At 42.2% G+C, this 60,948-nt stretch overlaps 4 protein-coding genes across 19 annotated transcripts in view; 3 read left to right on the top strand and 1 right to left on the bottom strand.

The window, feature by feature from the left end:
* The first annotated feature begins 305 nt into the window (after positions 1-305).
* LOC109883314 (tetraspanin-16) lies at positions 306-7,844 on the top strand. Its single transcript, XM_020475337.2, has 8 exons — positions 306-826; positions 1,470-1,555; positions 1,875-2,072; positions 2,235-2,309; positions 2,459-2,566; positions 2,676-2,831; positions 2,914-2,997; positions 7,694-7,844. The coding sequence occupies exons 1-8, from the start codon at positions 739-741 to the stop codon at positions 7,757-7,759; spliced, it is 861 nt and encodes a 286-aa protein (XP_020330926.1). The 5' UTR covers positions 306-738; the 3' UTR covers positions 7,760-7,844.
* A 5,301-nt stretch (positions 7,845-13,145) lies between these two features.
* Positions 13,146-27,933, top strand: LOC109883313 (tetratricopeptide repeat protein 39A-like). 4 transcript variants are annotated; one of them, XM_031827648.1, is made up of 18 exons: positions 13,146-13,486; positions 14,418-14,541; positions 15,060-15,191; positions 16,001-16,059; positions 16,151-16,227; positions 17,001-17,065; positions 17,360-17,459; positions 17,582-17,647; positions 17,881-18,010; positions 18,182-18,249; positions 18,553-18,612; positions 18,769-18,930; positions 19,158-19,249; positions 19,368-19,488; positions 19,615-19,726; positions 19,940-20,054; positions 20,958-21,074; positions 25,595-26,742. In XM_031827648.1, the coding sequence occupies exons 1-18, from the start codon at positions 13,459-13,461 to the stop codon at positions 25,704-25,706; spliced, it is 1,740 nt and encodes a 579-aa protein (XP_031683508.1). In that variant the 5' UTR covers positions 13,146-13,458; the 3' UTR covers positions 25,707-26,742. The 4 variants fall into 4 exon arrangements, with proteins under 4 accessions (XP_031683508.1, XP_031683510.1, XP_031683509.1 ...); XM_031827650.1 differs by having other exon boundaries at positions 13,150-13,486; positions 17,881-17,989; positions 25,595-26,543; XM_031827649.1 differs by having other exon boundaries at positions 13,150-13,486; positions 14,437-14,541; positions 25,595-26,536.
* Positions 27,934-29,294: 1,361 nt separating this feature from the next.
* Positions 29,295-30,563, bottom strand: LOC109883306 (growth arrest and DNA damage-inducible proteins-interacting protein 1-like). Its single transcript, XM_020475327.2, has 2 exons — positions 30,143-30,563; positions 29,295-29,704 (listed from the first exon to the last, which is right to left on the bottom strand). Exons 1-2 carry the CDS (start codon positions 30,541-30,543, stop codon positions 29,407-29,409), a joined length of 699 nt encoding a protein of 232 aa, XP_020330916.1. The 5' UTR covers positions 30,544-30,563; the 3' UTR covers positions 29,295-29,406.
* Positions 30,564-59,637: 29,074 nt separating this feature from the next.
* Positions 59,638-60,948, top strand: part of LOC109897366 (nuclear factor 1 X-type-like) — a 121,570-nt gene continuing 120,259 nt past the window's right edge. For 3 of the 13 annotated variants that reach the window (XM_031827628.1, XM_031827623.1, XM_031827622.1), the window contains exon 1: positions 59,806-60,674. In XM_031827628.1, coding sequence (XP_031683488.1) covers positions 60,672-60,674 — 3 coding nt within the window. In that variant the 5' untranslated portion in view covers positions 59,806-60,671. Of the gene's footprint in view, positions 60,675-60,948 lie in introns of all 13 variants that reach the window. The other 10 variants (XM_031827630.1, XM_031827629.1, XM_031827640.1 and 7 more) reach the window with 7 other exon arrangements.

The raw sequence follows: 60,948 nt of genomic DNA, 5'->3' as shown, positions 1-60,948 counted from the left end.
AATTTCATAAACACAAATGTAAATTTACAAACAGAAAACCACATTTTCGTACCCTACAAAAAGAAATTGAACTGTATTTTAAGACGGTTAAATGCTCTACTAACAAAAAAGCTGTTAGTCCCTTAAGGTCCTTGTGTAATTGCAATGTGATATTGTACCCCCTAGCTCGATTGTCTATTGTTTGTAATCTATGTATGCTTGTGTTCCCTCATGTGCTTTATGTATTGATTTTATATTAATAAAAAATATATATATTATTTTGTATTTTTTTTTATTACATTTTTTTTTAAACACAGCACAGAGTTGCTAAACCCAGAGGCGCAACATCGCGAGAATTCCGAGAACGCTTGCGAAACACAATCGACCAGGCTGGGGTTTGTGGTTTAAAAAGTCAATGAGAGAAGTGAAATCTAAAGGCACAATGTAGATTCGAGGCAATGTCTTAAGTAGTTGAACATGTTATTACTCCAACCTCGTGAAAGTGACAAACGGACACGTTTTCATTTTCGTCAAAAAACTACTTTAAGGAGTGCATTTGATTTTGACGGCCTGCATATGCGCATTTCGGCGCGAGACGAACGTTAGAGCCGATGGCGTTTTCTAGCATGAGTTTAGCTAGCAACGTCGCCATGACATCGCCTACAAGTGTGATCGGGGATTTCTATTGGAGAAGCAGTTTTAGCCTTTCTTCATACTGTACTGGTTTTGATCGCAGTGTGTTGTGACTGGACAGAGAATATGACACCTGTTGGCCAGGCAGACACAGACAGTTGGCAGCAAGTAGGCCTTAATAGCAGTAGGCCTAAATCGTCTGGACCTATTAAAAGTAAGGACAGACGCGAACGTTAGCTCGCTAGCTAAAATGGCGCTAGCTAGATAGCCAATTTAACTATAACCTCTAAACATAGAGGGTAGTCTAGCTAAGTTAGCGAACTACCAGTAACAAGCGATCCATGGTCAGGTCACTAACGTTAGCTAGCTACAGTAGCTAGTCTAGCTAGGCTAATAGTTAGCTAACACTAGCCGGCTCGAACTGATCTTTAATGTTAGTTATTAAAGGGAGAATCTGGGATTGGTACATCCATTTTTGTATCCATACTTTTAATTAGTGATACTATTAGATCACTATTTACTCTTGAAGAATATAACTCATTCATTTATCATGAGCTTAACATTAGTTAAACTGCTTTACCACATTCAAACCCAAAATTGTATAAGCATATATATTCTATTGTTTGTAAATAATGTACATTTAAACAAACTCTGATTAGCTTCAAAACATGGTTAACATTTGGATCTATTGGATGGTCAGTCCTGGCATCCATAGCTCCATCTTTGAATTTGAGACTGGTTACATTTCTTCAGTCCCATCTCTCAGCTGTTTACCAAAAATGTGTCTCATTAGCTAGTATTATTATAAGCCTATCCTGTTCTGTATAATTTTGTCATATTTTCTCCTTTCATTATAGAAGGTCGAACTTGCAAAATGGCTAGACATGACAAACTGTACACATGGATGCGGTATTTGATGTTGCTGCTTTGTGTGATACTTGTTGTAAGTAGCTAAATGTTGCCTAGCTGGCAAACAAAGCTCAGTTGAACTGTCTGTGTTTGAAATGCAAATAATGAACATTCTTCTATAATCGATAATGTAAACTGTTCTTGGCTAGCTATAGAAATATAGTTGCCCTCTCATAAAACCGAGGTTTGTGAATGCATTGCAAAAGTCAAACACACAGAAGAAGACAGCAACTGCTGTTGTTGTCATTGTAATATTACCTAGCCTGAGAAATCCATCTGGCAAAACATAGAAGAAAAAAACAGGCCATAACAACTCAAATGAAAGAACACCACCATCCTTCTCTCCCCTCCAGATAAGTGGCTTTGTGCTGCTGGGACTTGGCGCATGGATTAGATATGGAGCAGCTACGTTTGTGGATGTCCTGGGCCCCTACTCGTCTCAGCTCATCTACATCAGCTACATCTGTATTGGTATGGGCTCAGTGCTGTCTTTCACGGGCCTCATCGGCTGCTGTGGGGCTTGGAAAGAGAACCGCTTCTTTATCATGCTGGTGAGAGACAACAGTTGTGCAGTCAATTTCAAGGCACCAGACAATAATTGTCTTACTGTGTTATACTACTGCAGAGTTGTAAATGTCCCACTCTTTTCACCTGGCAAGCTTCAATAAGAGGCAACATTTTCACTATCTCTGCATTTTTTGTACCCTGAACAGTTTTTCTTCATCGTGACAATGCTATTTGTTGCTGAAATCATTGGGACTATTTTTGTCTTGACGTACCGGAATCTGGTAAGAATAAATTAACATGCTGGCATCTGTATCATCAAGTAGGCGAACCTATATCATAATTTAGAGCCCTGTAAATTATTTAATTATTTGTATGATATAGCCTAGCCAGGCTATGCCTTTCAATAAGCTGTGATGTCTATATGTGACAGGTTAGCTTAGTGGTACGTGATGCAAGCAAGAATTCCCTGATGACTGTCTATATGGGCCCAGCGGCAACAGACCCAATCTCAACAGCATGGAACACAGTCATGGTCAAGGTGAGAAGCTCTCTGACCACCAGAACATCTCAGACAGTAGTTATTACAGCTAATGTCTTTATTGGCTAATGTCTACAGCTAATGTCTTTATTGGTTTTTCATCTCTTAGTTCAAATGCTGTGGTTTTGAGAACACGACTGTAGATTTCAAGGGCTCTGTGTTCAGTACAACCACGGGTTTGAACTACCCTAAGACTTGCTGCGTGAACAAGACCCTTGCAGACTGTGACGGTATCACCATCACTCCAAGTCTGATCCAACCACAGGTAACTCACTGCACTGTTGTATCAGTCTGTGCTCTAAGGCTGTAAAGCCTTAATCCAAATGCCCCCTTTGTGTTTCCCCCAGAGCTGCTTTGGTAAGGTCATCACAGTGATCAGAGAGCAGAGTGTCATCCTGGGATCAGCAGCTGGCTGCATATGTATGATGGAGGTATGGTATGGGAGAATTTCAATCTGTTTTGCTTGACTCCTCGCGTCGTCTCCTCCACCCTCTCCTCACCTGATGAAAAGATGGCGCCGAAGAACATGGCTGACGTTTCACATTCTCCCAACCAATTGTGCTATTTTGTTAGTTGTTTTGTGTACCTTATTTTTTTAACTTATTGTGTACATAATGTTCCTGCTGACCGAAAATAGCGATTACTCATCATGGACTGGAAGAAACTTTTTCCTTTAACGAGTCCAACAAGAAGGATATCCTGCTTTCACTGGAACAGGCCCAGATCCCCGCCTTTTGCGTGAAGGAAAAGGGGCCGCAGATCGGGCAGCCTTCTGAGAATCCGTAGGCGAGTGAGTAAACTCCCACTGCCATCCGCTCTTGCTAACGTGCAATCATTGGAAAATAAAATTGATGACCTACGATTAAGATTATCCCACCAACGGGACATTAAAAACTGTAACATCTTATGTTTCACCAAGACGTGGCTGAACGACGATATGAACAATATAGAGCTAGCGGGATTTTCCATGCACCGGCAGAACAGACGCTACCTCTGGTAAGAGAAGGCTCTGGTAAGAGAAGGCGAGAAGTGTGTGTCTTTGTCAATAACAACTGTTGTGTGATGTCTAATATTAAAGAAGTCTCGAGGTATTACTCGCCTGAGGTAGAGCAACTTACCTTATGATAAGCTGTAGACCACACTATCTACCAAGAAATTCTCATCTATATTATTTGTAGCCATCTATTTACCACCACAGAACGAAGCTGCCACTAAGACCGCCCTCAACCAACTCTATAAGGCCATAAGCAAAGAAGAAAATGCTCACCCAGAAGCGGTGCTCCTAGTGGCCGGGGACTTTAATGCAGGCAAACTTAAATCAGTTTTACCAAATTTTTACCAGCATGTCACATGTGCAACCAGAAAAATAAAAAAAATCCAAGAACACCTTTATTCCACACACAGAGATGCATACAAAGCTCTCCCTCGCCCTCCATTTGACATATCTGACCATAATTCTATCCTCCTGATTCCTGCTTACAAGCAAAAACTAAAGCAGGAAGTACCAGTGACTCGCTCAATACGGAAGTGGTCAGATGACACGTATGATACACTACAGGACTGTTTTGCTAGCACAGACTGGAATATGTTCCGGGATTCATCCAATGGCATTGAGGAGTACACCACTGTCGTGACGTTGTATTGATTAATGTGACGACTGCTGCTCGTCGAATGATTAAAAGTTCATAATTACGTGATTAAATGAATCGGGCAATTATTAACTCATTAACCTGGCACACCATGTTAAAGTTTGGTTATATTTCACAAATTAACTCAAAGAATATCAGAATATCGATTTTACAACAGTCGCTAATAAATCAATTTCCTCTACAGTCTCATTCTGAACGTCACATAATCCGAGAATCTGCACAAACCCGAGTCTCACCAAATAAGGCCGTACCAAACCAATTGTGTTGATTATTTATTTGCTAACAAGCTAAAATTATCATATAAGCTCCACAAACACACAGTCTAGGCTATTGATTAGAACTTAGTACGATAAAACAGGTCCCTAGCGGGCCAACACAATATGACACGTGTTACAGAATGGGGATTTCAAAAGGGAGAGAGTGCATGAGAAGAAAAAAAACACACTTAGGTGCATTTGTCAGTTATGCTTATTTTAACCCTAACCTTGCCTCGAACTACCGCTCTTATAATTCAGAATATAATGATGTAATTACGTGTTGAAGGTCTCAGATGGGTGTCTCTGCGTGGACCGGATTCCGACTTCTCTGATGACGGTCCGTCTTCGGTTACCGGGTGTAACTCTCTGTTTCTCCTCACGATGTCAAGTGTCCTATCTCTTGGTGGTCTGTTTCCTCACCCTTGCTCTGAAAAGTGGTTTTCGGAGGAGGGCTAATCAGCCGTGTGGATGGTTCCAGCATGGGAAGGAAAACAGTGTAGACACACAATTCCTTGGAGAGTGGTGACCAGGTGGTCCTGCTTGAATTTACCCCGTTTAGATACAGCTACTCATCTGTAACATAGGTTGTTAAAAGGTTCCTTTGTCTTCTTCAACCTTGTGTTGCGTTTTGGGTTTGCTGACCACTCAGACCTTGGCTGCAGCTCAGGGTCCCTTAGTCTAATATGTTAATTCTTAACTCATGTTTTATACCCTGGGGTCAGAAATGGCTGTTTCCTCCTTTAGGGCAATTCTCTTGCCGTACCAAGTTACAAGGCAAGGTCTGGATTTTTACTCAGATCCAATTTAGACAACTAACTTCACATTTCATCTTTACAAAAACATTATCTTTGATCTGGACATTTTCCACACAACGTACAATATGCAAACAGTAGGGACATATTAGGAAAACTCTTAAAGTCAATGTTTTTGTTATACCGTCGTCCCTTAACTTTTAATAACATAACAAAAACAACATCATTTTCATATTCCATCTATCATCATTACCACCATTGTGGCTGACAAAACCTATTGTCCCAAAGTCCATTTATTGCATGTTCTGAGACCGGTTCTCCATAGTGACAGGACAAAGGAATTTTGCCTACTGCCTTAATATTTACAATGGGCGTGAAGTGTCATAAAACCCCCCCATCTCCATACCTCTCGATCGCTTCCCCTCTGGTGGGAGTGAGAGATCTCTGTAGGATTGTGGTCCACGGTAACCTGACCCGAGGCCAGTCATGACACCACCTCAGTCAATGGCTTCATCAATAAGTGCATCGACGACATTGTCCCCACAGTGACTGTACGTACATATCCCAACCAGAAGCCATGGATTACAGGCAACACCTGCATCGAGCTAAAGGCTAGAGCTGCCGCTTTCAAGGAGCAGGAGACTAATCCGGACACTTATAAGAAATCACGCTATGCCCTCAGACGAACAATCAAACAAGCAAATCGTCAATATAGGATTAAGATTGAATCCTACTACACCGGCTCTGACGCTCGTCGGTTGTGGAAGGGCTTGAAAACTATTACGTCCTACAAAGGGAAACCCTGACGAGAGTTGCCCTGTGACGCGAGCCTAACATACGAGCTGAATGCCTTTTATGTTCGCTTTCGAGGCAAGCAACACTGAAGCATGCACGAGAGCACCAGCTGTTCTGGATGACTGTGTGGTAACGCTCTCGGTAGCCGATGTGAACAAAACCTTTGAACAGGTCAACATTCACAAAGCCGCATGGCCAGACGGATTACCAGGACGTGTACTCAAAGCATGCGCGGACCAACTGTCAAGTGTTTTCACTGACATTTTCAACCTCTCCCTGACCGAGTCTGTATTACCTACATGTTTTGAGCAAACCACCATAGTCCCTGTGCCCAAGGAAGCAAAGGTAACCTGCCTAAATGATTACGGCCCCGTGGCACTCACGTCGGTAGCCATGAAATGCTTTGAAAGGCTGGCTGGTCACAGCATCCTAGACACCCTAGACCCACTCCAATTCACATACCACCCCATACCGCTCCAACAGTGTGCGAACGGCCCAGTACATCACTGGGGCCAAGCTTCCTGCCATCCAGGACCTATATAATAGGTGGTGTCAGAGGAAAGCCCATAAAATTGTCAGAGACTCCAGTCACTCTGCGGCAGCACGGCAAGCGGTACTGGAGCGCCAGGTCTAGGACCAAAAGGCTCCTCAATAGCTTCTACCCCCAAGCCATAAGACTGCTGAACAGCTAATAAAATAGCCACCGGACAATTTTCATTGACCCCCCCCCCCTCCCTTTTGTACACTGCTGCTACTCGCTGTTTATTATCTATGCATAGTCACTTCACCCCCACCTACATGCACAATTTACCTCAACTAACCTGTACCCCCGCACACTGACTAGGTATCGGTGCCCCCTGTATATAGCCTCGTTATTCTTATTGTGTTACTTTTTATTATAGTCTACTTGGTAAATATTTTCTTAACTCTTCTTGAACTGCACTTTTGGTTAAGGGCTTGTAAGTAAGCATTTCACGGTAAAGTCTACACTTGTTGTTTTCGGCGCATGTGACAAATAAAGATTGACCTCTAAAACATTTCAAAAGTAATCGAGGAGAGGAAACATGTAAAAAAAAGTGATTGCATGAAGTGACTCTTTCTCCACTAGCTCGTCATCAGACAGATGACGTTTACAGAGAAGGAATCGCAAAATACACGTGTAAAGTGGTAAAAATACATTTGGATAAAAAGATTAGGAATGTAGAATTTTAAAATCTGTGCATGCTTTTCTCCTCTGAGTAAACAGCTGATTCAAAGGGGGATTGGCAGATTTCAAAACACTTCGCAGAGGATGCACTTCAGTATCCTTTGCTGAACAAAGTAATTGAGGAAGGGAGTAAACTCCTCTGTTCGCTTACTAACGAATTTCAACTGTCCTTAACCACTTATCGGTTCCCGGGTCACGGAGGAGTGGACTTTTGCCCAATTGAGAATCTCCCTATGAGTTACACTGCTCCCTCAAGTTCTTCTTTAACCTCTCTCAGACCCAAGGACTATTGCTGAAAAGAACTGCACTTTTTAAAGCATAGTAATGCTTTTTTCTACAGTAGCTCACCATTAGGACCTAAAGAGTATTCTAAGTTTGATAACTATCTATTCTATAGCAATTGGTTGCTGAATAGATAATGTTGCTTGGCTTCAAGTCATTGTTTTCCTGTCCGCTCCTCTTTGCAGTTATCCTCCATGATCCTTGCCATGGTTTTGTTTGTGAAGTTGGGGCTCATGAGGCATCCATGGTGAAGCCAAAGGGTCCATTCACACCTGGAGGACACCAACAACCCCCACAGGCAACAATAAAGTTCTGCTAAATGATAAAAGTTTGTGTGTTTTCCTTAGTTGAAATTGTATCTTTTATTTTGGTTATATTAAAAATGTAATATATTATTTTTAAAGCTCTGTACTTTGTTTTCACTGGAAAGGGGAAACCTAGTCAGTTGTACAACTGAATTCATTCAACCGAAATGTGTCGTCCTCATTTAACTCAACCCCTCTGAATCAGAGAGGTGCGGTGGGCTGCCTTAATTGATGTCATCGGCACCCAGGGAGCAGAGTGTTGGGGGTTAACTGCCTTGCTCAAGGGCAAAAAATTTAGATCTTTTATACTTTGCCAGCTCAGGGATTCGAACCAGTGACCTTTCAGTTACTGGCCTAATGCTCTTAGCTGCTCGGCTACCTGCTGCCCCAATGCTATGTTCAATTCCAACAGAATGTGTAATCGTCTCAGTTTAATTTTAGTGCTCCCAAATATGACAACAGCACCCTCATGTGAAATGATTAATTAGTGAAGTGTAGAGAGAAGACATTTTTAAGGTGACTTGATATGCAATAGCTGCTTCTATTTAAACAAAATAGCTGATTGATGTAGATCTTTTTTTTGTTGCTTTGATTATGTTTTATTTATCTATGCATCTATTGTCACTATTGTTCATAAGGTGTAGAATGTCTTATTCAAAAAGTGACACTTGAAGGCCACATCTAAAATCCCTGTGTTTACAGGACTGTCTGTCCACATCACAAGGGATTTTGTGTATGACTTTGGCTTCCTCATGCTTGATCAATCTTTATTGGAAGGAGACCAACAACATGTACTAAACAGGCAAACATCAGAGTTAGACATTACAGTTAAACAGATTACCGACCATTTCGAATCCCACCGTACCTTCTCCGTTATGCAATCTGGTTTCAGAGCTGGTCATGGGTGCACCTCAGCCACGCTCAAGGTCCTAAACGACAACATAACCGCCATCGATAAGAGACATTACTGTGCAGCCGTATTATCGATCTGGCCAAGGCTTTCGACTCTGTCAAACACCACATTCTTATTGGCAGACTCGACAGTCTTGGTTTCTCAAATGATTGCCTCGCCTGGTTTACCAACTACTTCTCTGATAGAGTTCAGTTTGTCAAATCGGAGTGCCTGTTGTCCGGACTTCTGGCAGTCTCTATGGGGGTGCCACTTGGTTCAATCCTCGGGCCAACTCTCTTCTTTGTATACATCAATGATGTCGCTCTTGCTGCTGGTGATTCTCTGGTACACCTCTACGCAGACGACACCATTCTGTATATTTCTGGCCCCTCTTTGGACACTGTTAACTTACCTCCAGACGAGCTTCAATGCCATACAACTCTCCTTCCGTGGCCTCCAACTGCTCTTAAACGCAGGGGAAACTAAATGCATGCTATTCAACCGATCGCTGCCCGCACCTGCTCGCCCGTCCAGCATCACTACTCTGGACGGCTCTGACTTAGAATACGTGGACAACTACAAATACCTAGGTGTCTGGATAGACTGTAAACTCTCCTTCCAGACTCACATTAAGCATCTCCAATCCAAAATTACATCTAGAACTGGCTTCCTATATCGCAACAAAGCATCCTTCACTCATGCTGCCAAACATATCCTCGTAAAACTGACCATCCTACCGATCCTCGACTTCGGTGATGTCATCTATAAAATAGCCTCCAACACTCTACTCAACAAACTGGATGCAGTCGATCACAGTGCCATCCATTTTGTCACCAAAGCCCCATACACTACCCACCATTGCAATCGGTACGCTCTCGTTGGCTGGCCCTCGCTTCATACTCGTCGCCAAACCCACTGGCTACAGGTTATCTACAAGTCTCTGCTAGGTAAAGCCCCGCATTATCTCATCTCACTGGTCACTATAGCAGCACCCACTCGTAGCACGCGCTCCAGCAGGTGTATCTCACTGGTCACCCCCAAGGCCAATTCCTCCTTTGGTTGTCTTTCCTTCCAGTTCTCTGCTGCCAATGACTGCTGCCAATGACTGGAATTAACTGAAGCTGGAGACTCATATCTCCCTCACTAGATTTAAGCACCAGTTGTCAGAGCAGCTCACAGATCACTGCACCTGTATATAGCCCATCTGTAAACAGCCCATCTATCTACCTACTTCATCCCCATATAGTATTGATCTTGCTCCTTTGCACCCCAATATCTCTACTTGCACATTCATCTTCTGCACATCTACCATTCCAGTGTTTAATTGCTATATTGTAGTTACTTTGCCACCATGGCCTATTTATTGCCTTAACTCCCTTATCTTACCTCATTTGCACTCACTGTATATATACAGTGCCTTGCGAAAGTATTCGGCCCCCTTGAACTTTGCGACCTTTTGCCACATTTCAAAGATATAAAACTGTATTTTTTTTGTGAAGAATCAACAACAAGTGGGACACAATCATGAAGTGGAACGACATTTATTGGATATTTCAAACTTTTTTAACAAATCAAAAACTGAAAAATTGGGCGTGCAAAATTATTCAGCCCCTTTACTTTCAGTGCAGCAAACTCTCTCCAGAAGTTCAGTGAGGATCTCTGAATGATCCAATGTTGACCTAAATGACTAATGATTATAAATACAATCCACCTGTGTGTAATCAAGTCTCCGTATAAATGCACCTGCACTGTGATAGTCTCAGAGGTCCGTTAAAAGCGCGGAGAGCATCATGAAGAACAAGGAACACACCAGGCAGGTCCGAGATACTGTTGTGAAGAAGTTTAACGCCGGATTTGGATACAAAAAGATTTCCCAAGCTTTAAACATCCCAAGGAGCACTGTGCAAGCGATAATATTGAAATGGAAGGAGTATCAGACCACTGCAAATCTACCAAGACCTGGCTGTCCCTCTAAACTTTCAACTCATACAAGGAGAAGACTGATCAGAGATGCAGCCAAAAGGCCCATGATCACTCTGGATGAACTGCAGAGATCTACAGCTGAGGTGGGAGACTCTGTCCATAGGACAACAATCAGTCGTATATTGCACAAATCTGGCCTTTATGGAAGAGTGGCAAGAAGAAAGTCATTTCTTAAAGATATCCATAAAAAGTGTTGTTTAATGTTTGCCACAAGCCACCTGGGAGACACACCAAACATGTGGAAGAAGGTGCTCTGGTCAGATGAAACCAAAATTGAACTTTTTGGCAACAATGCAAAACGTTATGTTTGGCGTAAAAGCAACACAGCTCATCACCCTGAACACACCATCCCCACTGTCAAACATGGTGGTGGCAGCATCATGGTTTGGGCCTGCTTTTCTTCAGCAGGGACTGGGAAGATGGATGGAGCCAAATACAGGACCATTCTGGAAGAAAACCTGATGGAGTCTGCAAAAGACCTGAGACTGGGACGGAGATTTGTCTTCCAACAAGACAATGATCCAAAACATAAAGCAAAATCTACAATGGAATGGTTCAAAAATAAACATATCCAGGTGTTAGAATGGCCAAGTCAAAGTCCAGACCTGAATCCAATCGAGAATCTGTGGAAAGAACTGAAAACTGCTGTTCACAAATGCTCTCCATCCAACCTCACTGAGCTCGAGCTGTTTTGCAAGGAGGAATGGGAAAAAATGTCACTCTCGATGTGCAAAACTGATAGAGACATACCCCAAGCGACTTACAGCTGTAATCGCAGCAAAAGGTGGCGCTACAAAGTATTAACTTAAGGGGGCTGAATAATTTTGCACGCCCAATTTTTCTGTTTTTGATTTGTTAAAAAAGTTTGCAATATCCAATAAATGTCGTTCCACTTCATGATTGTGTCCCACTTGTTGTTGATTCTTCACAAAAAAATACAGTTTTATATCTTTATGTTTGAAGCCTGAAATGTGGCAAAAGGTCGCAAAGTTCAAGGGGGCCGAATACTTTCGCAAGGCACTGTACTTTTTGTTTTCTTTTGTTCTACTGTATTATTGACTATGTTTTGTTTATTCCATGTGTGATTGTGTTGTTGTATGTGTCGAATTGCTCATTTTTATCTAGGCCAGGTCGCAGTTGCAAATGAGAACTTGTTCTCAACTAGCCTACCTGGTTAAATAAAGGGAAAATAAGAAAAAACAGTTATAGTGTTCACCATGAAGTTGGATAATACTGTAACCTTGCCGGTTGAGCTTTAGATTAATTCCTAACTGAATTAAAAGGGTGATCAGTCCACATATTGTACAATAATGTTTCAGTGATTAAATGGAAAGAAATAAGGGTGTTTACTTCAGCTGGTTATAGAGTACCACAGTACTCTATAACCCCCATAAACGGGGAAATGATTACAATTGTTTTTCCCATAGGGGATTTTAGAAACACTTCAAATAAGGGCTGTGTTTCGTGAAGGCTTACCCTGGCGTGACGTTTTGTAAATCTCTCTAGGACAAGGTAACTTTTATCAATAACCTCGCATGTATTTACCTCCCAAAAATGAAAAGCTAATAAGCTGCTAATGTGGCTGTCATAAAGAACTACAAATGCCATGATGATCTGGACGAGAAGGTAAGAATCTCTGGATTAACTATCTAAAGTTAGTTAAATGTAGTCATTCCTAAATTGGCTAAATTTCTTTTAATAGACAATTCTGTGAACTGTTGTGCAAGTTTTAAATTGACACAATAACTTAGTAAAGGTGTCAGCTACAGATGAAGTGCAGGAGTGTGCGGAGATTTGTAGTTTTGCAAGATGTCTACTTTGATGCTAATTAGCATTTTCGAATCGGAGTGTAAATAGAGCCGAATATATTGATAAAATTCACCTTGTGGTTTTATGGTATTATGACACCTCCACTGTGGGGCGCTATATAACTTCAGTGAGAATGGAATTCATTTGAACTGGTGTTTACTTTTAGGGTTTTCCATTTCCAGTGAGTTATACAGTTTACAGAACAGTGTTAATATGTAAAGGGTCACATATAAGAGAGGCTTGGCATGTGATATTTTCCTGAGTCAAACAACACAAGTAATATATTCCCGAATTAATTACTTAATAAAAATGTAGGCTGTTAGAAAACTGCAGTTTCTTATCCTATTATTTTGCCAAGATATGCATAAAATGGGCCATGGCCATATTATAGACCAATGACTAATAAACGAAGAAATAGCCATGTTGACGTTGAGCCATTATGTATGTTCTTTGATTAAAGGTTATGGCAGGTTTGGGATACAGCTTTTGTCAAAACATTTTCGTAGCAGTTTTAGGAGAACTTACGCCGCAGGTTAGGATAATTGATGTAGCAGGTTAGGATAATTAGGTTAAGGTTACAAAAATGTTTAGGGTTAGCTAAAATGCAACAAACAAACAAAAAAAATATACTTTTGACGTCCATTTGACAAAAGCAATATCCCTTCTAGACATTACCCATTGAGCCTGCGGATGTTGAAGGAGGAGTCGATTCAGTTCTCGTTTATTTTCACACACCGATTTCGAGCACTTGACGCTTCTCTGCTACTCTTCTTCTCAAGTTACAATCCCAACACGATTCCACAGCTCAATGCAACTTCTGATCTTAACGCGGAATCAACCAACCCTCCACCAGCTTGTTATTAAGACAACTCGCTAGTTAATGTTTTTTTTCTCAAACCCTTCTGAGTAGGCTACTTTTCGACAGGTGTTTTGGGCAGAGTGCCCGGAAGAAAAATGTCCAATGGGAAAGATGCACCTGCGGCAGCGAAGTAAGTTTAAACTTCGTGAAAGCTTGGCCTACTACCCTGAACTTTTTTTATATAGTTATTCAACATCAATTTAATTAATGTAAATACGCAGCTGTTTTATTTATTGTCAATACAAGTACTTACTGATCAAGTAACTCAGTTACATTACTTTATTCGGAAGTTATTTTAAAGGTTATTTTCCTCTTTACATTGGTATTGTGTTGACATTGAGATGGACAGGGTCAGGATGGTAGTTTAACAATTAATATTTTGTGAGGGTTTATTTCATGTATAATCAAATAATTCAATAAAAGACCAGTCAATGCATGAATAGCTGAAGATATCTTATTTATTTTAGAATGACTCTCCTCCTTTCTAACTTATTCCTGTGAAGTGTAGTTTTAGTTTAGTGCATGTTTATTTGTTTCCACGAATATCACGTTTTATATTGAACATATGTTTTATGTTGACGAGCTCTTTGTGGGGGGAGAAATCCACTGTAGTGTTAACTTGAAGTCATACAAGAAGGCAGGTTTTCTTAGATCATCTTGCAGCTGATTTCTAAGAGTTCTGACTCTAAATAAATGCGTACATTTGAGAATTTTTCACAGGACTAGATTGGCCGAAAGGATTTTCTTAAATTTTCTTTTTACTGTGCGTCGGAGAGCTTCAGATCCATCCGTGCCAGGTTTTAATTTTATGTGCACAAGTACAAGGAAATACCTTTCTTGCATGCTCTGAACCCAACAATGCAGTAATGAAGGTAAGAGACACTATGAGCGGTGTGTGCAGACTGCTGTGAACAGGTGGGTGCTTGTGCATGTGTATTGACACGGTTGCAGGCTACTTACCTTACCTATGGGCCATAGAGCCCTTCCATGACCTATTTTCTTTCTCTCAGGAAGAGCGACGATACTAAAGCTGATTCTTACTGTTTATGTAACCATTGTAGTGTGTGTGTGTGCGCGCAGCTCCTCACAGATGACCCTGCAGGTGTGCCTTGAGGAGTGTATGGAGGCCCTGGACCTCTTCCTCAACAACCACTTCAGTGAGAGCCTGGACAAACTGCGGCCACGGTAACAGTGCCACTCTCTCTGGACTAAAGTGGGCTTCAAACTCTCCATTGGCCAATTAGCATGTAGAGGGTGACTTGAGGTATATTTGTGCAGCCTTTAGCCATTTGTTGTTGAGTGGTGTGTAACTTAGTGCAGCATCAGCGCTGTTGAGGTGTGATGTATTGTGGTGTAGTACAGTGAAGTGTCACACTTCCTTCTACCCATGGCATCAGGCCTCGTCACTTCTCCAGGATATGGAGTGTTTACTGAAGCTGACGCCCAGGGCTCAACGGGCAGAATGGAGGCCCTGGAAAATAAACACCATGCTGCTGGAGTGAAATAGGAAAATAATTAGGTGTCTGTTGTTGGCTACTCTGTCGTTCCTCATTACTAATAGGGTAAAGCCAGTCTTTATATTGGAAGAAAGCCACTTTTTTTCGAAAGGAAATTAAAATGTTCGCTGGACAATAAATACTTGCTGTTTTCTGATTGTTGTCAGTGAGGTGTGTATGATGATGATGTTGTGTGTTGCATTGAAGGGCGAAGGAGAGCATGTACCATGCTCTGATCTACGCCACTGTGCTGGAGATGCAGGCTATGATGACCTTCCAGCAGGATGACATCGTCAACGCAGGCAACACCATGAAGAGTGCCCAGGAGGTCTGCCAGAGGTGAGGATGCTACTATACATGGACACTCATCTGTTTCATGTCCTCTTTAACACATTAGTTCATATTATAGACACAAGCAACGTCCAGAAAAGGTAAATAGAGGGAAATCCTGGAATACTCTGACAGTTGGTCTGGCCTCTAACATTGAGGCCTAATATACCACTAGAGCTATTAGTCTCCTGTCCATCAGCCATAACCTGCAGGCAAATGAGAGCATTTACATGGCAACCAGGACTCTTTGCGCCCCGGCTGGAATTTGCCTGTGTTTGCATGGCCAGAGCAGCTCTATTGATGGCCTACAGCAGTGGTATTCAACTCTTACCCTACGAGGTCAGGAGCCTGCTGGTTTTCTGTTCTACTTGAGAATGAATTGCCAGGTATAAATCAGTCCCTGGTTTTAGATGGGAACAATAAAAACAATCGCTGAAATTGGCTTCGAACTCCAGAGGTGAGTTTGAGGGGCCTACAGCACAGGTGTCAAACTCATTCCATGAAGAGCCGAGTGGCTGCTGGTTTTTGCTCCTCCCTTGTACTTGATTGATGAATTAAGGAACTCCCCACACATGGATGTCTAGGGCTTAATTGAAAGCAAAAATCTACAGACACTATTCCCTCCATGGAATGAATGACACCCCTGGCCTACAGCAAGCAAGGACACTTGAGATTGCTGGAGGTAGCCGAAAGGCTGTCATGTGTTATTATAATGTTCCACATTAATGCCCATGTGATTAACATGAAAAACATGCATTGCTCAATGAGATGTCATCTTTTTTAGTCTTACACTCATAGATGGTCTCATTTCTTCTTAGGTTTCGACGAAAGTCCCCTGGTAATATCAGTAAATCACCTGGAGAGCATCTAACTGAAGGTAAGAGCGCTTTTATAATTGGGCATCTCAGCCTATTATTATGGCAGATTTCAAATAGCCACTGACCGGGTGTGTGTGTGTGGGTTTGCAGAGCAGCTCCAAGCTCTCCATGCTGATGCGTGTTATGCTGAATGCTTGCTCCAAAGGGCTGCTCTCACCTTCCTACAGGTAAGACGGGTCCTCCTGTCCTCCACTCTAAATCTTACTGATCCTGGTTAATGACACTGCTGATGTTTCGTTTAGAAACGGGTAACTTCCAAAATAAAGGAAACACTTGAGTAAATGAGGGATACGATGTATATTGACAGCAGGTGCTTCCACACAGGTGTGGTTTTCTGAGTCAATTAAGCAATTAACATCCCGTCATGCTTAGGATAATGTATAAAAAGGCCTTGTTGCCCATTAGAAGAAGAGATCACTTATTTTGAAAAAGGGGTCTCAAGGGAGCATAAAGGCTTTAAAGTGGGTGCATGTGTATGTCTCTCTCGATCATCAGATCTCAACCCCATGTGACCCTTATTGGAGATTCTGGAGTGGCGCTTGAGACAGCGTTTTCCACCACCATCAACAAAACACAAAATTATGTGATTTCTCGTGGAAGAATGGTGTTTCTTACCTCCAATAGAGTTCCAGACACTTGTAGAATCTATACCAAGATGCATTAAAGCTGTTCTGGTGGCCCTATTAAGATACTTTATGCTGGTGTTTCCTTTATGTTGACCGTTACCTGTATGTATGATAACTGATTAGATAGTGGTCGATGGAACGCATTCTAGTTGTTTGCCTTCCTGCTTCTTGATGTTTTGAGTCTGTGTGCATAGTTTTTAAAGAGCGATCGAACAGGTTTCCCCTGTCCTCTCATTCATTTGTGAATACAGTACATTACTGTCTCACCAGTTGACACCTTTTGTTAAAATGTTTTATTTTCCCTCTTCCTTAAGGATGAGAACATGGTGAGTTTTATCAAAGGAGGAATCAAAGTACGCAACAGTTACCTGATTTACAAGTAAGTTTGCAGGAGAAAGGGCAGAAATGGTTCTCACATTAAACAGGCTCACACAGTGTGATTGTGAATCAACAGCTGGAGTCAATAATTCTGTTTACCAAATTATGCACTGCTATTACAATAAGACTGTGCTCAGTTGTTGAAACAATCATGGTAATTTTCACCGGTAAGTGTGTCGTTAGTCATTTAGATGTGTTTTTATTGCTTAATAATCAGGCATTATTACAGCCTATAATAATATGATGTATAATCATGTTAGACTATGAATGACATAATTGCCTTTTTATGACACAGGGAGCTGCACACCTTCATACAGTCAAACAGCTCTCTCCAAGGACCCAACCACATTCACTTAGAGGGAGGGGTGTCTTTTGGGATCGGAGCATTCAACTTGGTTTGTCCCACAAGCATCCCCGTATTCCATTAAAGGTCCATTTGGTAGATCATTGCGTGTTTTAGCACACATGTCAGTCAGACCTTATGCTGTATCACAGGATTCTGTACTGTTTTCCACAGACTCTTTCCATGTTTCCACCTCGGTTACTCAAAGTTTTAGAGTTTGCTGGCTTCTCTGGAGACAAGGTATAGTTGCTCATTCTAACTCATGTCTAGAAAGTGACTGGTTTACAGCAGGGCTGCCCAACCCTGTTTCTGGAGAGCTAGCCTGCTGTAGTTAATTAACATGATTCACCTTAACAAGCAGGTCATTATTATGGTTTGTTAGATGCTCTAAAGGAACAGCGTTGGGCAGCCCTGCTTTACAGGTTGTCTCTGTCTCCCCCCTCTCACTATATATTGTATGTTATTGTGTGCAGGAGTATGGTCTGTCCCAGCTGAATGATGGGGCCACTACAAACAACCTGCGCTCCATGCTGTGTGCCTTGCTGTTGCTCTGTTACTATACCTTCCTCACCTTCATACTCGGTATTCTACTCTTCACAACCAGGAAGTGAATGGAGATCACAAATTACTTGGCTGTTCGGAAATGACACAATTACATATTAATTTCACACGCATGTGTGAAAGAGTGAGAGATAAAGAACGAGAGGGTAGACTGTGTGAGTTCCTGGTTTTGTCCATACACAGCATCTTATTCAGTTCTTTATCACTCTACAGGGACCGGTGAGGGGGACGTGGCTGATGCTGAGAAGCTGCTGAAGCCTTTCCGGCTCCGCTACCCACAGGTGAGTGACACTCCTCCTCCCCAGGCTCTCACCCAGCCCAAAGCAAACTCAACTCTGTATGGAACACAATGTGTACCGATACCAACAGACTTCTGGGCAAACACAATCTAAAGTAATAGGTTTACAATGTGGGCGTAATGTGGGTAAGTAATGCACTGACCATGCGTAGGCCATTTAGTCAGAGGAGGTGCTTATGTTTGAGCTACCATTGTGTAAGTGTGTCATTTTACAAGTACTAGTCACCGACAAATTATTATATGTTGTTATCAGAGAATGTTTACATTTCTCTCCACTTCCCTTCAGGGGGCCATATTTCTCTTCTTTGCAGGCAGGGCTGAGGCAATCAAGGGGAACATCGATGAGGTGAGCCTCAAACTACATGTCTATGCTATTTTTGTTATCTGTCTGTTTTTCCAGTCATATTTAGCAGTGGTGTTTGTATTGATAGGCCTAGAATGAGATCAGTGTGTGCCTGTGGTTTGCTGGTGGGGGGGTACTGTAATGATGATATGTCACCAGGCGGTGGTGCTGTTTGAGGATGGCTGCAAAGCGCAGCAGCAGTGGAAGCAGTTCCACCACATGTGCTACTGGGAGCTGATGTGGTGCTTCACCTACAAGTGCGTGTGGAGGATGGCCTACTTCTACGCTGACCTACTGAGCAATGAGAGCCGCTGGTCCAAGGCAAGAGAGTGTGCTGTAGTGTTGAGTATAGCCTAGTACCCAATTAAAAATGTAAAAAACACTTGCGCAGACACTCTTAATTGAACCCAGTCAATAGTTTTGACCTGCCCACTAACTGTATGGCTTTTAAAGCCAATGATGCATTTTTATCCCCACAACAGACTTGACATTATTAAACTCTGCTTACTGTATGGATGGGTCCTGACTACGGCTCATCTTTCCTTCAGGCCATGTATGTGTACATGAAGGCTGCTTACCTGAGCATGCTTGCTCCGGGGGAGGCTAGGCCTTTTGGGGAAGATGAGGTGGAGCTCTTCAGGTAAACACATGTTCATCACAACAAAAACATATAACTTGAAGTTCCCCAGTCCCATTTCATTGTGACCACCCCTCTTTCCTGGCCACTTCTCTTTTTCTGTCTTTGCCCGCTCTCTTAGACAGGTGTCCACCTTCAAGCAAAAGATAGCAGGGAAGTCTCCACCCACAGAGAAGTTTGCCATTCGCAAGGCTAGACGTTACAAAGCTAGCTGCCCAGTGAGGCTCCCAGTACCTGTGCTGGTGAGACCCCACAAACACACATGCGCAAATCTGCATAAAGACATGCACAAATCTGTTGCTAAAATGGTGAGGGTCACTTGTATTTGTGTGGTTCTGACAGTATTCTCTCTTGCTACACTTCTGTAGGAGATGATGTACATGTGGAACGGCTTTTCCATGATCAGCAAGCGGCCAGAGCTGACCGAGGGCATGCTGCAGACACTGGTGGAGGCAGAGCGCATCCTACTGGAATCTCCCGGTACTGCAACATGTCGGGGCTAACCCGTTTCAGGCAGTCAGACTGACCTGGGCCAAATCAGCCTGCTTGCCTCAGCGGGTCATGAAGCAATAACCACTGTTATAATATCACCAAAAGTGAATGGATAAAGACTGAATCTACACACTTTCTGCTTGAGCCTGTGTTGAGTCATTTTGAATGCATGGTTTTATAATCTGTGTTTTGTTTTGGAAGCGAATGAGTATTCAATGGATGACCGCTGTGTGATCCACCTACTGAAGGGGCTGTGTCTGAAGAACCAGGGACACATTCGGGCTGCAGAGGAATGCTTCAACAAGGTGTACAACAGGTGACGTTGGGAGTCTTTTAGTGCGGATATCTTTCATTTATACACACCTGGAATCTGTGTGTTACATAACAAAATGGTAAATGCATGCCGACGCATACGTATTATGTTTGCTGAGAGGTTATAAAAAAATTAAATATTATTTTTTTTGAATTTTACTCCTTTTTCTCCCCAATTTTGTGGTATCCAATTTTGTAGTAGCTACTATCTTGTCTCATCGCTACAACTCCCGTACGTGCTCGGGAGAGACGAAGGTTGAAAGTCATGCGTCCTCCGATACACAACCCAACCAAGCCGCACTGCTTCTTAACACAGCGCGCATCCAACCCGGAAGCCAACCGCACCAATGCGCCGGAGGAAACACCGTGCACCTGGCCACCTTGGTCAGCCTGCCACAGGAGTCGCTGGTGCTCGATGAGACAAGGACACCCCTACCGACCAAGCCCTCCCTAACCCGGGCGACGCTAGGCCAATTGTGCGTCGCCCCACGGACCTCCCGGTCGCGGCCGGTTACGACAGAGCATGGGCGCGAACCCAGGGACTCTGATGGCACAGCTGGCGCTGCAGTACAGCGCCCTTAACCACTGCGCCACCCGGGAGGCCTCCATAAAATTAATTTATTGGTTTATTCGGATCCCCTTTAGCCGTTATTCTTCCTTAGGTCCAGAGTGTCACTTTTAACAAGCTCATCCATGCCAAAAGGAAATATTTTCACAGTATTTAATCAAACAATGTGTTCTTTGTTTTGATTAAACCGCAATGTTTTATGAAAGACCTCATAGCAGTGAAATGCACTCTGAATAATGTCTAGAGATGGGTTTTTTTAGAACAGTCAGTGATATTTAAACATGCACTTTGTAAACGACTAAGAGGTTGTTAATATGCCGTCTGTTCTCTAACCTCCAGTGAGAAGAAGATCAAGTTTGACCATTACCTGGTGCCCAACGCTCTGCTGGAGCTCAGTGTGGTCTACATAGACACGGGCCGCAAGGAGGAGGCCATCAAACTACTGGTGAAAGCCAAGTGAGTCATCTCTTACTGGTTGTTCCAGTACAGCCTGCAAGCTGTAGTAGGATGTAGCAGGCTTAAATTCCAGCTCGACATGAAAAAACCTTATTAAACTAATGAAGATTCTGTTGATTTGTTAGTTGAAAAGAATGGCACCGGAGGAGATGGTTGCTGTTTTATGGGCTCCTAACCAATTATTTAACTTATTTTGACCCTAAAAGAGCTTCTGGATATCAGAACAGCGATTACTCACCTCGAACTAGACAAAGATTTTTCTTTAACGAGTATTCCAGATACCCAACCAGGCCCAAATCCCTGTCATTTGCATGAAGAGAAGATGCAGATACAGGGGATGCCTCTACCATCTGTCCTATTGGCCAACGTGCAATCATAGCAGAATAAACTGGATGAGCTCCGTTCAAGACTATCCTACCAAAGGGCCATAAACTGTAATATCTTGTGTTTCAGTCGTGGCTGAACTACGACATGGATAATATACAGTTGACTGTTTTTTCTGTGCACCGGCAAGATGGAACAGCTGCCTCCGGTAAGACAAGGGGTGCCAGTCTGTGTCTATTTGTCAATAACCACTGGTGCACGAAATCAAATAGAGGAAGTCTCTATAAAAATGCTCGCCTGAGGTAGCGTATCATGATAAGCTGTAGACCACACTATTTAGCAAGAGTTTTCATCTGTATTTTTCGTAGCTGTTTATTTACCACCCCAAACCGATGCTGGTACTACGATCTCACTCAACGAGCTGTATAAAGCCATAAGCAAACAAGAAAATGCTCATCCAGAGGCGGCCCTCCTAGTGACCGGGGACTTTAATGTAGGGAAACTTAAATCCGCTTTACCTAATATTTCTACCAGCATGTTACATGTGCCATGAGGAAAAAAAATAACTATGCCATCATTACTCCACACACAGAGATGTGTACAAAGCTCTCCCTCGCCCTCAATTTGTCAAATCTGACCATAAATCTATCCTCCTGATTACAAGCAAAAACTAAAGCAGGAAGTACCAGTGACTCGCTCAATACAGAAGTGGTCAGATGCTAAGCTACAGGACTGTTTCGCTAGCACAGACTTGAATATGTTCTGGGATTCTTTCGATGGCATGGAGTACATCACATCAGTCATTGGCTTCATCAATAAGGGCATCGATGAAGTAGTCTCCACAGTGACCGTACGTACATACCGCAACCAGAAGCCATGGATTACAGGCAACATCCGCACTGAGCTAAAGGGTAGAGCTGCCGCTTTCAAGGAGCGTGACTCTAACCCGGACCCTTATAATAAATCCCGCCAGCTTTGAAAGGCTGGTCATGGCTCGCCTCAACACTATCATCCCAGAAACCCTAGACTGACTCCAATTTGCATGCCGCCCCAACAGATCCACAGATGACACAATCTCTATTGCACTCAACACTGCCCTTTCCCACCTGGACAAAAGGAACACCTACTTGAGAATGCTGTTCATTGACTACAGCTCAGTGTTCAACACCATAGTGCCCTCAAAGCTCATCATTAAGCTAAGGACCCTGGGACTAAACACTTCCCTCTGCAACTGGATCATGGACTTCCTGACGGGCCCCCCTCAGGTCGTAAGGGTAGCCAGCAACACATCTGCCATGATGATCCTCAACACTGGGGCCCGCAGGGGTGCGTGCTCAGTCCCCTCCTATACTCCCTGTTCACCCACTACTGTGTGGCCAAGCATGACTCCAACACCATTACGTTTTCACACAACGGTGGTAGGCCTGATCACCCACAATGATGAGACAGCCTATAGGAAGGAGGTCAGAGACCTGGAAGTGTGGTGCCAGGAAAACCTCTCAACGTGATCAAGACAAAGGAGATGATCATAGACTACAGGAAAAGGGCCAAGCACACCCCCATTCTCATTGACAGGGCTGTAGTGGAGCAGGTTGAGCTTCAAGTGCCTTGGTGTCCACATCCCCAACAAACTATCATGGTCCAAACACACCAAGACGGTTGTGACAAGGGAACGACAACGCCTATTTCCCCCTCAGGAGACTGAAAAGATTTGGCATGTGTCCTCAGATCGTCAAAGTTGTATGGCAACTGCTCTGCTTCCGACCGCAAGGCACTAGACTAGAGGGTAGTGCGTACGGCCCAATACATCACTGGGGCCAACTTCCTGCCATCCAAGACCTCTATACTAGGCGGTGTCAGAGGAAGGCCCTAAAAATGGCCAAAAACTCCAGCCACCCTAGTCATAGACTGCTCTCTCTGCTACCACACAGCAAGTGGTACCGGAGCGCCAAGTCTAGGTCCAAAAGTCTTCTGAACAGCTTCTACCCCCACAAGCCATAAGACTGCTGAACAGCAAGTAAAATGGCTACCCAGACTATTTGCATGGACTATTTGCTACTCACTGTTTATTATCTATGCATAGTCACTTTACCCCTACCTACAGTTGAAGTCAGAAGTTTACATACACTTTAGCCAAATACATTTAAACTCAGTTTTTCACAATTCCTGACATTTAATCCTAGTTACAATTCCCTGTTTTAGGTCAGTTAGGATCACCACTTTATTTTAAGAATGTGAAATGTCATAATAGAGTGATTTTATTTAAGCTTTTATTTCTTCACATTCTCAGTGGGTCAGAAGTTTACATACACTCAATTGGTATTTGGTGGCATTGCCTTAATCAATTTAAACTTGGGTCAAATGTTTCGGGTGAATTTTGGCCCATTCCTCCCGACAGAGCTGGTATAACTGAGTCAGGATTGTAGGCCTCCTTGCTTGCACACGCTTTTTCAGTTCCACCCACAAATGTTCTATAGGATTGAGGTCAGGGCATTGTGATGGTCACTCCAATACCTTCACTTTGTTATCCTTAAGCCATTTTTCCAGAACATTGTAAGTGTGCTTGGGGTCATTGTCCATTTGGAAGACCCATTTGCGACCAAGCTTTAACTTTCTGACTGATGTCTTGATGTTGCTTTAATATATCTACATCATTTTCCCTGCCTCATAGTGCCATCTATTTTGTGAAGTGCACCAGTCCCTCCTGCAGAAAAGCACCCCCACAGCATGATGCTGCCACCCCTGTGCTTCCCACTTGGGATGGTGTTCTTCGGCTTGCAAGCCTCCCCCTTTTTCCTCCTAACATAACGATGGTCATTATGGCCAAACAGTTCTATTTTTCTTTTGTCAGACCAGAGGACATTTCTCCAAATGCATGAACTTTGTCCCCATGTGCGGCTGCAAACTGTAGTTTGGCTTTTTAATGGCGGTTTTGGAGCAGTGGCTTCTTCCTTGCGGAGCGGCCTTTCAGGTATGTCAATATAGGATTTGTTTTACTGTGGATATAGATACTTTTGTACCGGTTTCCTCCAGCATCTTCACAAGGCCCTTTGCTGCTGTTCTGGGATTGATTTGCACTTTTCGCACCAAAGTACGTTCATCTCTAGGAGACAGAACGCTTCTCCTTCCTGAGCGGTATGATGGCTGTGTGGTCCCATGGTGTTTATACTTGCGTACTATTGTTTGTACAGATGAACTTGGTACCTTCAGGCATTTGGAAATTGCTCCCAAGGATGAACCAGACTTGTGGAGGTCTACCATTTTTTTGGGCTGATTTCTTTAGATTTTTTTCATGATGTCAAGCAAAGAGGCACTGAGTTTGAAGGTAGGTCTTGAAATACATCCACAGGTATACCTCCATTTGACTCAAATTATGTCAATTAGCCTTTCAGAAGCTTCTAAATCCATAACATACTTTCTTGAATTTTCCAAGCTGTTTAATGGCACAGTCAACTTAGTGTATGTAAACTTCTGACCCACTGGAATTGTGATACAGTAAAATAATCTGTCTGTAAACAATTGTTGGAAAAATGACTTGTCATGCACAAAGTAGATGTCCTAACTAACTTGCTAAAACTATAGTTTGTTAACAAGAACTTTGGAGTGGTTGAAACACTTCGGTTGGAGTCATTAAAACCAGTTTATGTAAACTTCCAACTTCAACTGTACATGTACATATTACCTCAACTAACTTGTACCCCCACACATTGACTTGGTACCCCCTTTATATAGCCTCGTTATTTTGTTGCTCTTATTTTTTACTTTAGTTTATTTAGTCAAAATTTTCTTATTCAACAATGAAGTTACCAGAAATAAGAGTTACGTGCTTGTAAGTAAGCATTTAATGTTGTCTACCTACACCTGTTGTATTCGGCAGGGCATGTGACCAATATAAAAATGTATTTGAATTGGTTGCATTGAGGCTAGACTGGAACAAAATCCTGCACACTATTTTGTTCTACAGGAACAGGGTTGGTGACTGCTGCAAGATAGTTAGCTCCAAAACAATTAGGACAGTGACTTTCTATTTCGGCTCTGTACTCCAGCACTTTGGATTTTACATTATACAATGACTGAGGATTTGATACAGGTTAAAGTGCTGGAGAGCTAAAACATGTCACTGTCCCAATGCTTTTGGGAAATTTTGTTACTATGTCTTACTCATGATTCCTATCCACTTTGTTCTGTTCCCTCAGAACTAACTACAAGGAGTACTCCATGGAGTCACGCACCCAGTTCAGGATCCATGCTGCTCTCTCCAAACTCAAGTCTGACACTAGTGACCAAGATGAAATCACACCACTGTAGTATAACAGGTGTCATTGTGCTGAGCAAGCACTGGACTTGCTTCCCCTGCCATCTGTAGATGCTCCAGGAAGACTTGCTCTCTTTTTCATCCTCAGCCACTTTGATCACTGCCTCCCAAATGTTACTTGCTTTGTGGTGAAAGTCTCCGTCCTTCATGGATGGTGGTCTCTCCCTGATTAAAACACTTGAGTTTTGAATGGGAGTTGGTAGAAGTTGCCTCTACCTGCTGGTTCTAGATCAGAGGCATTTTATCCACCTACTGGGTGATGAACACCCGTGGTTAGGTTCAGATTCTATCTTCAGTGTTTGAATGTGTGGTACTTACATCACTGTACTGGTTACCCATAACAGTAGTTGGGAGGCAGTTGCTCAAATTTGAATACAGTATATCCACTTTTTTGTGGGGGAAAACATGCTGAAATGAACTTAACAATGTAAGTAATGTTTGGATATGTGAGGTATAGTTTCGCTTTTAACTTCTCCAAAAGTGATTGAGTATTACTGTCAGCAGTTTGACAAAAGCATCCCTTTGGTGATAACTGAATACATATGACTACATAACGTATGACATTGCTTTGATCCCAGAGTTATTTTAACAAATGTATTAACATTTTATGTAGAAGGACCTTTAATAATCAATAGGTCATGCTACATTTGTTTTATGTAGTTGTCCCTGCTGCAATGTACAGAGGAAAGTAGTCAGTTGAAATAAGTTTAACCTCTGATAGTGTAAACCTTATTTTAAGTAATGAATGTCAATCAAGACCTTGTACAAAGAAAGGTGTGGTTAAACAATTTGAAAAACATGATTAAATATGTCCATTTGCTAGAATCCCTCATTGTTTTATATTTTACTGGAGCGTATCTCAGTGTAACCCATCCTTGTCCAGATTGCCCTATAAATAACAAACTGATTAAGAGGTGACTTTACAGATAAAGATGTATGACTGGTACCTACACGGAGTGTACAAAACATTATGAACACCTGCTCTTTGCATGACAGACTGACTGCGCTATGATCCCTTATTTATGAAGGGGAGGAGGATTAAAGGATTTTTAAGCCTCGAGACAATTGAGACATGGTTTGTGTATGTGTACCATTCAGAGGGTGAATGGGTCAGACAAAATATTTAAGTGTCTTTGAACAGGGTATGGTACTGGGTGCCAGGCACACCAGTTTGTCAAAAACTGCAACGCTGCTGGATTTTTCACATTTAAGTTTCCTGGTTGTATCAAGAATTGGTCCACCACCCAAAAGACATCCAGCCAAATTGACACAACTGTGGGAAGCATTGGAGTTAACATTGGCCATCAACCCTGTGGAACGCGTTAGACACCTTGTAGAGTCCATGCCCTGACAAATTGAGGCTGTTCTGAAGGCTAAAGGAGGTGTATCTCAGATATTAGGAAGGTTCTTAATGTTTTGTATACTGTGTATAAACTTACCTGCTACTTCCTTGATGAACTTAATCAGTGGATCATGACATCTCACCCAGTGTCAATCATGGGGCAGCAGGTAGCCTAGTGGTTAGAGCGTTGGGCCAGTAACTGAAAGGTTGCTGGATTGAATCCTCAACAGAACGACAGATTTTTACCTTGTCAGCTTGGGGATTCAATCCAGCAACCTTTCAGTACTGTTCTCCAGTAGGTTGTCATTGTAAATAAGAATTTGTTCTTAACTGACTTGCCTAGTTAAATAAAGGTTACATACACGGTCTGCACAACAGTGTGCACTATGTAAGGCCAGGGGATACATATTTTACATTGAAATTAATTTTGTGAAGTCAGCAAACAAATACACAAAACCTATACATGATCTAATTGTAGGGTGTACACCTAAACTCTTGGGGCCAGTATCCCAGACACAGATGAAGCATAGTCCTGGACTAAAAATATATTTTCTAATGGAGATTCTCTATTGAACATGCTTAACCCAGGATTAGGCTTCATCTGTGTCCGGGAAACTGACACCTTAGGGTTGCAATGATATTCAGGTATTTTTAACATATTGAGTCAAGACTGAGGGTATTGAGACCATGACCAGACCAAGCCTGCATTTACTTGGTCTCAGACCAACCCTCAAGATCAAGACTCAATTTCTGGTGTACAGTATATACAGCCTGCCGATTTCATATGGTTCTGGATGGTGGTTTGCTAACCCCATGCCTAGCCTCATCCCTCTGTAACTATAACCTAACTTTAACCAATTAAAATCTGTGTCTTTGGATCTGACTGTTTTATGTTAATCATATATCATACACTGAACAAAAATATAAATGCATCATGTAAAGTGTTGGTCCCATGAGCCAAAATCAAAGATATACCTTTTCCATATGCACAAAAAGCTTATTTTTGTGCATTTTGTTTTTACATACCTGTTAGTGAGCCTTTCTCCTTTGCCAAGCTAATCCATCCATCTGACAGGTGTGGCATATCAAGAAGCTGATTAAACAGCATGATCATTACATGCTCTTTTGCACACCAATATCTCTACCTGTACATGACCATCTGATCATTTATCACTCCAGTGTTAATCTGCAAAATTGTAATTATTCGCCTACCTCCTCATGCCTTTTGCACACAATGTATATAGACTCCCCTTTTTTTTCTGTGTTATTGACTTAATTGTTTACTCCATGTGTAACTCTTTGTTGTCTGCTCACACTGCTATGCTTTATCTTGGCCAGGTCGCAGTTGCAAATGAGAACTTGTTCTCAACTAGCCTACCTGGTTAAATAAAGGTGAAATAAAAAATAAATTTAAAAAACACAGGTGCACCTTGTGCTGGGGGCAATAAAAGGCCACTCTAAAATGTGCAGTTTTGTCACACAATGCAATATGTCTCAAGTTTTGGGAGAGAGTACAATTGGCATGCTGACTGCAGGAACATCCACCAGAGCTGTTGTCAGATAATTGAATGTTAATTTCTCTACCATAAGCTGCCTCCAACGTTGCTTTAGAGAATTTGGCAGTACGTCCAACCGGTCTCACAATCGTAGACCACATCTGTGAACTGCCCGGATGGCTGGTTCAGCCATCAGAAACGGTATCCTCTTTGTGAACTCTCTGGAGTGGCACCAAGCAGTTTCACTGCAACAACTTGCAAGGAACCCTGACCTCTGCTCAGAACTCCACAGAGTATAGCGTTTTGCAGCAGTTAACAAGGCACAACAACCCCCCTCCTTACTCCTGGCATTCTACCTCCAGGGTTAGTGGATGTGGACTAACCATGCAGCATACTTTACAACTGGTACACACAGAACAATGTGACCCGCCACCCCTGCATCTATAGGTGATCCACAGAGGACAGCTGGTCAAATGCCAAATGTGACATACAGCTTCCCTTAATCTGTTAGTCAAGATTGTGATTCTTTGTTTTTCCTTCTGCGTCCCTGGATAAGAAAAGTCTGCCAAACAGCTAAATGTGGTGTGATGTGGATTTTGCCTGTTTTTAATATATTGTGTAATTGTTTTCCAATAATAAACATGTTTATATCACATAAAATCATTCTTCCTATACTAGCTACTAGTCTATAGCTCAGTAAAAAAATACTCCTGAGTGTCAGTAAAGTATGATGAGACATTAGACCTAGTTCTAGTGCGTTTCATTTATTACAGCAGCCAAACTCAAAACGCACAGTTGACAACGACAATACATTTACAAAGTTGACTAAATAGTCATATTTACAAAGTCAGTGCCTTAAGACGAGGAATCAGCCGAGGACGCAGCAGGAGAGACGTGGCTCTGTTCTTCTTTTAGTCTACGTTTCATCAGCTTCCTTTTCTTCTTCTCCTCCTTTTCAATTTCACTGACCATCTCCAGGAACTTGGGGCTTCGGGGGTCCATAGCATAGCCAAAGCGTTCTCTGGCCTCGGCTAGCAGCCTTTCACGACGGGCCTTCTCATCTTTCAACTTCTGTTTCGCCTCACGTTTTTCCTTCCTCCAGTCAGCCACCATCTTAGGCATCTTGGCCATATTGGCTGCAACCAGTTTCTCTCTGCAAAAGAAGGAGGGAGTGTTAGCCAAGTATCATGTCGTCATAAAAGCTACTATAAAAAGGTATGATTAGACAGAGCTTTATCCACCTGTCAAATAAATGCTGTACTTCCACAACACTGTCAAAGAACAATATGAATTGGAACCAAAGCCTATCAGACTGTTGAGCATATTTATTTACGTTATACATACGCATGCATACATACATACATACATACATACATACATACATACATACATACATACATACATACATACATACAAGAGGCCTCTCATTGAGAGATGTCATGCCTATGTAACTAGTTGCCTTGAGTCATATAGGCAAATGTCAAGCAGTAACTACCATTCTCAATGTTATCTAGTATGGCACATTGCGTAGAAACAAACATGTCATTTGACAGGTCCTAAAAAGATAGCTAGTATTAGCATGGCTGTTTACCTCGCGAGACGTTTCGCATTGGCTTCCTTCGTTTTCGCCTCGACGTTCTTCAGCATCACCTGGAGCGGAGGGTTCCATTCCCTCTCCTCTGCTATCATCTCCTCGAGTTGGGCATGGCTGGGCCACAGCTTTGCAGGGTCGATTCCCGACGAAGAGCCATACCGCCCGAATAGCTTGCGGTCATACTTCGCTGTCTTCTGCCATTCCGGAGTTTTCTCGCTTTCCCTATCTGGTATGTATGAATCTTTCAAATTTAATTTCAGTGGTTTAGGGTTATAATTTGCTATCTGATGTAGAAGCCCGCAGTGTGAGCTGGCAGGATTATACGATTTTAAGGGTGAAACCATTGGAATAGCCCAGCTAAATATTGCTGTCCTCCTGCACAGCATGGAGGTCGCCATTTTTGGTGGCAAAGTTCGGAGGACCCTCGTTGCGTCAGATTTGATTGCTCATAGCTGACTACAACATCGCCTGTCCGTTATTCTTGTCATCATCATCATCATCATCATCATAAGCAAGAGGATCATAGAGGTATCGAAGGTGCTGTGACAAAAGACAGTCTTGACAATTCTGATTAGGCTATAGGCCTAGTCAGTGTTATAATTAAAACAAATATTATTGTATTGCCAAATTACTATCCATAGCATATAATGAAGTTTAGGTCAAAATTGCCTTCATTTTGACAAGTAGTACCCTATGCTACAGAATGTGGGCTGTATCCAATCAGTCTTATCAGTGGAAGTCATGCTGGAAAAGGTAACACTATTTTAAGAGCTCATGTGCATATGAAATAGAGCTATGCTCAATAACTGACTCATTTGTTGTCTTATGAAGTTAAATTCTGCCACAGACCTAAATTATGACGATCATATCAACATCTCTCATGAGTCCATCATATGCTCTTGCAAACCACTTTTAGTTTGAACACTATTTTTTCAATGGGTTTGAGTTTCAAATGTATAAATTAATCTGGGGGAAATGTCCTTTCAAGATCCAAGTGGGCCCTGGAACCAGCAGTGGGCAGGTGGGCAACAGAGCAAAAACCAGAGCCAGGGGAGAAGTATAGACTCTTTAACACCTTTTTGAACATTATGAATACTGTGTGGGGAATTATGCAGAAAACACACTTTGAAAGAAAGGTTCTTTGTTTAAACTTCTCCCCGCTTTCCTCTATTAGCAGCCCCCTCCCACAACTACTATTTTATTTTAGATTTATTTTCAAGAAGGGGAGATAGAACAAATGGGGGGGGGGGGGGGGGTTCTTGAGTGCAGCACTTACTGAGACAGATGTCACCGCTTTTGTGTTGCGGGAGCTGTGCAAAACTCTCCATCGTCATTAAAGATGTAGGGTTCCCATAGCAGGAGGAGGAGAGGGGTGAAGGTGGGGTGGGTATGATAGAGGCTTAATTTGGCTTAGGAGCAATCCGGTGCCAAGCTCAGGGCTTTAGGGATCAAATCAACGTCAGTCACTGGCAAATAGGCTTGTTAGCAGTTAGAAGATATGGGATGGCATGGCAAGCACATTGCCTTGGTCTATTTCTGACTTATATATGGGATATATAGATAAAGATTGAACACAATTAAGTAGGACATCATAAAATAAACCAATCTAGTTTTCACAAAAAACTATCAAAATGACCTGAGGATCTGTAAATAGATAACAAAATATGAACTGACTAACATTAACCCAAACGCATGTTCTATGCAGGGACCTTCCCTTCTAGAGTTACTGTGTGGACAAGATGAGTTGAGTTGAAAAGGAGAGAAAATAACTGAACCACATAAGTGGACAAGCACCTCCTGCCTGCTGGCTGTAAAGACATTGAGATAAGTGATGGTGTGGATGAGGATAATGTACATGGTATCTACTGGGGAGTGTTGGCAGAGGATGGGAAAAGCAGGAGGCCCTGGCACCAAACATGGCTTCCCATGGAGAGTAGAGGGGATGCATGAGGATTGATTCAGTGTTTGCCAACCCCAGTGAGTGCAGCTATAGAGGACATCCATATTTTCTTTTGATTAAATATTAAAATGTCTCCACTTTTTCATAAACACATGTAAAATGAATGTTTAAATTACATGAGTGTCACTGTACCCTTCTTCATTCCTGTGACCCCTTCTACATTGCACTCATTTAATCTCCTAATTATGTCTTGTGAGTTCTCACGTGGTGTACAGATGTACATTAAGTTTGGCCACTTCAGCAGGATGCCAGGATAAACGTTTACCTCCACCTTCTAGTACACACACACACACACAAAGTCCAGTGGCAGTCAGTGCTGTTTAAGAGGAAGGAGGACACTTTTTTTCATGAGCATGGACTTATTTCTATTACAGCATATTGGATGACTGTCATTTATATTCCATTCACCCAGTTCAATGTAACAGTGATAGGTTTAGGTAACTAGATGATACTCTAATTTCCCTTTAACCACCATGTGGTTGCTACAACTTAGCCTATGAATGAAAGTTTACAACGTAGTTGCGCACAGGTAAAAAAAAAATTTAGGTGACAGACAGTGACACATGGTCAGACAGAGACACATTCAATGCCGCATTGCACCCTCATACCTGCATCTAGCTGATATAGGATGTAATCATTAGTCCCAACAGTAGAACATCAAAATGGGGCCGACGGATAGGGCTGCTGTGCTTCTAGCTCTTAGGAAACTTTGTAGTATTTTGTTACATTTCTTACATTTTTAGGCCAGAATTTTTTTTGTGTTATTACATACAGCCGGGAAGAACTTTTGGATATCAGAGCGGCAGTAACTCACCAGCATTACGACCAGGAATACGACTTTCCCAAATCGGATCCTTTGTTTGTAATCGCCAGGGCAATTTAACTGATTCCAGAGGCTAACCCAAAACACCGCTGGCGGGGGAGAGGTAGTGAACTTATAGTCCGACTTAGGAGGCGCGCACATCACCCACCGCTTCCCAGTATATTACTCGCTAATGTTCAGTCTCTGGATAATAATGTTGAACAGCTCAGGGTGAAGATTTCCTTCCAGAGAGACATCAGGGATCGTAACATACTCTGTTTCACGGAAACATGGCTCTCTCGGGATATACTATCTGAGTCCGTACAGCCAGTTGGGTTCTCAGTTCATCGGGCAGACAGGAATAAATATCTCTCTGGGAAGAAGAGGTATGTTTTATGATTAACTACTCATGGTGTGATTGTGATAACATACAGGAACTCAAGTCCTTTTGTTCACCCGACCTAGAATACTTCACAATCAAATGCCGACCGTATTACCTTCCAAGAGAATTCTCTTCGGTTATAGTCACAGCTGTGTATTCCCCCTCAAGCCGATACCATGACTGCCCTCAAAGAATTTCACTGGACTTTATGCAAACAACATATCCTGAGGCCGCATTTATTGTATCTGGGGACTTCAGAAAAACGCTCCTGAATTTCTATCAATACATTGACTGTAGTACTCACACTGCTAAAACACTCGACCACTGCACCTCCAACTTCCGGGATGCCTACAAGGCCCTCCCCTGCCCTCCCTTCAGTAAATCTGATCACGACTCCATTTTGCTCCTCCCTTCCTATAGGCAGAAACTCAAACAGGAAGTACCCGTGCTAAGAACTATTCAATGCTGGTCTGACCAATCAGAATCCACGCTTCAAGATTGTTTTGATCACACAGACTCGGATATGTTCCTGGGTAGCCTCCGAGAATAACATTGACGAATACACTGATATGGTGACTGAGTTGACAGGAAGTGTATAGGAGATGTTGTACCCACAGTGACTATTAAAACCTACCCTAACCGGAAACCGTGGATAGATGGCAGCATTCACGCAAAACTGAAAGCGTGAACCATCGCATTTAACCATTGCAAGGTGACTGGGAATATGACTGAATACAGACATATTCAATCTCTCCCTCTCCCAAAGGTAACTGAACTAAATGACAATTCCCCGTAGCACTCACTTCTGTCATCATGAAGTGCTTTGAGAGACTAGTCAACTATCATATCACCACTACATTACCTGACATCCTAGACCCACTTCAATTTATTTACCGCCCCAATAGATCCACAGACAATTTTTTTTTATTTTTTTTTATTTCACCTTTATTTAACCAGGTAGGCTAGTTGAGAACAAGTTCTCATTTGCAACTGCGACCTGGCCAAGATAAAGCATAGCGGTGTGAACAGACAACACAGTTACACATGGAGTAAACAATTAACAAGTCAATAACACAGTAGAAAAAAAAGGGGGAGTCTATATACAATGTGTGCAAAAGGCATGAGGAGGTAGGCGAATGATTACAATTTTGCAGATTAACACTGGAGTGATAAATGATCAGATGGTCATGTACAGGTAGAGATATTGGTGTGCAAAAGAGCAGAAAAGTAAATAAATAAAAACAGTATGGGGATGAGGTAGGTGAAAATGGGTGGGCTATTTACCAATAGACTATGTACAGCTGCAGCGATCGGTTAGCTGCTCAGATAGCTGATGTTTGAAGTTGGTGAGGGAGATAAAAGTCTCCAACTTCAGCGATTTTTGCAATTCGTTCCAGTCACGGGCAGCAGAGTACTGGAACGAAAGGCTGCCAAATTAGGTGTTGGCTTTAGGGATGATCAGTGAGATACACCTGCTGGAGCGCGTGCTACGGATGGGTGTTGCCATCGTGACCAGTGAACTGAGATAAGGCAGAGCTTTACCTAGCATGGACTTGTAGATGACCTGGAGCCAGTGGGTCTGGCGACGAATATGTAGCGAGGGCCAGCCGACTAGAGCATACAAGTCGCAGTGGTGGGTGGTATAAGGTGCTTTAGTGACAAAACGGATGGCACTGTGATAGACTGCATTCAGTTTGCTGAGTAGAGTGTTGGAAGCCATTTTGTAGATGACATCGCCGGAGTCGAGGATCGGTAGGATAGTCAGTTTTACTAGGGTAAGCTTGGCGGCGTGAGTGAAGGAGGCTTTGTTGCGGAATAGAAAGCCGACTCTTGATTTGATTTTCGATTGGAGGTGTTTGATATGAGTCTGGAAGGAGAGTGATTGCCATCTGGATGCAATCGCCATCTCATTGCACACTGCCCGATCACATCTGGACAAGAGGAATACCTATGTACAAATGCTGTTCATTGACTATAGCTCAGCATTCAACACCATAGTACCCTCCAAGCTCATCATTAAGCTCGAGACCCTGGGTCTGAACCCCACCCTGTGCAACTGGGTCCTGGACTTCCTGACGGGCCGCCCCCTCAGGTGGTAATGGTAGGTAACAACACCTCCACTTTGCTGATCTTCAACACTGGGGCCCCACAAGGATGCATGCTCAGCCCCTCCTGTACTCCCTGTTCACCCATGACTGCGTGACAACGCACACCTCCAACTAAATCATCAGTTTTGCAGATGACACAACAGTAGTAGGTCTGATTACCAACAATGATAAGACGATGATAAGGAGGTGAGGGACCTTGGAGTGTTGTGCCAGGAATATGACCTCTCACCCAACGTCAACAAAACAAAGGAGGTGATCGTGGACTTCAGGAAACAGCAGAGGGAGCACCCCCTTATCTACATTGACGGGACCGCAGTGGAGAAGGTGGAAATCTTCAAGTTCCTCAGCTTATTGTGGCAAACCTCTTCAAGGTTAGTTTGTCACAAATTAAGTGGTAAACTGTCGCCAAATCACCCAAGAATGAGAGTTCTTTCGAACAGGACAGTACCTGTGTGTTTGTTTCTCCGTCCTGGTCCACCCAGGCCGTAGGCGAGGTCAAGGATAGCAGGGTTCGGTACACGAATCGGGTTCTCGGTAGGTCCAGGTCCAAACGCCAACAGGTAAGTCCAAAACAATCCAGCTCATACACGGTAAATCCAGCCAATCTCTATTGTCTCTTTCTCTATTGTTCATAGATCCTTCCAGCCCTACCTCTTCCTCTTCCTGGTTTTTCTTGACCCTTTATCTGTGGGTCGGCTCCACCTTCTGAGGGTTCCCCTTGCTTCTGGGACTTGTAGTTTTGGCGGTCGGCCATTGTGATCTGTAGTTCTGACAGGGGTGGCCATTTTAGTGATGGGCAGAGCCCGTTTATTAGTTCTGCTCTCACATATCTGCCATTTATCACTTGACCCCCTTCTTTGCCACATTATACATCACTAACAAACTGGAATGGTCCACTCACACAGACAGTGTGGTGAAGAAGGTGCAATAGCACCTCTTCAACCTCAGGAGGCTGAAGAAATTTGGCTTGGCACCTAAAACCTTCACAAACTTTGACAGATGCACAATTGATAGCATCCTGTCGGGCTATATCACCGCCTGGTACGGCAAGTACACCGCCCGCATCCACAGGGCTCTCTAGTGGGTGGTGTCCAACCTATCACCGGGGGAAAACTACCTGCCCTCCAGGACACCTACTGCACCCGATGTCACAGGAAGGCCAAAAAGATCATCAAGGAAAACAACCACCCGAGCCACTGCCTGTTCACCTCGCTATCATCCAAAAGGCGAGGTCAGTACAGGTGCATCAAAGCTGGGACCGAGAGACTGAAAAACTGCTTCTATCTCAAGGCCATCAGACTGTTAAATAGCCATCACTAGCACATTAGAGGCTGTTGCCTTATATACATAGACTTGTAATCACTAGTGACTTTAATAATGTTTGCATGTGTTCTATCCTATTCTACTGTATCATAGTCTATGCCGCTTTGACACTGCTCACACATTCCTTTACTTTCGATTTGTGTGTAATGTGTGTATTGTTGTTGTGAAAATGTTAGATATTACTTGTTAGATATTACTGCACTGTCGGAACTAGAAATACAAGCATTTCGCTACACCCACAATAACATCTGCTAAACACATGTATGTGACAAATAAAAATGGATTTTATTTGCAAACGAGAGTTTCTATTGGACAAATTCAAGTATGTTTATCCCCGTTTTGTTCCGTTTGCTTCCATTTAAGAAACATTTTTAAACAAAATTGGCGGAATGAATACATCCCCATTCATGCGTTTACACAGTTCACTTTCATACCAGTCACGTTGTATTCCTTCTCGCATCTATGCACTCTCTTCCTCTCACCTTTTCCCTTCGCTTGTGGACTTCAATACACAACACATCAGCTGTATGTGACCAGGCAAAAAAAACTTCCAAACCATATCATAACCACTACACACAACCTACATCGTTGTCACCCTATTAGCTAAAGTAAGGTCATAGTCAACATAGCTAATAGAACTAACACGTTAGTAAGCCAACTGCAATCATGCAGTAACTTTACAGTGTAGAGTCAGTAAGGAGTTTAGCTCTTACACCGGCAGGCCCCAGGGGCATTAAATGAGTAAAACCAAAAGTTTACCTTGACTTGGAAGAGTTAAAGTGTTGTGTTGGATAGTCATAGCCTGCTAGCTAACATAGCATCCCTCTATTTAAGCAGGGTGTTTGTGTAGGCTAAACTAGCTAGTTGCATTTGCTATCTAAGTAAGTGAAATAGAAAGTGAAAAAAATGACAATCTCTCTCTCTACTTCTCCCATGCTTCTCCTTCATTTGGGAATAAATAAATGTGTTCAAAACTGCTCCAATATTGTCTTTCTCTCTCTTTGAGTCAACTACTCACTACATTTTATGCACTGCGGTGCTAGCTACCTGTAGTTTATTCTTTCAGTACTAGATTAATTATCTAATACTTTAATTGGGTGGACAACATGTCAGTCAGTTCATGCTGCAAGAGCTCTGATAGGTTGGAGGACATCCTCCGGAAGTTGTCATAATAACTGTGTAAGTCTATGGTAGGAGGTGAGAACCATGAGCCTCCTAGGTTTTATATTGATGTCAATGTACCCAGAGGAGGACGGAAGCTAGCAGTCCTCCGGCTACATCATGGTGCTACCCTACAGAATGCAATGAGGCTCTGCAGACCTTCATTGCAAAATAGTGTGTTTTAATCACTTATTTGGTGAAGTGATTATGTTTACTATGTTTTATCAAAAAAAGGATACAATTTTATTTTTATTAAATTCACTGAGGAGGGTCCTCCCCTTCCTCCACTGAGGACCCTCCACTGACACACACACTCACACCATGTTTGGCATTGATATAACATTTGCACAGTCAGCATTAATATTTGTTGACAAGAAGAAATAACAATCATATGGGCCCAAATATAGTCCTTGGAAATAAACAATGAAAAGTACTTCATCCAGAATTTGGCACCAAGAATCAGATTTGTCAGCATCTCGTCTTTAAAACGAGCTATGAAGACGAATTCCAAATAAAAAGCGCAGTGAATCTAAAAATATACCATTTACCAGCAGTGATGTCCTACTGTTAATACTGTACAAGAAAAAAAAGCAACAACTGATTGGATGAGAAGGCTGTGCTGCAACGTTTTTGGAGGAACTATGACACATTTGTTATATAAATTCACATCTTGCTTTAGTTTTGAGCTTCCATTTGTCAATTGACCTTGATAAATCACTTGAGTGATCACTGTAAAGTTCAAAGGACAATGGGATATCACATCCAAATGAAAGAGAGGGATATTTGACTGTGGTTTTTACTGTATTGTAAGTCAATGGTGTAACCAGCGTCTTCATGGTAGAGAGTTTACTGACTGCAGAGTACGGAATAATCCATGTGCAGATTCTATCACTGGAGCATAACTTGTGGCTGTGATCACTCTTACAGCTCCCACCCACTAATGTTAAACTTGGACACAGCCCAATTCAGAACTGTTGGCGTAAGCGGTTTTATGGCGGGAGGGGGGCTGGCGAAAATGCGATGGGGGTGAGTGTAGAGCGTTCAGCGGGGAGTGGCGGCGTATTTTACGGTAATGGATGTACCACATGGAGATCCGGTTAGTGATGTGTTTGGAGCGCTACGGGACTCGTGGGCTCAGTGCCCTGCTCCTCTGTGTCTGTGGAAAAAGAGAGAGATGCTTGTGGCTTTTAAAAAGATGAATCCACCTGGGCCGTGGGAGGGGGAGGGGGAGGGGGAGGGGGAGGGGGGGGGGGTAATCCAGAGGGTTCCTTTATTTCTGTTCACTTTGCAGCAAAGAGTTCAGTTTTAATGTCAGGTTGGGACTCCCCGAGCCTCACTGCATTTCCTGTGTTCCGTCACATAATCGCGGTTGCATTTTAACCAAATTAACTCACAGGAATGGGTCCTCTTCACGCATATGTAAACAAATACAGAGATACATACATGGGTACATAAATACAGACAGATGATAGATTTCATTTCAAACAACAAAATATTTGGCATCCTGTTACATTGTAGACCTAACAGCAACAGTAGCAGCAACATATCTCTCAAATGGTAAAGGGACAGTGGCCTGTGATCAAAATATTTTCCTCCAAAAGATGGCAACCGCATTTAACTAATTAGTGATTTTTAAAAAATCATTATCCAATGCGACTGGACGTAGGCCTACCATAAACAACCATAACCTACCCCATACCGCTTGTCTTTGGAAGAGCTCAAAGTCTCCCACAATGTTGGGAGTCCTCAACCCACCCCTGGCCCAAACTCTTAATGAGATGATGAATGGTAGCATAAGGAGTGATGTAGGCCCTATCCACCGGTGGCTACTAATTTAAGGAGAGATTTATCAAACGTGGGGATGCACTCCGCTGGGGGCGCGTCTCCATAACAGGGTGCTGGGGTCCCATGAAGATGAATGGGGGTAATTACTGTCTCTCTCCTCCGTCCACAGCCCTTATTCCCCTTCTCTGTTTCCTGTGGTTCAGGAGCTGGTCATTTGTCTCTTTACATGGCACCCCTTTATGTTTCAACCCATCACTTCACTGTGTGGTCATGATGAAAAGCCATGCTTGTTTTCAAAATTGCATTTAATTCTGTTTTAGAGTAATTGTTGACAACAAATGTGATCACTACTGTCTGTGCATCAACTCAAGTTACAATATACTTTTGGTAACTAAGAACTCTTGATTTTCCATATCCCTTTATACCGGTATGGGAAAAACACATTTTATACTTCCACTTCAGTAAGACATTTTTGGCAGCTTATAGCATTTTATCACTACAAAAGAAAATATATATGCCTACATCTAGAGCCCAGCAAACTCTGAGATATGAAGCTTGATGTGGCAGATGGATTTGACCTCATATGCTGTTGTATGTTCCATCTCCAGGGAAGTGGAAATGCTGAAGGACTTCCAGCCACCAGCTTGTCCTGCCTATGTTACCTGACCCAACCAGAGATTCAGACACACCCACTGTCTGTAGCAGCGTGCCAATCCCTGGTACCCTGTGATCCCACGGCACTGAGTAATGTCACACACACACACTCATACACACACACACACACACACACACACACACACACACACACACACACACACACACACACACACACACACACACACACACACACACACACACACACACACACACACACACACACACACACTGTTTTGGGTTATGGGAATGGGGTGCAGAGAGGGAGTTTAAGAAGAGTGCAGGTGGCACAAGGCTGGTTCAGACATCTCCCCATCGCTCCCTTAGCCACACCGGTACCATCTGTCATCAGCGTGAACATCTGCAAACCCAAGGTGCCCTTGTCAACCAATGTTACAGCAGCATGTTTGGTGTTTCCATTAGCGGAACCACAGTGCAGCACCAGAACCAAATATTAGATTTGAGTGCAGTGATTCAGCTGGATTGGACTTGTGCACACTGGGTAAATTCTCCTCAAGGCAAATCCATCTGGCTCGCATGACATCCCATCCACTGACTGTCAATTTGGCCTTAGTCTTCTCTTTCTTTATGAGGTTTGACTCCTCCAGATCATACCGTAAAACAGATGGCCCCATCCCCTCCTTGTTTTCACTCTCTTTTTGTAAGAATTTGGGGTAACACTGAGTCTGTGTGCATGTTGTATTTTTGGGAAATGTGAATGCATGATGTTGCAGTGTTTATGACTGTCAGAAATATCAGGCTTTACCGGAGTTATTTTACCATCTACTTGAGTGGTAAATATGACTTGGTTGATAGTATCTCCCTAAATAAATATTATAATCATGTGTATTTTACATTCAGATATATTTTCACTAATTGAATCGCATGTGTTACACAGTGCTGGAATAGTATTCAACACAGACCATGTATATGCAGTAGTTCTGCTGACTGAGGCCTCCTCTAGCCTACTCCATATGGTGCTGAAGCACTGATCTGGATTACAGCAACAAGATCAAAACAATATGTCCATTGTCCACCATGCACGGATGTAATCTCAAGGATTACTCTGGAATGAAACCAACGGCCGCCTCTAAAGATGATACAGAGAATGATATGAGGATTTTACGGAAGGATTGGCAGAGAAGCTCTTTTTGAGATTTTCTGATCTTTGAGATTTCAAGGTTCTTTTCTTATTATTATCTGTGCTTGCACATGACGCTGCTAGACTCAGAACATTGGGCAATGCTTACCTCCCACAGCTGCCTCTAAACCAATATACATGCACTTGCTCACAAATGTGGAGCTCCCAAACCATCTGCTGAGAGAGTGAGGATGACTCTGTCCAGTTAATTGTGAATTAGAGGCAGCAGCTGAGGATGCAAACTGTGCCCTGGCCACATAGAGTGGTACTGCTGCTCAGTACACTAACAAATCTGCTAACAAATTCACATGCACATCAAGATCATGGGTGTCACACTCTCACACACTCTCCCAAGAACAGAATGAAAGTAGTGGGCAATAATTCATCATTGTTGTTGGGGAACCTCACACAATCTCCATATTGAAAGATTCTACATTCTTCAGGGCCACTGGCATGTCATGTCATTTAAAAGTTCTATAACTGTGTTGTAGGCGTAAGTATATTGCTTTTCAGCCGTTGTGATTATCAGAAGAAAAAAACAAATCTATTGCCAAATGACCTCTCCATCAAAAGCAGGCCAACTTATGCATGGGCAGGTTGGGATATGGTCAGTCTGCACCCAGAGGTGTCATGCCCATTGGGGGCATAGGGGCACATGCCCCTTCAGATTTGCCCCCCCCCCCCCCCCCCCCAAGTTTGGGAGACTTTAGAAAACCTAGAACATAGAATTAACATAGAATTAAACAAAAGGATTATAGCTCTAGGAAAAAGCTGTTTCATGTGTTTGAAAAATTATTTAACTTCCACCGCACAGCCATCCTGTAACGGTCTTCTTCCTCCTCTGACGAGGAGTAGTAGGAAGGATCGGAGGACCAATGCGCAGCGTGGTAAGTGTCCATATTTTTTATAGAGAAATTGAACACTGAACAAAAACAACAAAGTGAACGAACGAAACCGAAACAGTTCTGTCTGGTGCAGAATACAAACACTCAACAGAAAATAATCCCCTACAAATCAAGGGTGAAAACAGGCTGCCTAAGTTTGGTTCTCAATCAGGGACAACGATTGACAGCTGCCTCTGATTGAGAACCATACCAGGCCAAACACAGAAATACCAACTCATAAAAAAACAAACATAGACAACCCACCCAACTCACGCTCTGACCATACTAAAACAAAGACATAATGAAAGACCTAAGGTCAGAACATGACACATCCTCATGTACTTTGTGCCAGTGGCGTGTATGCATGGTGCCAAAAATGTACCAAGAAAAAAACAACAACATAGAAACTATTTTTATATTTAATCTTTCTGTGTTTCCTAATTATCCTTCAATTCTCAATAGGCTGAATGTATCTCATCGGAGAAAACATCCGAGCGAGCGAAACAGGTCATCTATCTCATACTATCTGGTCAAAAAGATGATGACATTGTTGCCACCTGTAGCATTGAATGCCATCGAAGCCAGTGAGCATTTGGCCTCCCTTGATAAAATAAATTATACAATTATAGCCAATCAGTGTTAAGGTAAACTGAGTGAGCTCACCTGGGTATGGTCCTGGCGCACCAAAAAAAGTGTCAAGGGAAGCCCGTTTGAATTTGGCTTCCCTCCAATCACATCGAGAACAATGTGTCATTGACAGAAACAACTTGAATTGTTGCATCTCATTGTGTTGTTGTCCTCCAGTGGTTAGCTAGCTAGCTAAAATTGTCCATTTCCTAAATCAGCCATGGATTGAGATAGGGATTTAGACTTGTGGTTTTACTTAATTCTCTGTACTGACCAATGATTATAATGGCAAATCTGATCCAACCATAAATTCATACATTGTGCCCTTGGCCTGAGAGGATGGAAGTTCCATATATAGCTACATGTAGTAGGCTAATGTTAACTAGCTAACATTGCCCATGAAAGGAAGTTAGGCTAGCGAGCAAGCATTTTAGCCAGGTAGCCTAGGGCAATAAAAAATACAAGCGTGTATGTATGAAAGAGAGGAGGAGGGCATTGGCGTTTCTCTACAAGTAGGGTGAGTCAACATTTTATTTTCTACTTGCACGAACACACACACACACACACACACAAACACACACACACACACACACACACACACACACACACACACACACACACACACACACACACACACACACACACACACACACACACACACACACACACACACACACACACACACACAGAAATCAGAACCATGGACAGCCACATCATATTTAGCTTACTTTGATTGGACTAAATAGTTTTTGATATCTATTAGTTGTCCCTGTATTATACTAAGCAGAGGTGATTTGATGATGTTGAAGTTGAAATGGTGCCGGAAGTGAAGGCAGCTCCTGTTTTCTTTGCGACTTGCGGTGACTCTACGTGGTTCTAAATCAACAGTTGTTTAGTTGTCCAAAAACGTCAGAAACATTAACTTGCTTGACCATGCTGTAGGTCATGTAACTGTTTGTTACATGCAATATGCTTTGTGGACTTCTCCTATGTTTTGTGATAGTTGTGCTGTTTGCAGTATAACCTGTTAGTTCATATACCAGTGGCAAGGCATATGAACTAACCGGTTATACTGAAAACAGCACAATTATCACAACACATAGGTTGTAATATGACTTTTTTCTAGCTTGGCTTCCCCAGGGATTTTACCCACACACCGCTACAGCTTTGTGCCCCCTCAGATTTTGGGGTACATGACGCCCCTGACTGTACTTTTAGAAACAACATGAACAGACTCATTATCCTGACTGTTACAGGTTTATAGTAGACAAGAGAAAATCTTGAAAAGTTCCTCTTGTGACAGTGTTGAAGGCTGCATTCTGTAAATAAAATAGGCTACCCAGTACGCAAACAAATGGCCCTGCAAGCAGCTCAACTGCAAGCAGCTCAACTGCAAGCAGCTCAACTGCAAGCAGCTCAACTGCAAGCAGCTCAACTGCAAGCAGCTCAACTGCAAGCAGCTCAACATTCAAGATCAGCCAAAAAGTGCCTGGCAATTGGCCTGCTTTTGAAAACAGCACCTGCAAGATATGTATCCCTCACAAGAACAACAAAAAGTCTCTCTAAGCCTCCCAAAAAATATTGGCACTCTCTGTTTAACTCAAAAGTATAGAAGAAACCCAAGCACAAGCTGAAAATGCCTGTGGGTTTCTGACGACAGAAGTTTCAACTCTACCATGTAGCAATTTGTCACCTGGCTTGTTTATTTTCTTCTGCTTATTTAGGACTCTCCTTTGTCCTAATGGGCTCATTAGCGGGAGCTTCGTGCCGGCAAGGCGCGAATCACAGGTTAGAGTAATGAGACTCCAATTTACAGGCACCACACGGTAAATTAGGCTTGGCCCTCAAACGTTGGGTAAGCTCACAAAATACAATATGGTTTCATTTTAACTATGCTATTTTCTTAACTCAACTATAGCACACACAAAAATTATTTTCATAAGAAATACAGTATATTATATTCAACAAGGGAATCTCACCATGTTGGAATGTTTTATATTCTCTACTTGAGAGGCAAAAACAAGGGATTTAGGAATAGCCAACTGTAGGCTGTGTTTCAATGGTTGCCCTAAGTGCTTACAGCACATTTCAAGTCAGTGGGAGCAAGTTTAGAGAATAGTATGGAACATACATTTGGAGACCCAAAGGTTTCCTGTGTTTGGCGTTGGCGACAGCAGGCCTCATGTACTTTCACAGGTGATTTATTGACGGGGCCTCCACTAAACCAGTGAGTGAGAACCTTAAGCCAAGAGTTCAACTAAGGATAACATGAACCGACTTTAAGAAACTTAGGGAGCTATGAAATGTAGGCTGCAGTCATTGTCTTGTTTGGTAGAAGTCTTCTAAACCTATTATGTATAATTAATTACAACTCAGAGATGGGATATTTAATCTCAAATTGTGACAATTAATAGTTCCAGGCCTTATTTCTCACCCTTATTTCTCACATGTAGTAGCCTACAGTGATAACTTTAAGTATGATAGGCCTACACATAGGCCTCCAATGTTTACTGATTTGTACATCGGTTGAAGGGAAAGTGTGTGTGATGTAAATTCATTCCTTTTTATTTGCCTTCTCTTCACTTTTCAGCCAGGTACTTAAAAAGTGTCAGCCAGGCTTGATGAGAGAATGAGCCTTGCTTGATGATGGGTAGAAGGAGAACAGGAGAGAGCGAGAGATGGACAAAGCGGGATTGGGTGGTATATGAGGGTAGAGGAGAGAGAGAAGAAGGGGGGTAGAATTCAAAGCAGATGGTAATGCTGGCACCTGTCTTGTGCTGAAATCTGTTTGGAGCTGTTTTCCACATGTAAAGAAGCCAATCCTGCTTATTGTGGGGAAAAAAACTCAGGTTTAACCCTTTGTGACCAAGCCCTCCCCTGGTCCTCTATCATAATGGGATGCCTCCTCAGTACAGGAGGAGATCCAAAACCGCCTCTTATTCCCTCCACTCTCTCACACCCAGGGCTTGTAGTCAAACAGAGGGTGCATTCATGGTATGAACAGGAGAGAGCCTAATTTAAAGCTTTAATCTGTAGGCCACATGCTGCACAACGCCAAACACCAAACGGCTGTGTCAGTGTCTGTGTCAGTGTTAAATGCAACTGGTATTTATTTGGCCAGGCAGATTAAGAGTCTCTTCCAGGTGGTTACATATATTAGTTTTGACATTACATTTGCCTTCCATCTTTCCCAGGACATCAGTGGTCAATGAGGCTTCTCCATAAAATCCAATGCAGCTGTTTTTATCTCAATATTGAATCATTTCTGGGTAGTAATTAAGTACCTTACTGTGAATAATAGCTTCTTTTCAAAGAACAATTTCTCAAGCAATAATTATGCTATGACTGTCTAGGAGTGGTCTGAGTGGGGAGGGGAATAAACTAGCTGTTATTGACAAGAGGTTTGGAGCTCTCATTCTTATTGATGAAAACGCCAAAACGTACACCAAGGGCATTATGATCATTTTCACAATTTCACAGTTTTATTCCAACCTCATAGTGTGGCAACATTTACACATTTAAAAAATACAAGAAAATCACATTTTTGACTGCACTGGGCCTTTAAGAAGCTATGGAAATGTTAAATTGACCTATAGTTCCACACATGTTAGGGTATTAGGTTTTTGTACATAGGGGTGACTATTCTGAAGTAAAGGGCTAGGTATAGTGTCTCATTGTATGGCAGAATGAAGGACAAACTGGTCTTTTTTTTCATCTTCTGGAACAAATTAATCTAATGTTCTTGCAAATGATCATCTGTGAACACTATATGCACCAAAACACTTCTTGACAGATATTAAAGGTGAACACTATACACCCCAAAAACACTTATTGACAGATATTAAAGGTGAACACTATACACCCCAAAACACTTCTTGACAGATATTAAAGGTGAACACTATACACCCCAAAACACTTCTTGACAGATATTAAAGGTGAACACTATACACCCCAAAAACACTTATTGACAGATATTAAAGGTGAACACTATACACCCCAAAACACGTATTGACAGATATTAAAGGTGAACACTATACACCCCAAAACACGTATTGACATATATTAAAGGTGAACACTATACACCCCAAAAACACTTATTGACAGATATTAAAGGTGAACACTATACACCCCAAAAACACTTATTGACAGATATTAAAGGTGAACACTATACACCCCAAAACACTTCTTGACAGATATTAAAGGTGAACACTATACACCCCAAAACACTTCTTGACATATATTAAAGGTGAACACTATACACCCCAAAACACGTATTGACATATATTAAAGGTGAACACTATACACCCCAAAACACTTCTTGACAGATATTAAAGGTGAACACTATACACCCCAAAATACTTCTTGACATATATTAAAGGTGAACACTATACACCCCAAAACACTTCTTGACATATATTAAAGGTGAACACTATACACCCCAAAACACTTCTTGACATATATTAAAGGTGAACACTATACACCCCAAAACACTTCTTGACATATATTAAAGGTGAACACTATACACCCCAAAACACTTCTTGACATATATTAAAGGTGAACACTATACACCCCAAAACACTTCTTGACAGATATTAAAGGTGAACACTATACACCCCAAAAACACTTATTGACAGATATTAAAGGTGAACACTATACACCCCAAAACACTTCTTGACAGATATTAAAGGTGAACACTATACACCCCAAAAACACTTCTTGACATATATTAAAGGTGAACACTATACACCCCAAAACACGTATTGACATATATTAAAGGTGAACACTATACACCCCAAAACACTTCTTGACATATATTAAAGGTGAACACTATACACCCCAAAACACTTCTTGACATATATTAAAGGTGAACACTATACACCCCAAAACACTTCTTGACATATATTAAAGGTGAACACTATACACCCCAAAACACTTCTTGACATATATTAAAGGTGAACACTATACACCCCAAAACACTTCTTGACATATATTAAAGGTGAACACTATACACCCCAAAACACTTCTTGACAGATATTAAAGGTGAACACTATACACCCCAAAACACGTATTGACAGATATTAAAGGTGAACACTATATGCACCAAAAAGTATTGACATATATTAAAATAAATAATTTGACAGATATTCAAATAATCATATACATACATTTCAGTATGTATTGCATTGTTCTGCAGGCATCTTCTTGAATACCACACCTATAATCACAGCCAATGAGATGTGTACAATGCAATGTTCCAAAGCCATCAGCAGAGAGCACCAGAGTACTCATTTAGTCCCTGAAGGTTGGTTGTTCCTCCTGCATGCCACCGGTCTTTCTGTTACACCACAACCACATCCAGCCCCACCTCAACTCACACACGTTCTATTTGGACCAAAGAACAGACACCTGTCAAAGGTTATTGTCGCCAGGGTGTTTCAACCCTTGCCAAACTTTTATAAACTGAAATAGCTTTCCTTCCCCTCCACTCACATATTTTTTTTAAGGGGAACCACAAATTGTTTCCAGGTTTTCACACATAGTAACTTAGTGTTTGGGGCTATTTGGAACAGAAACAATTACAAACAAACCTGTATTACACCACTTCTTTGTTAATGGATTTGAGTAGGAAAGAAAGAAAAATAAAACATTCAGTTTCCCCTTCAGGTTATTTTAGGTTGTGTTTATATGTCTTCATTTCCCCCATGTTTTAAGCAGAAATGTTTCTGAGTATGTACATGATGAAACTGCTTGGGCAATGCATGCTCAATGAGTACACAATGCACAGAAACATTATACATTGCTTGAAGTTGCTTCACCTCAAGAAAATGTATTGCAGTTGACTATGTGAAGTCTTGTAGGAATATGATGATGGAGTAATGGACAGGGCTAAAGGCTTGGTGTGGGTGTAGTTGTATCACAACCTGGCATTGCCCGTATTCATGATCTGGGTTTCGTATGTGTCTGGGGGTTCAGAGGATGCTGGCATGCAACCTGATGTGGCAGATACACACATAAACAAACACACACACACACAAACCCCAACAATGGTCTGCTTTATAATGTGCCCACCGATGCCATGGTAACCCCCTCGTCCTGGGGAAGACGGGTGGAGTGGTGTGCCAAAAAAAATGCCATGGTTACTTTTTTTTCTTAAACCAGTTGCCCAGAAACCTTTGAAATGTAATAAGTGAAACTAGTGGGTCGGCACATTATGCCGGGAGTGTGAGGGAGAGCAGGGGAGAGAGTAAATTTGACATTTTAGTGTGTCCTGTCTCTGAGGCATACATTTAGCCTTGAGTGGAAAATTGCTAACATGTGATTACTGATCAGAAACTGTAGAGGGCCAGGCAGGGAAGGCCAGAGAGGGCTTCATCCACTATTAGGTACAGTACGGATGATACCGTTGTACCACTCTACAGATTACTTTAGTGGTATGGTTTTAGCCAATAAAACTATTTTTGGTGATCAAATCCACCTACAGTATACACCCTCAGTATCTGAAAGCTCATGATCTGCATGTAAATGTATCTGGAACACTTATATAACATTATAGCATCACGGGAACTGTAGAGGTAAGTCGAGGTTCCTAAAGAGGGCAGTGGTGATTTTATGTTGGCAGCAACTTTTGGAGTCGGAATGGTTTTGATAAAGTCAAGAGATGAGGGATGTATGTACTGTATGTGTGTTGATGGGGTATTGTTAGGAGTTTCTCCAGCCATTTCCATATTACCCGGGGTCATCTAGGCATTGCGCCCACTCCCTCTGCTTGTTGGCCCCGCTGAGGCCTGGCGAGATTGAAGACAGCGCTGGGGGAAGGGAGGGGGCGTGTGGGGTCACACAAAAGGGTCCCGTCTAGCGCTTTTTAATTCAATTGGGGCGACGTGCCAAGCCCAGCTTCTCTGTAACAGCTAGCACGCCATAACAGGCCCTATAATTACCACTCATCCCACACCTCGGGTCCCCATCCAGGCTTTGTCTCTCTTTCTCTCTCCGTACACAGCCTCTTTCCTCTATCTTATGCTCGCTTGCGTACTCGTTCACACGCATGTAACATTCACAGATGACAGCAGCACTTACGCAAAATCACCTGGGAATACATGGCGTTGTGGTGGCTCTCTCCTTCACAGTCTGTCAATGACTACAAATGAGACCCTGGATAAACACATATCTGTATCATGATCCAGCTACGACTATACTGGACAGACAGACAGTGAGGCAGACAGACAGACAGGTATCTGTGTAAGTTGATGGAAATAATGACTTACAGTGAGTGGCAAACAGTGTAATGGCTAAATAGTACTGGTTTCTTTGGAATAAGCACAAAGTCAATGAAAGTGCAAGTTACATTTGTATCTTATTTCTTTTTTGTTTTCCATAATAGGCTCGACTAAATGGAATTCACAGTAATGTTTTCCTCATGGGCAGTGACTAAATGTTTATACCACTGAGGAAAATGACTTTGTTTTGTTTTCATTATGCTCATCAACAACAGACTTCCATCCAGTTGGAATGTGCATTATGGATGGGAACCAAGAAGACGTCATGTCGCAAGGTGAATCAACCACAAGGCAAAGGGGATTTGAGGAGGACAGGACACACGAGACACAGCTATTGAAGTCAATGGTCATTTTATTCAATTGACTATCAGTAGCAACCATTTTTGTGAAATTCCTATATTTTATTCACAGAGACTGAAGATAAAGGTCTGTAACATGGAGGCACTTCAATGACGGGGCTCTGACATGTGACTTTGGCTCACAGCACCTTGTAGCATGTATCCACCATGGACTTCCAGAACAATAGGCAGCCCAACATACAATACAAATTGTAAATTCTTTAAGTACACATTGGTACATTGACCCCCCCCCCCCCCCCCCCCCCACACACACACACACACACACACACTCACATACATACATATACACACACAGCTTAGAATTGGTTCAGAAATGGTGCTTCTCTAAGTCTACATATGGCAGGGTACTGGGACTGGACTGGCAAAGCCCGTGCACAGCTGCTTGGAGAGGGCTTCTTGGTGTTTTTGTGTCCGTGTCCTCTCCCTCGCACACACACACACACACACTCACACTGGGTGCATCCTGGTAACACACAGCTCCTGATTGGTGCTCCATCCGTGTTTTCCCTTATTGACTTATTTATATATTTATTAGGCATCACGGGAAGAGGATTTTGGCTGGCGGAGTGAGCGCAGGAATGGCGTCGGACAGACAGTGTGACCCAGGGCTCAGGTGGCAGCTGTGCTACGACTTCTCTGCCAGGTCATGGTGGATGGTAGGGATACTCCCTGTCTATCTCTATTGCTTTCTCCATCACTCTCGCATTCTTCTCTCTCCATTGACCATCTCTTCATTAAATTTAAAAAATTTATTTAATTAAAATGACATTTGGGTGGAGGTTGTTGCTCAGGTATAAGGCATAGAAAATGTTTTGTTACTGTGGGTATCTACTTTTAAAATGGCAAGTTGATGGTCAGGAATCAATTAATTGAATGTTTGATGAAGTGATTTCTGGTGAGAGGATGTATTGTTGTGCGAGGGTCTAGTTGACTTGGGTGAAAGTATTCCTGTAGAGAAGTTGGAGTCACCTGCATCAATTGATATTGGAATGATGGTGTAGTCATCAAAATCCTGATGACAATTGTGATCATTTTGTGTTTTCAATAATGCTTTTTCTTTGGGCTACTTTAAATGGGAAAAAGCGTGTGTGTGTGTGTGTGTGTGTGTGTGTGTGTGTGTGTGTGTGTGTGTGTGTGTGTGTGTGTGTGTGTGTGTGTGTGTGTGTGTGTGTGTGTGTGTGTGTGTGTGTGTGTGTGTGTGTGTGTGTGTGTGTGTGTGTGTGTGTGTGTGTGTGTGTGTGTACAAAATGAGGCTGCTGCCCTGAACTCTACTTTCATTGCTAGTTTTTGTAAGTGAAAGTTGGTAGATACTTAACGCCACTCACACAATTATTTAACATAATTCAGTGCCAGATTCAATATTTCAATTGCCGTGGAATAAAGACTCTGACTGTTATTAAATACAAGCTTATCTCTGTTGCTATCCTATTACTCTCAGAATATTGGGACTTCAAATGTTTTGAAAATGCTTGTTACTTTTGGCTTGCATACATTTATCATATCATATAACCTACTGAATAATAAATGATCTCATATTTGAGATGAAAGATAATACCAATGGATGTAGTTTCAAACTGTACTTCAGCTTGTACTTAATATTCAGTGTTTTCCCCACAAGTGTTTAAATAAAAATGGAAAGAGGACTGTTTCTAATAAGGATTGATTGGAGGTATAATTAACAAAAAGCATAACGTAATGATTTTAGGTCATATTTTTGCATCCACATAGCCTACATTTTTCACCCATATAGATCATATATCCTGCTTTATACACATACAAAACAACTAGAACAATTTTTGCGCCCTCAGGTTCAGAACCAGACGCCAGCCACCAATCATTTGACCCCTTTATATTAAATAGTACATATTGATAACATTGATCATTCTGTACCACTCTTGTTTGCATTGTATTGATTGTCCTTTGTGTGTTGGTACACAGCGCAGAGGTGTCCTGAGGCCTGACACAGTTAGAAAACCCCAGGCTTCCCTGCAGTGCCAGCCTGCTGCGCTCACTGCTATGTAGGGCACCACAGGGCCTGCTGCCTTGCTGAGAGGGGGAGAGGGAGGAGGAGAGAAGGATAGGAAGGCCAGCCAGAACTGGGGCCCCTCGTAGGGGGGTGGCAGGGGATGAGGCGACTGCAGGGTGCTGGGGCACAGGGGTGGGCAAGGCTAGGTTATTATGGCTGGCAAAGGAACGTTCTCTCACCCTGTGGAGAATCACCAGGCCCTGCTAACCGGAACGTACGTGTCAGCAGATCTAGTATTGTTCTAGCACTCTTACTGTCATTGCTAGGGCCTGATTCTGTTTCTTCATTAGTTGCGTTTCATGACTGCTCATACGTATGTATATAAGTCTGTAATAGACTGTTCCTTACTGTATCATTCCATTGAAACCTCACACTCAAATGTGCTTAAACACATTACAATGTCTCTTTATCCTATGTCCCTCCTGTCCAGGAGACCTCTCCTACCAAAACTGAATGTCTGTCTGTCTGTCTGCAGACCCTCCTGCCATTATCCCCACCTTTCTGTCTCACTTTCTCTGCTGTTCCTCAGCCTGTATGTCTGGCTGTCTCACTTTCTCCCCTGTTCCTCAACCTGTCTGTCTGACTGTCTCACTTTCTCCCCTGTTCCTCAACCTGTCTGTTTGACTGTCTGACTTTCTCCCCTGTTCCTCAACCTGTCTGTTTGACTGTCTGACTTTCTCCCCTGCTCCTCAAGCTGTCTGTCCTCTTCCTCTCCAGACAACTACCCCGCCGGTGCCCTTATCCCTCTGTCTGTCTCTTCCAGTTTCTTTTCACCCAGATGACCCTGCCTCTGCCCCTTTCCTTCTGTCTGTCTATCTGTCTGGCTCTCTCTACCCAGATGCCCCGGCCACTGCCTGGCGTTCTCTGTGTCTCCCACTCCCACTGCACAGATGCCTGGCTTGGCCTGCAACAGCTGTCTCGCCATGTGCTGCTACCAAGTGTTGCCGCCGACAGTGGGGGGGTGGGGGGTGAGTCATGAATATTCATATTCTCTTGGATCCACTCTACCAAACAGAGCCTGCCACTGCTAAGGAGGCTCTACCCATCGATGGGGGGGGGGGGGGAGAAGGAGGGAGGAAAGAAGGAGGGATTGAGATAGAGAGGGAGAGGGTACTGGACCAGACCAGACTGTATGGCCCGGTTCCATAAAACAACGCTCTCCTCTCAGAGGTGTGAAAGAGTGAACACAGGAAGCAGAGGGATGGAGGCAAGAAGAAAGGGGGGAATGGGTATCACAAAATGGAGAAGAATGCAGACAATTACAATGGTAGAAGCCACAATCTATTTGCAATATTAAAGCTGATCCACCTGCTAATTTATTTATTTATTTTTAAATCACAATATGGAGAAAGAAAGAAGTTAGAGATTTTAGGAATAATATTAAATGACTTTTTTGTTCAATTGCGGTCAAATATGAATTGTGCTTCCAAGGCATCCTTACTGTACAGTTCTAGGATAGAATTGTAGCTACATCATTGTTTTCTTGTAGTAGCTAAATCCCACCCTGATCTAAAAAGACTAGAATATTGGCAGCTGCTCAAGTGAATGGATGTACATAATGACAATGATTTCTTCATCTTTTATTAATAATATGAATCCATATTTGAAATTATGTTTAATACAAACGTAGATACCAAGAGATACGTTTAGATAAGAATAAGGAAACATTGACACAACGACATCCGTTAGGAAAAGCAAATGGATGCTTGTGCAAGCAGAGGGTGGAGAGTTAAATCAATAAATACATTTAAAACCAAGGGATGGACAGAATAGCAGATGAAGTGGATAATTAGAGAAAGGGAACGAAAAGAAGCTTTGGAGAATATCGCGCGAAAAGGAGAGCTGGAGAGAGGTATGGAGAGATAGCAGATGAAGATAGACAGTAGGGGTGGGGGGCAGCCGATCTGAGAGGGCCAGTCTCTAGTGGGTCTCACTCCCTCTTTCATGGAGAGCCAGGAAAACAGATTATACCAGTGCTGGTCTCTCCTGGGGGAGGACAACCCTACTCTCCCAGAACCCCCTTCCTTTAAACCCCCTTGCAGCTACTCCTCTCCATGGTACTGGCTGGAGCCAGACCTGAGTAAATCACAGAGATGAAGAAGTGTATTTCCAATGGGGCTCTGAGATGTGGAGCCACACATGTACTCAAATGACAAAAAATGACATAATTTAACGTCTTTCCACACAGGAACGAGATGTTGGTGGCTTGGTTTTGTTTGCAGTTCATCAGCCTGACAAAAACACTGCATTGTTTCCTGCTTTGTGTGGAGAGATAACCTAGCGGATCTAAACGTATACACACAGAACACTTGACCTTGTTTAAGAAAAAGCCTTTGTGTTCCCTTTCAGTGGCTTTGAAGAACTGTGGCTGGAGCTTTAACTGAAAGAGTGGGAGCTGGCACAGAGAGAAGTGTGTATCATCATTTACTTTATTCTTGTCATGATTAACAGCATCTCACCAAGCACTTCACTCATGCACACATGTGCAAACAATACACACACATCCAAAAGCCATACACTCATACAAACATTTACTTTTCCCATAAAAACATGCATGCATGCGCACGCACGCACACACACACACACACACACACACACACACACACACACACACACACACACACACACACACACACACACACAGGCAGAGTTAATAAGGACCTCTAAACCCTCCTTGCTGGTGGATGATAAGCAGTATGCTAGTAGCCCTGCCCTCCTGAGACATGCCTTCCTCTAGCGGTGCCGTGTAGGAGCCTGATAAGGCTGGGGAGTGTGGGATAGCCAGGGACCAGGGACAGCTCCACTCCAGCAACCTGCAGCAGCCACCCTGGCCCCAGGGCCAGCCAATCACAGCCCTCTGTCACATGCTATTTATCTCACCGCTGGGTACCTGGAGGTGGACTCTATACCTGGACTGGTTAGCTGTCTGCCTTTGTTACATACAGGGCTGTGGTAATAGGCCTAATGCATTGTGTGTGTGTGTGTGTGTGTGTGTGTGTGTGTGTGTGTGTGTGTGTGTGTGTGTGTGTGTGTGTGTGTGTGTGTGTGTGTGTGTGTGTGTGTGTGTGTGTGTGTGTGTGTGTGTGTGTGTGTGTGTGTGTGTGTGTGTGTGTGTGTGTGTGTGTGTGTGTGTGCTCCTGAGGATATGTGTTGTAACTCCCTCTATCTCCTCTGTGGTTTCAGAGGCTTGATAGTCCCACTCCAACAGAAACTCATTAGGGGTGCAGTGTTAATTAAGCAGTAAAACTTTAAAACTGACATACTTTCAAAGCACCTTTTTTATTTAAAAGTCCTTTTCTAGATGAAATGTACAATCTGCTGGGACACAGAAATGTACACCTTTAAGATGAAATATCCTTTGAAAAAGCAATTTTGTTCAGGAGATTGATGGTAAGGCCTACCTAGATGTTCAAGATGCAACTTATTCTCTGTCTTTGAAGCTATAACCAATTTATGTTCTGACATTTAGATCATGAAAGAACTATACCCACATGAGGGTATACGGTCTGCTAACAGCAGGCTGTTCAAACAGTATTGCGCACAGGTTATAGGTCCGGTTGCCTACGCTTGCTTTGCCGTGAGCTATGACAGACAGACTGAGGATAGGGTATGCATGAGAGATAACTGTTGCATTGCTGTTTTAAAGAACTGTGTGGGAATAGGTGAAGCGAGTGTGCGTAAACAGCAATTTCTTGTCCTTCTGTATGGGAAGTTACGGGCCTACAGTACCTTTTGGGGGAGAAACAGAGGCGGTGAATTAGGCTGCTGGTCTGCCGCCCTTTCAGCCAGTGCCTGTTCGCAATGCCAATGTCAGCATTCCTAGACACGCCGTTGCCTAGTGGAACTTTTGTTTCACAGTTTTTGTAGAGCTCAAGCCGAGAATACTGGGCAAACTGTAGAGAAATGGAAGGGAATCGAAGTAAAGTCCCTGGATAGTGCAGGAGAGCGCGAGAAGGAATTGAATAATGGAATTGGGAAATAAGGGCTTACACTTTACAACGCTGCCTGAAAATCCATTTTCATTTTAATGAGAATCAGATACCCATATTATAGTTGTAGCTCATGCAACCTCGAGAGAAACACTGTTTCGTTTTAATTTTAGGCCGGGAATGGATTGTGAATAATAGTTTGACGCATTTGGGCTCCATCAGAAACACATTTTCATTTCTCGGCCGTGGCTGTGCAACGAGAACAGTGGCTCTTTAGTTTTTCGCCTATGCTCACTATAGGCCTACAGTACTCCGACTCATCATGCACGCTGTGACCTTTGTGTTTGGGCCTAAATATTTTGTAATTGTTGTTAGAAATGATAAAGTACTTTAGAACATGCTTAAAAACTCTTAAATCACAACTGTTCATTTCTATACACAGACATTTGGGTTCAGGGCAGGTGAGAGTGCGGAGAGCAGGCTTTATCACTCCGACATGAAAGGTTGAGTAATAAAACGAAGCAGATGCATCAGGCCCAGACCCTACTTCAAGGTTTGGCCGGATTGGTTAAAAACTTGTTCATGTTCATTTGAGTTGATGTAGGTCTATTTATTTCGCCAGAAATAGAAGGCTACCTATGTATTTCTAGATAATTTATTTTGAGTTAATTATTCTATTAACCGAAAACTTTTGGATGAGTTTTTGTTATGCACTCATTAGTGTGCCGGCCGGTGCATGAGTCTATCTGCTCTGCACGTCATATAGTGAACACAGTCTATTTGTTGTTAATAATATATTAACAACAAATAGGCAGCAATGTAATATCAGAAAATCATTTATTTCTGTTGAAGACAAACAATTGTTGTCTGATTTCTCATATAGCTTAATGTCAATCTTCACTTCCCTGCATGTGTATTATTCTATATCAGTGTGCAAAAATGCAGTTTTTATATTTTGAATAATTTCACATGCAGGGAAGTGAAGATTGACATTAAGCTATATGAGAAATCAGACAACAATTGTTTGTCTTCAACAGAAATAAATGATTTTCTGATATTACATTGCTGCCTATGTATAATCGTTTAGATAAGCAGGCTTATCACGAATTCAGATTGCAGAGGCATTGAGAGCCTACGTGTGTAGGGTGACACAGACAACTATAGATGAGGAAGATGTGGGAAATCAGGATTGGATATGCAGCTGATACAATGCTTAGCTTTACTAAGTTGCTTAGCCTATAGGCTATATCATAAACGAATAAAGTGCTAAAATAAAATATATACAATTGGTATAATAGATAATAATAATAGAGAAGTGTAATTTGCTGTTATATCCTACACTTCCGGATGAAGTAGTGGCTGCCTGGTATCGATGCTGTGTGTTTGCCGACAGCATCGTAAGACAGAGAAATGCATGGTCAGGCACTAATATGTAGCCTACTCCCTTGTTTTTTTCGGAACTATATTGAACCTTCTTGTCCAAGCGAATACCAAGGTTAGGATGATGATCATAGGCTTGACGTCTTGTGTGATGTTTGCACAATGACAAAAGGCTGAGAATAGCCATTATGTCACAAACAGGCCTAGTCAATATTACATGTTTTTCTTTACACATTTGATTGTATAGATATAGGTCTACTTGTATCATATCTTCTGCCTTATACAATTTGTCTTATTCTTTAGGCCCAGAACAAAATAATTATTAGTCTGAAAGTTAACTGCCTAAACTGATAATTGGCACAAGTTTTGAAACAAATTATAGCACCCATCAATTTAAATAAACGTTTTTCTTTTAATAAAAAAAGTTCCTAAAAATAATAATTTTGAAGCAGATAATATGAAAAAAATATTTAGGCCTAATATCAATACAGCTTAGTTAATATCAATACAGCTTAGTTAATATCAATACAGCTTAGTTAATATCAATACAGCTTAGTTAATATCAATACAGCTTAGTTAATATCAATACAGCTTAGTTAATATCAATATAGCTTAGTTAATATCAATACAGCTTAGTTAATATCAATACAGCTTAGTTAATATCAATACAGCTTAGTTAATATCAATACAGCTTAGTTAATATCAATACAGCTTAGTTAATATCAATACAGCTTAGTTAATATCAATACAGCTTAGTTAATATCAATACAGCTTAGTTAATATCAATACAGCTTAGTTAATATCAATACAGCTTAGTTAAATGTGACAGACATGTTTTAACACGTATTCTGTTGCAAACCACACTAATATGTAGATGTAGACCTATGACATAAAACATTCAAACACTAAACCAAATATATATTTTTGTGTTTTTTCCTCAATGCTTAAATGGCATTAAAATGACTATGTCAACGCAGAAATGTGTTGGAATAAAGGAATATTCTATTAAAGTCAAGTCCTATTGAATGTCAAATGAATTTCATTGTCCAGTATTGTTTGATATGAATAACATCACAGTGATTTGAACAGGGTGCAAAATCCGTGCACCTGTCCGGGTCTTTCTCTAGGCTGAGGATAAATTAAGAAATAATAGTTTGCTTAGTTGGCTAAATGTGGATGAATAAATAATTATAATAATTCTGTAGCCTACAAAACTGGTGGTAAATCCCCGTTTAATCTTGTCCTTCACTGCAAGTCAGAGAAAGTTATTCCAAACCTGCTCTGTTCTTACTAAAACGCACAAACAGGACCGTGACGGTCACACATGGGGTATATTATTATGTTGAAAAAAATGTCATTTTATATTAATCTAGACTACAAAATATTTTCCTATAGCCTACAGTGACCTAATAACTGCTAGGCCTTTACTGTCAAATTCTCATCGTTGTATATCTGGCATGACTAGCCTAAATATCCATATAAAAACCCAAGAAACATCCCTGCACGCAGTGTGCACTGATTACATATTTGTTTTGGATAATGATTAAATGTTATCTAGGCCTAATACCGTTAAGAGAGGTTTGTAACTTATAGCTTATATCATTGACCAATGTTTAAATGATTTGGATTTTATCATACCACCTCCCCCTCTGCTCTCCCTCCCTCCCTGCGTTCCCGCTCTGCCTCTACACTGTAGCCGGTGAGTGGTAATCCCCTGCCGTCAACGGTTTACTCTGAGCCCGTATTTAATTCCTCTAAACCCCCAGCTGCCGTCCTGGTTACTCACTGAGCACGACAGACTGTGAACCGCTCCGTTTATTAATAATTCACCAGCACTCCGCTTCTCCGGCCGCGATCCACTGCTGCGCCTCCGCGCGCTCTGGACCACCACTTCACTTTTTCTGGGTTTATTACACTTTAACAGCGGTTAACTCCAACTATTTAATACACTCGTCATATGTACAGGGATTAGCGTATACATATGCGCGTTCTCGTGAAGTCGCCTTGCATAGTGGTATGATCCAGTATCACCTCTCTCCCAAACTTGCAACATCCATGGTGCCAGATCTGGTACTAGTTGTTGTCTCCTTTTTATCTCGAGTAAATATGGGCATTGAAGAAAAAGTGAAGAAGAACCAAAGGGAATTCCATTTTTGTATTGTTTTTTATTAGGAGGACCAGAGGATGAGGATAACACAGAGTTCCATTGAGGCACACAGAAGCAACAGCTGATTTGTGAGCGCGTAAGTAGAGTCTACTTACTGCCGGTTCCTTGCAAAGAGAGACCTCAGCTCTGTTACTTGGGAGCTGACGAGACGTTAGCATCGTGCACGGATTTGCCTCACTGGGTATTCGGTGAACAGAGCGGACGGAAGGGATGGCGCACTGACAGGCGACCAGAGCAAGTCCCCACAGCCCCGACAACCGCCGCCCGTGTTTTCATGGAAGTCCCACGCGTGAATAGCGGACATAAACACCCCGAATGAAGCCGGGAAGTGGTTGACTTGGATAAGCCGTCTCCCTTCCCTTTCCCTGTTGGAGGAGAACAGTAAAACTACAATTAAAAAAATGTTCACCAGGCCACAGGCCGTCCCGTATTAGGGTTATTTTGCTTCCGGTATCAGAAGAAACGAGTCGTTTTCTCTCTCCCACACTTTTTTTGGAAGCTGAACTTTTTTAGAGTTGAAAATGGGTATTTGAGACTGTTGGCACATTTCCCTGCTCCACAATGGTACGTGCTGTGTAAATCAATAATTTGCTCTTTTATGTATCTGAAAGCTTGTAATCATCTTAATGTTTTGTTTAAACAGGAAAAACATCACTCTAGTACATCAAAAACTATTAATGATTACCCCAAAGTTATCTTGTGAGTGGTTTAAGGAGTAATACCGTACATTAAAGTTAACTTTGCACTACCCAATCTCATATTGATATTATATAGGATTTTATGGTAAAACATATATGGAAGTGGGTTATATTTGAACAAGGATAACGCGGATAATTTA

The sequence above is a fragment of the Oncorhynchus kisutch genome, linkage group LG6 (assembly GCF_002021735.2).
Source record: "Oncorhynchus kisutch isolate 150728-3 linkage group LG6, Okis_V2, whole genome shotgun sequence".
Taxonomy (NCBI): domain Eukaryota; kingdom Metazoa; phylum Chordata; class Actinopteri; order Salmoniformes; family Salmonidae; genus Oncorhynchus; species Oncorhynchus kisutch.
Note: the sequence above shows the minus strand (reverse complement) of the source record. Positions and strands in the feature narration are given on the sequence as shown.

What these genes read in the sequence shown, in the direction of transcription:
- LOC109883314 (XM_020475337.2), top strand. Translation starts at nt 739, where the DNA reads ATGACACCTGTTGGCCAGGCAGACACAGACAGTTGGCAGCAAGTAGGC. An exon ending in GGAACACAGTCATGGTCAAG is followed by an intron (nt 2,567 to 2,675) that starts GTGAGAAGCTCT and finishes TTCATCTCTTAG; the next exon opens with TTCAAATGCTGTGGTTTTGA. An exon ending in GCTGCATATGTATGATGGAG is followed by an intron (nt 2,998 to 7,693) that starts GTATGGTATGGG and finishes TCCTCTTTGCAG; the next exon opens with TTATCCTCCATGATCCTTGC.
- LOC109883313 (XM_031827648.1), top strand. Translation starts at nt 13,459, where the DNA reads ATGGGAAAGATGCACCTGCGGCAGCGAA. An exon ending in TCCGGCTCCGCTACCCACAG is followed by an intron (nt 18,250 to 18,552) that starts GTGAGTGACACT and finishes ACTTCCCTTCAG; the next exon opens with GGGGCCATATTTCTCTTCTT. An exon ending in ATGAGAGCCGCTGGTCCAAG is followed by an intron (nt 18,931 to 19,157) that starts GCAAGAGAGTGT and finishes TCTTTCCTTCAG; the next exon opens with GCCATGTATGTGTACATGAA.
- LOC109883306 (XM_020475327.2), bottom strand. Translation starts at nt 30,543, where the DNA reads ATGGCGACCTCCATGCTGTGCAGGAGGACAGCAATATTTAGCTGGGCT. An exon ending in AATGCGAAACGTCTCGCGAG is followed by an intron (nt 29,705 to 30,142) that starts GTAAACAGCCAT and finishes CTTCTTTTGCAG; the next exon opens with AGAGAAACTGGTTGCAGCCA.